At 38.4% G+C, this 72,089-nt stretch overlaps 2 protein-coding genes and 1 long non-coding RNA gene across 7 annotated transcripts; 1 reads left to right on the top strand and 2 right to left on the bottom strand.

Annotated features, from left to right (window-relative positions):
* The first annotated feature begins 10,325 nt into the window (after window positions 1-10,325).
* On the top strand, window positions 10,326-12,986 carry LOC122896858 (transcription elongation factor A protein-like 3). 3 transcript variants are annotated; one of them, XM_044234945.1, is made up of 3 exons: window positions 10,326-10,345; window positions 11,661-11,728; window positions 12,102-12,986. In XM_044234945.1, exon 3 carries the CDS (start codon window positions 12,129-12,131, stop codon window positions 12,729-12,731), a length of 603 nt encoding a protein of 200 aa, XP_044090880.1. In that variant the 5' UTR covers window positions 10,326-10,345; window positions 11,661-11,728; window positions 12,102-12,128; the 3' UTR covers window positions 12,732-12,986. The 3 variants fall into 3 exon arrangements, with proteins under 3 accessions (XP_044090880.1, XP_044090879.1, XP_044090878.1); XM_044234944.1 differs by lacking the exon at window positions 10,326-10,345 and adding an exon at window positions 10,592-10,774; XM_044234943.1 differs by lacking the exon at window positions 10,326-10,345 and adding an exon at window positions 11,060-11,122.
* A 24,788-nt stretch (window positions 12,987-37,774) lies between these two features.
* On the bottom strand, window positions 37,775-40,618 carry LOC122896894. The gene is made up of 3 exons (XR_006382446.1): window positions 40,562-40,618; window positions 40,124-40,266; window positions 37,775-39,287 (listed from the first exon to the last, which is right to left on the bottom strand). It is a non-coding gene; the product is annotated as an uncharacterized LOC122896894 (long non-coding RNA).
* A 14,421-nt stretch (window positions 40,619-55,039) lies between these two features.
* Window positions 55,040-57,272, bottom strand: BEX5 (brain expressed X-linked 5). Of its 3 annotated transcripts, none has more exons than XM_044234668.1 (3): window positions 57,093-57,272; window positions 55,903-55,969; window positions 55,040-55,622 (listed from the first exon to the last, which is right to left on the bottom strand). In XM_044234668.1, the coding sequence occupies exon 3, from the start codon at window positions 55,591-55,593 to the stop codon at window positions 55,252-55,254; it is 342 nt and encodes a 113-aa protein (XP_044090603.1). In that variant the 5' UTR covers window positions 55,594-55,622; window positions 55,903-55,969; window positions 57,093-57,272; the 3' UTR covers window positions 55,040-55,251. The 3 variants fall into 3 exon arrangements, with proteins under 3 accessions (XP_044090603.1, XP_044090604.1, XP_044090605.1); XM_044234669.1 differs by lacking the exon at window positions 57,093-57,272 and adding an exon at window positions 56,494-56,664; XM_044234670.1 differs by lacking the exon at window positions 57,093-57,272 and adding an exon at window positions 56,531-56,664.
* Window positions 57,273-72,089: the final 14,817 nt, after the last annotated feature.

Raw genomic sequence — 72,089 nt, 5'->3', positions numbered from 1 at the left:
ATTAAATACACTTTGCTAACACTGGAGTCATATTGTGAAAGTTTACAGGGTCAAATCAGGTCTTAAATCTCTTCAAATGTGTAGTGCAAAACATTCCTTCTGTGTTAGCACCAGGAAATTTTCAGTTATCTTATAGATGACAAAAGCTTCTTAGTAGCCAAGTCCTTCAATTGATTTATGATTGTAAGAAATGTAATGGTTTCAGAGGTTATTTGATCCACTAACTTCAGTTTAAGATAATGAATCTAAAGCTCAGGAAAGTTAGATTAGTTAGTAGCCAAAAGAATGTCAGGACCCATACCAGAAACCACTTTTGTAATTTTTCCTGATACTCTGCTCTGTAATCTTACATTTGAGCTTTCTATTTTCCTTTCCAATTTTTTTGTGTTTTAGGTTGGCAACAGGAAGTACTAAACTGCATGTATATAAATGACTTTGAGCCCCTAGAAGACAAAAATACCTGGATAAGAAGTTCATGTGAGAGAATCAAGCATAATAATTGAGCTTCTGATCAAACTACTGCATGGGAATCAGGAGATCTGGGTGGTCCTACCTAAACCATCATAGGCTCTGGGAATTTGGGTCTTTGCCCCATTGCTGTTCTCATCTGTAAGACAGGGCAACGCCATGTATTGCTCTCAGTTATCAAAATATGTTGTGTCAGATCCCTCTCTCATACCTTGCCCTTGTAACAGCACTCCAGCCAGTCTTAAGGGTTAACTTCATCCCAGATAACACATTCCTTGCTAACCTAAGGCCTTTGAATCTGTAATAGAGCTAATTTATAATTTTTGAGATTTACAGGCCACTGGTCAGAGAAGGGAAGAACCAGAATTTTCTCAGGCCACAGAGTTTAACAAGCCTCTTTGAAGCCTCCTTGGTTTTCTGATTAGCCCAGCAATTTTTTAGCAAAATGCTTTTCTGGGGCATCTGGGTGGCTCAGTCAGTTAAATGTCTCGCTCTTGGTTTCAGCTCAGGTCATGATATCAGGGTCCTGAGATCAAGTTCTGTGTCAGGCTCCACACTAAGCATGGAGTCTGCTTGTCCTTCTCATTCTGCCTCTCCCCACCCCACTCTCTCTCTATCTCTCTCTGGAATAAGTAAATAAAATATTTTTTAAAATGTTTTTCTTTTTTTAGGTCACACAAATGATTTTACTAGCCACTTTTTGTGCATTTGTACACTGTTATCCTTTGCAGAAAGAACAGAGTAATCCTGCGCATCATGAAACAAGAATTGGACTCCTTCACACAACCCCAGAGCAATGAGATAACATTTGTAGCTGGCATCATCAAGCCTGCAAGAAATCAATAAATGTTGCATGTCACTGCACTCCCTTTGGAAATTAACTACTCTAAGGCAGACAGAAACCTCAGAGTTGGCTTTTGGACAAGAGTCCACCTTCTCTCCAGTATGCTGGACTTTGAATAAAGCTCAAATTCCTTTCCAATCAAAAATTCATCTTTTGTTTTTTAGAGTCCATAGTCTCTCATGGTTCACCTCCCCTTCCATCTTCCCCCAACTCCCTTCAATCTGAGGGGTTTGAATTGATGGGTGGGTGGGAGGTTGTGGTACCAGGTGGTGGGTATTATAGAGGGCACGGATTGCATGGAGCACAGGGTGTAGTGAAAAAATAATGAATACTGTTATTCAGAAAATAAATAAATTAAAACAAACAAACAAACAAACAAAAATTCATCTTTTGGGTACATTTTTAAAGAAACATTTTTAAAGACATTTTTAAAGAAACAGGATTAATAAAAGTCATACTAAGAATTCTAACTCATGTTTGTCTGACACCCAAGCCAAAACTGTCTCATAGAGATTGTGCAACTAAAATGATTACATTTTCTTTCTTTTTTTAAAAAAAAGATTTTATTTAATTATTTATGTGAGAGAGAGAGAGAGCACAAGTCGGGGGAGGCACAATGGGAGAGGGAAAGGCAGACTTCACTGAAAAGGGACCTAGACATGGGACTCGATCCCGGGGATCTGGAATCATGACCTGAGCTGAAGGCAGATGCTTAACCAACTGAGCCACCCAGGTGCCCTTTCAAGTGACAGTCAGCCAAACTTGGGTTCAGTAACACCCTCTATTGGAATAAAACAGAACTGAATGACAAAATTTATGTGTATTACCATTAGTGTGTTGATAAAATAGAAATACTAATATGTAATGATATAAATACTTATTAATATAAATGTACCAACATTTTATCTGTGTAAGAATTTTAAACTTGATTGTCTTCCTTTACCTTTCCACTTAAACCTTAAAAGAGTCTAAAACATTTATTCATTAGTTTTTTTCTCTCTCTCTCACAAACACATGTGCACAAACACAGAACATAGCACACTATGGTGTATACCTACTCACATGCTATTGAATGGGTCCTTAGTCACACAGTAGGAAATATATCCTGTCTTCTACAGCAGTAAGTGAAATGCTGTGGAAAAACAAAGACAAATAGATACTGATTCCATATTGTAGGGGTCAAAGCAATCAAAGGCTTTCAAATGAATTGAAAAAAGTCTGAGACTCATTCCTGCCAAGCTGCTAAGCTATCTCATCTGAGTCATTAATGTTGGGTTTATCTAAAACCAAATCCTTTTTCCCATTGAGGATGATATTTGCTGTGGGTCTTTCATAGATAGATTTGATGAGGTTCAGGAATGTTCCCTCTATCCCTATACTTTGAAGCGCTTTAATCAGGAACGGATGTTGGATTTTGTCAAATGCTTTTTCTGCATCAATTGAGAGGACCATGTGGTTCTTCTCTCTTCTCATATTAATTTGTTGTATCACATTGATTGATTTACGAATGTTGAACCATCCTTGTAGCCCAGGGATGAATCCCACCTGATCATGGTGGATAATCTTTTTAATGTGTTGTTGGATCCTGTTGGCTAGGATCTTGTTGAGAATCTTAGCATCCATATTCATCAGTGATATTGGTCTGAAATTCTCCTTTTTGGTAGGGTCCTTGCCTGGTTTGGGGATCAAGGTAATGCTGGCTTCATAGAAAGAGTCTGGAAGTTTTCCTTCTGCTTCAATTTTTTGAAACAGCTTCAGGAGAATAGGTGTTATTTCTTCTTTGAAGGTTTGGTAGAATTCCCCAGGGAATCCTCCAGGTCCTGGGCTCTTGTTTTTTGGGAGATTTTTGATCACTGCTTCAATCTCGTTATTAGATATTGTTCTATTCAGGTTATCGATTTCTTCCTGGTTCAATTTTGGTAGTTTATATTTTTCCAGGAATGCATCCATTTCATCTAGGTTGCTAAGCTTATTGGCATATAACTGTTCATAATAACTTCTGATGATTGTTTCTACTTCCTTGGCGTTAGTTGTGATCTCTCCCTTTTCATTCATAATTTTATGAATTTGGGTTTCTCTCTTTTCTTTTGGATTAGTGTAGCCAGTGGCTTATCGATCTTATTGATTCTTTCAAAAAACCAGCTTCTAGTTTCATTGATACGTTCTACTGTATCTCTGGTTTCTCCCTCATTGATCTCAGCTCTAATCTTGATGATTTCCCTTCTTATGTGTGGAGTTGGTTTGATTTGTTGTTGATCCTCCAGTTCTTTAAGGTGTAGAGACAGCTGGTGTGTTCTGGATTTTTCAATTTTTTTGAGGAAGGCTTGGATGGCTATATATTTTCCCCTTAGGACCGCCTTTGCTGTATCCCATAGGTTTTGGACCGAAGTCTCTTCATTCTCATTGGTTTCCATGAATTGTTTCAGTTCTTCTTTGATCTCCTGGTTGATCCAAGCATTCTTAATGGGAAAAAGCTTGCAGCCTTCCCATTGAGATCAGGAACAAGACAAGGATGCCCACTTTCACCACTCTTGTTCAACATAGTATTAGAAGTCCTAGCAACAGCAATCAGACAACAGAGAGAAATAAAAGGTATCCAAATTGGTAATGAAGAAGTCAAACTCTCTCTCTTCGCAGATGACATGATTTTTTATATGTAAAACCCAAAAGACTCCACCCCCAAACTACTAGAACTCATACAGCAATTCAGCAGCGTGGCAGGATACAAAGTCAATGTGCAGAAATCAGTGGCTTTCTTATACACTAACAATGAAAATACAGAAAGGGAAATTAGAGAATCGATTCCATTTACTATAGCACCAAGAACCATAAGATACCTGGGAATAAACCTAACTAAAGAGGTAAAGGATCTATACTTGAGGAACTATAGAACACTCATGAAAGAAATTGAAGAAGACACAAAAAGATGGAAGACCATTCCATGCTCTTGGATCGGAAGAATCAACATTGTTAAAATGTCTATACTGCCTAGAGCAATCTATACTTTTAATGCCACTCCGATCAAAATTCCACCGGCATTCTTCAAAGAGCTGGAGCAAATAATCCTAAAATTTGTATGGAATCAGAAGAGACCCCGAATCGCTAAGGAAATGTTGAAAAACAAAAATAAAGCTGGCGGCATCACCTTACCTGATTTCAAGCTTTATTACAAAGCTGTGATCACCAAGACAGCATGGTACTGGCATAAAACCAGACACATAGACCAGTGGAACAGAGTAGAGAGCCCAGATATGGAACCTCAACTCTATGGTCAATTAATCTTCGACAAAACAGGAAAAAATATACAGTGGAAAAAAGACAGTCTCTTCAATAAATGGTGCTGGGAAAACTGGACAGCTATATGTAGAAGAATGAAACTCAACCTTTCTCTTACACCGTACACAAAGATCAACTCAAAATGGATAAAAGACCTCAACGTGAGACAGGAATCCATCAGAATCCTAGAGGAGAACATAGGCAGTAATCTCTTTGATATCAGCCAGAGCAACTTCTTTCAAGATACGTCTCCAAAGGCAAAGGAAACAAAAGCGAAAATAAACTTCTGGGACTTCATCAAAATCAAAAGCTTCTGCACATCAAAGGAAACAGTCAAAAAAACAAAGAGGCAACCCACGGAATGGGAGAAGATATTTGCAAATGACATTACAGACAAAAGGTTGATATCCAGGATCTATAATGAACTCCTCAAACTCAACCCACACGAAACAGACAAACACATCAAAAAATGGGCAGAAGATATGAACAGACACTTCTCCAATCAAGACATACAAATGGCTATCAGACACATGAAAAAATGCTCATCATCATGAGCCCTCAGGGAGATTCAAATTAAAACCACATTGAGATATCACCTTACACCATTTAGAATGGCCAAAATTAACAAAACAGGAAACAACATGTGTTGGAGAGGATGTGGAGAAAGGGGAACCCTCTTCCACTGTTGGTGGGAATGCAAGTTGGTGCAGCCTCTTTGGAGAACAGTGTGGAGATTCCTCAAGAAATTAAAAATAGAGCTTCCCTACGACTCTGCAATTGCACTCCTGGGTATTTACCCCAAAGATACAGATGTCGTGAAAAGAAGGGCCATCTGTACCCCAATGTTTATAGCTGCAATGGCCATGGTCGCCAAACTATGGAAAGAACCAAGATGCCCTTCAACGGATGAATGGATAAGGAAGATGTGGTCCATATACACTATGGAGTATTATGCCTCCATCAGAAAGGATGAATACCCAACTTTTGTAGCAACATAGACGGGACTGGAAGAGATTATGCTGAGTGAAATAAGTCAAGCAGAGAGAGTCAATTATCACATGGCTTCACTTATTTGTGGAGCATAACAAATAGCATGGAGGACACGGGGTGTTAGAGAGGAGAAGGGAGTTGGGGTAAATTGGAAGGGGGGGTGAACCACGAGAGACTATGGACTCTGAAAAACAATCTGAGGGGTTTGAAGTGGCGGGGGGGTGGGAGGTTGGGGGGTACCAGGTGGTGGGTATTATGGAGGGCACGGCTTGCATGGAGCACTGGGTGTGGTGAAAAAATAATGAATAATGTTTTTCTGAAAATAAATAAATTGAAAAAAAAAGTGTATGAGAATTCTCATTTCTTCATCTCACCTCTATACCTGGTGTCATCAGAATATTTAACGATCAGAATAATTAATAAATTAAATATTCATTTCTAACTGATAATGTGCTTCCATTTCCCATTTCTGTGATTTGTATTGAAATTGAATCTCTCCCTCTCCCTCACTCTTCCTCTTTCTCTCTCTCCACCCATACACACAGAGCTAGTTTAAAACTTTTTCTTCCATGAAAATTTCCTCCATAATATTGGGTTCTTTCTATACTTAATTTTTCAGGTGATAGGTGATAAAAGGTAATTTCGATGCTTTTATTTGCATTTCTTAAATTACTAGTGAGAACTTTTCTTTTAATTATTGACCATCTGCACTTTATTTCTGCACTATTTACAAGTTTATTTTTCTATTTTGTTGTAGGGGCTCTTAAGACATTGAGGTTAATACCCTTCACTGATGCATAGATTCATTATTTCAACAGATATTTATTGGGCATTTATTATTTGCCAGACCCTCCAGTCAAACACCATATTCCAGATCTTTCTTCTGAGATGTAGATGCTTATACATACTAGAAATGTCCACTTAGAGAAAGAAAGGTATTAGTACCCATACATACATGCATGAATTGCCAAGGGAACATATACAGTTCAAAAACACTTATCCCTAAGGGCTGCATGATCATAGAGTAAAAAGGATGTAGTGTGTTATTTGAGGAGACTAGTAGCTCAGGATCAGGGTTCTTTTTTTTTGTCATCTCTGTACTAATGGCAAGATTTTTTAAAAATTACACGTTTTTGAGTTTTCATTTTCTCATTTGTATTATGGGAATAATTATATCTATATCAGACAATTATTGTGAAAAACAAAGAAGCAAAATATTTTAGGGGCACTGAGTAGCTCAGCTGGCTGAGTTTCTGCCTTTGGCTTGGGTCATGAACCCAGGGTCCTGGGATGGAGCCCCCTGTGGAGCCCTGTGTGGAGCCCCTTGTCAGGCTCCCTGTTCAGCTGCTTAGCAGGGAGTCTGCTTAACTCTCTCCCTCTGTCCCTCTCCCCACTCATGTTCTTTCTCATTTGCACTTTCTCTCTCTCTCTCTCTCTCTTTCTCTCAAATAAATTAAAATCTTTTAAAAAAGCAAAAGATTTCAAGTGTCATGCACAACAAATGGTACATTTGATACTTCACTAATGTTAATTTCCCTCCTTTCTCACGTCCATCCTTCTTTTAAAGGAAATCTCCTTTAAATCTCCTTTCCCATAACCCAAATAACATGATTACATAATTATCATGTGAAAATGTTAAATTAAAGGGAAATGTAAAAGTTTCTACTATGTATAACTTCTATGTATTCTGTGTACATAATCATTTCTATGTATTATTGTGATTTCTCTGCTAATTTAGAGAAAAGGAAAATAGTCATTGAATCAGTTCTGAGGGTTTGAAAAAGGAAACTATCACCCCTTTCATTTTATTTCATATATTTTCCATACCACTTTTTAATAATGTATTATTTTCTCAAGAATATTATGTGTAATGTGACCAAGAAAGAAGAAGCTTTGCAAAAGAACTTTGCAGTAGAACATGGGGGGCCAGGCATAACATAAGGGCTTGGCTTGGGTACATTGTTACCCTGGTGCTGGCCTTTTTTTTTTTTTATAACAATTCTCAGATAGATGTAGGGTTTATTGAGATCCCGTCTGGGAAGGCATATATGATAACATGTCATATAACGAAATGCTCACATACAATTAAGTGCATGTAAAATGATGAAATGTGAATAAGTTCCATGGATGATATCAATGTTATTTTTCTGTTTGTGATATTGTACTGTAGTTACACAAGTTACCATTGAGGGAAAATGGGTAAAGGGCATAAGATAACTCACTCTTCTTGTTTCTTACAACAAAACGTAAATCTAAAATTGTATACATATATGTGTGTGTGTATGTACACACATTTGTGTGTATACACACACACATACACACACACACACACACACAGACATGGTTTTTCTTGTCTAGGGAACTAAGAAAGCTCACTCACTTGAAACCTTGCTATGTGCCAGGCACTAGGCAGGTGGCTCTAGGATAAAAATACTTGATTTTCCCTTGATAGAAGGATTACATGTTGACCTGGTATCCTTTGTAGTTTAACAATTGTCCAATATCTTCATTTAAAAAATGTATTATTATTACTAATATCTACATTATCTACATTAAAGTAAGCCAGAATGGGTTTAGAAGACATTGTTTACTTGAATTAGTTTTCTAGGTCCACTGTTACAAATAAACATAAACTTGAAAACTTAAGACAATACTTATTTATTCTTTTCAAAGAGTGTTCCATTAAGTCCAATCAAAGTGCAATCAAAGCTGTTAGAGGTTTCTAGGAGAGGCTTCCCTTCCAGAGGCTCTAGGTAAAGTCCATTTTTTCTTGGCTTTTCCAGTTTCTATAACTACAGTCCTTGGATCTTTTCTCCTTCCTCCATCTTCAAGGCCAGCAACTTAGCATCTTACTTCAGTTGTCAAATTGTCTCTTTCCCTCATAGAAAGGTCACTTGTAATTGTATCTATAGCCCAACTGGATAATCCAGGATACTCTCCCATCTCAAAATTCTTTTTTTTTTTCCATGAAGGAGGTGCTGCTCCATTTATTTTAGGTCTTTTTTTTCCAATTTATTTATTTTCAGAAAAACAGTATTCATTATTTTTTCACCACACCCAGTGCTCCATGCAAGCCGTGCCCTCTATAATACCCACCACCTGGTACCCCAACCTCCCACCCCCCCGCCACTTTAAACCCCTCAGATTATTTTTCAGAGTCCATCTCAAAATTCTTAATTTAATCACACTTGAAATGTTTTTTTTTTCTAATTCAAAATAATTAACATAACACTTTCAAGGAAAACCTGCAGGGTTGTCACTGTTAAAATGAAGTAAACTCATGCAGGAACAGCTGCAGAGCTAGCCCCTTTTTGTTTAAAGTTGTAGTGAGAAAAACATTTGATGCTGTTACCTCTACTGGTTACATGTGATTAAGTAGTTGGGCCATGACCCATGCCAAGGACACTCAAAGTGCACGAGCATACTAGGCCATCAGACATAAGATCAGAGGAAAATATGGCAAACTATAGGTTTAAGTGTATGTGAAATGTGTGTGAAGTAAAGGCTGAGCTGTTCTGCTGTTGACCATGAAAATTTTTGGTATGGTGGTTTTGTCATTTACTGTACTGTATAAATCTACATTTATTTTATTGTTGGGATGATTCTTTAATTTTTCAATAAGAAATGAAAGTACGTATTGAATGGGCAATTCAATAACAAATTTCATTTTTTAAGAAAGTTGGTGATAAACATTTATTGAACTAGCACAAAACATTTGCTGACATTTGCTATGCACTAAGGGAACTGTAATGACACTATTGACCTCATGAAAACCCAAATCTACAGACCTGTTGAAAAAAATTTGCATCTACATCAGAAGGTAGTAGGTTAATTAGTACATACAGATGTAGTTGTGTTGACTTCTCATTGTATGAACACAACTTCTAATTTAAATCAAATTATTTTTCTTCTAATTTAATTGCAAAAATCTTGAATTCTAAGTTGTTGTGTGCATGTTTAAAAACAGGAATGATAGCTGGTAATATGTTGGCTCTATTAACAAAAGAACTCAGGATACAATTATTGATGATAGTTTATTCATTTATTTTTATTGATGAAAATTTAAAACCAGTATCATAAATGATTAAAACAGAAAACCTATTAATGCCAACAGTGTTTTGATATTACTTTAATCAAATTTATGGAATAATAACAATAATGATCAAATGCTTTTGAGGTTCATATTCATGAAAGGGAAACATCCAACCTTGTTATGGATGACATTGGGAATTCAGTCAGAAATTCAACACATATAACACATTTGTTATATGGTGATAATGTGAATATACATTTTGGTAGAGCAAAACATTACAGAAAGATCAATGTTTTGCTAAATTAAGAAATATGTAGCAGACATAGAATTGATTGTGTTACACACATAATTCATAACTGCTTAAACAAGATGTGGCATTTTGCAAATCAAAAGAGAAATTGAAGTTTCCCATATTTACACATAAAACACTCATGCACACATATACTCTATGTGTGAGAGCGAGAATACACAGTAGAAGATACAATATTGGCAATTTTTTAGTTCTCTGGTTGGGTGATGGTTTCACAAATGTGAAAGAGGAAAAGGAACAAACATGGGTTACTAATAAGAGTGTCGTGAACCAAGGGTTATGATGAATCTATGCCTCTGTGGTGCATTTTTAAAAATGTCTTAATGCTTCCCTTTTTTCTTTTTTAGCTGTCTGACATTCTACATGAGAACCGGTCCAATACTGGAGCGCAAGTTTCAAGTGTGAAGAGAAGTGAACAGAGAAGGTGAGAAGGAAGTAGCAGAAAAAGGTTGGGGTGTAAGGATTTTGAGGTCCCTCAGGGACATTCAAGCAGTGGTATCCAATAGACAGTTGGCAAAGAGGGTCTGGGGCTATGGGGAGGGAACAGTCTGGAGATGGAGCTTTGAGAATCATCTGTGCTTAGGGGGAAACGAACAGAAATGATTCAGGGAGAGAGAACATGGGTACAGAGAAGAGGTCCAGGAGCACAGCTGCTCAAGTTGGCAGTGCCGCTTCCTGGCGGTACTACTGCCTGGGCTCTGGAGTCAGGCAGAGCCGGTCTTGAAAGCAGCCTGTGGGATTCAGTTGTTGAGCGCTCCTGTCAAAGTCGGGTACCGTCCCTGTGAACAACGGTCACACCTGGCAATGACGTATATCGCAGAGGGATGCAGTGCGAGGGCCTGAGATGCGCCAGGTAAAGCACCTGCGGTCTGGAAGACTCCTGGCTCCTGCTCTCTCCTTGATTCCCCCTTTGCCACCCCGCCCCCCACCGTGTGTGGTTGCTTGGTCCCTTGGGGATGGGGGGATGGGGGCGGGGTGGGGGACCGAGCTCGGGTGACGCGGCGCTCACGTGACTGGCTGGGCGCCGACGTGGGCAGCAGCCCCCGCGCCCGCCCGTTCGCCGGCCCTGCGGTCGCGTCCCTGCGCCCTCCGCTCCCGTCGCCCGCGCGGAACCAGCTCCCTGAGCTGCCCGGGCGGCGGGCGAGGGGTGAGCGGGCTTCGGCGAGCCCGACGAGGCGCAGGCCTGCCCCGGGCCCCGCAGGTCAGTGTGAAGGTGGGCGCTGCCGGCAGCCCCGGTCAGAGGTGGAGGTGGATGGGAGTAGGATCCGGGAGCAGCGCGGAGTGGGATGGGGGTCCGGGAGGTCGGTGAGGAGGGGGATGCAGCGTGGACGTGGGCAGGTGGGGAGGGAGCACCCCACCGCCGCCTCCTTGACGCCCCTCCTCCGCGCCCTCCATCCATTTTCGGACCTGAAATGCGGGGAGGTGCCCCCGCAGTGCGACAGTGAAATGTAGACATATTCTAGAAATAACCCGCTCTCACACTCTGTACCTAACAGGAAATACTGACCTCTGCGGAAAAGGGGAGAGGGTGGGCGGCATGCCTGCAGCGGAGGAGGACACAGAGACCCAAACCATTTGGAAAGCATCCTGGTCTGGAGTCTGAGGCCTGAAAATTAATGGCGGCTGGGATGTGGGGGAGATAGGAGAGGGAAATGTTACTTGAACAGGACTCAGATTCCGGAAAGAAACTTAAGAAGGCTGAGTGCACAGGCCCTCTCCTGTCTCCTGTCTGTCTGCAGGTCTGTGTGTCTGTCCCCAGCACTCTGCAAGGCTAGAAAAGGAGGAGGAACCTGTCCAGAATCTGCAGGTTAGTGAAAGAGGGAGGCCATTGGACAGGAACGGGGGGAGGGTGTGGAGGGCACAGTTTGGGCAGAATTTGAGGACCCCACTGCCTATCCTCCATACCACATATATTGCGCCCACCCCACCACGCTGAAGGATGGTATAGAAGGTGGTAGGGCCTGCCAGGGAAATGGTTGGCTCTCAAATGTGGGATGAATTGTGGGGTAAAGGGTGGGCTGAAGACACACTTGGAGGGCTTGGGAAGCCAGGGGAATCCAGCCAAGGGGAAGAATGCCAGTACTATCAGCATCTGCCTTCCACCTCCAAGTCCTCAGTCTGCCTTGTCTTTGTTTTTTCTTCCCCTTTCCATCCCACCCCTCCCCCTTCCCCTGCCCCAGGACAAGGAAAAGAAGGGAAAATTCAACATGGAAAAACTCTACAATGAAAATGAAGGAAAGCTGGAAACTGAGGGAAAACCTGAAGATGAAGTAGAGCCTGAAGATGAAGGAAAATCAGACGAGGAAGAAATGCTGGAAATGGAGGGGAAGCCAGGTCATGAGGGAAAGCTCCAGTATAAGGGACAACCAGATAATGGGGGACAACCAGAAGATGAGGGAAAGCAAGAAAAGCAGGGCATGTCCAACAATGAAGGAAAACCACATGGTGAGGGCAAGCCAGAATCCCTGGCAAAGCCTGAGAGTGAACCACGAGCTGCCGAAAAGCGCCCAGCTGAAGATTACGTGCCCAGGAAAGCAAAAAGAAAAACAGACAGGGGGACAGATGATTCCCCCAAGGACTATCAGGAGGACTTACAGGAAAGGCACTTGGGCAGTGAGGAGATGATGAGAGAATGTGGAGATATGTCAAGGGCTCAGGAAGAGCTAAGAAAAAAACAGAAAATGGGTGGTTTTCACTGGATGCAAAGAGATGTACAGGATCCATTTGCCCCAAGGGGGCAACGAGGTGTCAGGGGAGTGAGGGGTGGAGGTAGGGGCCAAAGAGGCTTACATGATATCCCATATCTTTAATGCCTTTGGCCTTCAATTTTGTTTTCTCTGATGAGAATATTGCTGATGCTGCTTTCCCTCGTAGGCATTTGCCAGGCTATGTGCTTTAACCTTAAGCTGATATTTTGTTTTAGGTGTCACTCTTGTTACCAGCAGCCTTTTGATCCAGCTATAATGCTCTCTGCCATTCAGTAGAGAATTTTCATCCATGTGCATGGAAAAGATGTTCATGGTACATTGCAAAAATAATAAAGATAAAATAATTTCAGAACCACATATGCAGTATCAGCCCATTTTTGTAAAAATATAGTACTTGCATAATGCATTTGTGCACAGAGAAAACTCTGAAAGTGTGTTACACTGAAAAGTAGGCAATGGTTTTTCCTGCATGATAGCCAGAATAGGTCTCACCCATACTCAGAAATGAGTTCTATCACCTCATGGTTAGGTACTTCCATGGCATTGTTCTGCAGGCATGCCCAACCACATATCTTCCCCTAGTTGTAACCATGTCCATAAGCATTGTTGCTCCTTCTGAGTCCTGTACCATCCTATGGCTTCCACTATGGTGTGATTCTTTTATTTGGTCACTCATCTCTTTTTCCTAAATATATGAATTATGTTTGTCATAATTTAAAAATAACTAAAAGCTGAAAAGAATACATGGTAAGTGATTTAACCATTCTGTGAGTTTAAGAGGGCAGTGAAGACAAAATTCCTCTTGTCAGAACATGAAAAAATAGGTAAAACTCACATTTTCTAGGACTAATAGCTGGAGGAATCAACCTGACAGTTATAACACACCTACTGCTGTAAGGGTCAATGTTGTTATCTGTAAAATGGGGATATTACTTGCTTTATGGACCTGCCAAGTGGATCAAATGAGGTACTGAGTTATGTGAGCTCTGTTGTAACCCAGCCTCTACTAGATACTTGTGTGTGGGGGTGGTGGTATGGCTCCAACACTATTTCCCATGCAGCAGCAGGTATATGGATGGAATTCAGACACTTGGAGCAGGACTGAAGGAGGCCTCATCTGTGCCCAGTAACAAGTCTAGGCAGCTAGAAGATGAATGCCATTGTCTCCTGGATATGTCCATGTCTGCTGGGCACTGTGCCCTTGCTCCTGGGTTCTGTACTTATTACAGATACTATCTAATGATCTGGAGGCCTTAAGGTGCCAAAGCCCTATCAATTTCTCTAGAGCCAATGCCCACCCATCCTTGACCCTTACAGAAGTGTGAACAAAGCTCTTTTCTCACTTGAGTTCTAGTTATTCAGTTACCTGTGAGTATCCCACTAGTGTTACTTGCAAAATGATAATTTATGTGTATTTTTTCAGTTTGTGTGTTTTTGCATACATGAATATCTTCATCAAATTCAGATATTACAGGCTAGAGGAGGAAAAAATATCTGTGATAAAGCTGTGCTGGTGTGTCTGGGTGACTCACTTGGTTAAGTGTCTGACTTTGGCTCAGGTCATGATCTCAGGGTCCTGGAATAGAACCCCATGTTGAGTTCAGGGCTCAGTGGAGAGTCTGTTTGTCCCTCTGCCTCTCCCCCAACTTGTGCTCTTTCTCCCTCAAATAAATAAATAAAATCTTTTTTTTTTAAAGTTGTGCTATTCTTATAGGTTAATATCTGCAAACTCTCTCCTAGGTGGAGTTCTCTTCCAGGAAACTTGTCAGGCCCCACTTTAGCAGTTCAGTCAACACTTAAACATATCTGATTTTTAGATCTTTATTAGTGAACATGTGGTGCATGGAGCAGCTCATCAGTATCACTTGAGAGTTAATTAGAAATGCAGAATCCCAGGCCCTACCTCAGAACTACTGAGTTAGGATCATTTTAACAAGATTCCCATTCTGTGCACATTTAAGTTTGAGAACAAGTGGCTTAGATGGAGACACTTTTCAGGCTCTTCACTCCCACCTTCCCATCAAATATGTACCTGAAAATATAAATATATATATGCCATATAAGATACACACTCTCCCATGAGTTAGTAGGTCTTCAAATTAATTCAGTGGATCAAGACTTGTGAATTGTTAAGGAAATAAAGTAAAATAAAGGCAAATAGAAAATATCACATTGCAGGTATGGTGATTATTATATGACATTTGTATTTCAGATGTGTGTGCGTGTGTGTGTGTGTAACATAAGTTGTGATGCAAAAAAATATTTCTTACTGTGGGCTGTGGTTTTAAAAAACTGAGAAACACTTTATTGGATTCTTTGCATCTCAAAACATATCCAGCCCATTTTATATTTGTATATCTAGTGCCCAACACAGTACCCAACAAATAGTAGGTATTTAATAAAAGCATAAATAATGAGAACTAATTTGGGAACCTTAAGTTGTTCCCAAAGTTTAGCCCTTATCTACATAATTAACTTTGGAAAAATAATTTTAATTATCTAACAGGTTTTACCAGCACCAAGGAGAACTCCTTGGCTAGAGTTGAACTTCTCAACCCCAGGGAGACAGGCTCTGTAAAGTGAAACTAAACAACTGTGGTATCTGTGCTGTAAAAAGATTCAGTGGAAGACTGTATGTCACAGGAGCACAGTGTCATAAAGGATCAGTATGCTTGCCAGGGTGGGAAGCCAGGAGGATAAGGAGCTGCCATGGAGGGATAACAGTTGATTTACCTGCAGGTGATCTTTCTCCAGTTAGCCTGTGGGAATCAGGACCTTAGATTTTAGAGACAACGTATATCATACTGGCTTTGTGCTTGGACTCCATATTTTAAGTGATACCCAGAGAAAGGAAAAGTACTACAGGAGGTCTGGGATATAGTGCTAGTTTCTCTGACACTTCAGTCTCATCACCCTGAAGACCCAGTTTTATTACATCCTTGCTATACAGAGTCTATGTAGCCTTAAAAATCCCCAATAATAGAATTAAAAAACATACTCCTAGGGTTTTTGAACAAACCAAGCCCTCTTCTTTCAGCAGTTAGTATCCATTTGAGAAGGTGCTCACTTGGGTTTGCTATGAGACCCTGGTAGAGACTTAACACCTAGCCATGAGGTATTTAATTTTCTGTGTGAATGAGATACCTATTATGAGCTTGTTTCTATTTACTCTGTTAAATAGTAAAGTTTTGTGTGAGCACTGGCAAATGGATTAAAAAACTGGACTTGGGTACATCAAAGTGGCACAAGTAAATTACATGATACTTATTCCTGCTATTTCATTGTCTCTATCTCTCCACCATTATGTATGGCCTCATAACCAGTTAGAAGAAGAAAGATAAAACAATCATCCAGTTTGTCAGTGTATCTTCTTGGTATGTTGACAATAGATGTAAACTGATGTCTAAGGAATGACTTGGAAAAACACTGGGCAAGAAACATGCTGCCAGTAAGTAGGATGCTATGTGGTTCATATGGGTCTTTGTATACAACTCTTCATAGATGTAGGTATGGATCTACTCTGACCCATATGCAATGATGAAAAGATTGATCAATGATTTTGGAAAGAATTAAATTGGAAAATTATTAACAGTGCAGATTTTGTGTCCCATGATATAATAATTTACTATTGCACAACAAATTACCACACACTGAGGTTAACAAAACATTCATTTACCAGTTCACACATCTGCATCTGTAGACCAGAGGTCTTGCACTGCATGATTTATGCTTTCTGCTCAGGGTCTCACAAGGCTGACATCAAGGTGTTTTCAGAATTCAGTTCCTTGCAGCTGTAGGACTGTGGTACTGCATATTTTTTACTGGCTATCAGCTGAGCTCTTTTCAGCTTATAATATCTTGCATTCTTTACCACAAGGCTCACTCCATTTTCAAGCCAGCAATAGTGCATTGACTCTTTCTCATGCTTCTAATCTCTGACTTCTCTGTACCTGACTCTAGACAACTATTTAAAGGGATAATGTGGGGAGCCTGGGTGGAATCATCTGACCCTTGATTTTTGGCTCAGGTCATGATCTCAGGATTGTGAGATTATGTCTATCTGCACTGGGCATGAAGCCTGCTTAAGATTTTCTCTCTCCCTCCCGATCCCTCTCTCCTTCTCTAAGAGAAAGCAGGGAGGATGGTGTCATTAGGTCAGGGCCACCTAGATAATTTTCTCATGTTAAAGTCAACTGATTTAAGACCCTAATTCTATCTACAGATGGCTTCACAGAAACATGTGGATTAGTATTTGATTAAATAACTGGAAGAAGGTATGTATGTAATGCCAGTTGGCAATGTGGTAGGCAATCTTAAAATTCTGCTCCACAGTCCACCTTCTGATTGCTGAAGATTCATTTCCTTTCCAAATGCAAAACATATTCACCTCCCAAGGTTAACATATTCACCTTCCCCCAAGGTTCACAAGAGGTTCACAAGAACTCCATCTCATTATAGCATTAGTTCAAAAGTCAAAATCTCATCATCTAAATCATCTAAACCAGATGTGTATGAGGATCCTAGGCATAATCCACTAAGTACAGTTCCTGAAGATATTCCTCTCCATCTGAAACTCCATGGGTCCATACGTTAAGTGTCATGGTAAACAAGTTAGATACTATGACTGGGATCCAAAACATTGCCTTCCTATTACAAAGGATGACCTGGCTACTATCTATTACCAGATGTCCAAAACTCCCACAGCAGGGGACAATGCTGACCCATATATTTGGCAACATTTCCTGGTGCAACCAACTAGCTGCCAAGTGGTAAATTGATTCCTGGAGCCCTTCTTTCCCAGAGGAGTAAAAATATTTTTCCTAATAGTAATAGACATGTATATCAGATAAGGAATTGCCATTACTGTCCATAACACTTCTGTCAGCATAAGCATGTCTTAGTCACCTGAATAGTGCCACACACAAAATCACCAAAATCATATTCAACCAAGGAATTAACTTTGCTACAAAATACAAAAAGAAATGGGCTAAATCTCACAGAATTTACTAATCTCTGACTTCTCTTATTGTGAATATTTGGCAATAATCCTTTTGTGAATGTTTGGTAGAATTCAGCAGGGAAGCCATCTGCCCCTGGGTTTTTATTTGTGGGTATTTTTTATGACTAATGCAATCTCTTCCCTGTTATAACTCTAGTTGTATAATCTATTTCTTCTTTTTTGTGGACATATAAATGACATACAATGTTATATTAGTTTCAAGTGAATAACATACTAACTTGACACTTGCTTATATGGCAAAATGATCACTACATTAAATCTACTTACTAACTGTTACCACACAAGGTTAATACAATATTATTAACTATACTCCCCATGGCTTATTTATTTTATAACTGGAAACGTTACTTATTGATCCCTTCCACCCATTCCCCCCAATCCTGCTCCTCTCAGTCAAATACTAGTCTATTCCCTGTATGTATGAGTCGCGGTTCTGTTTGTTTTGCTTTTTAGACACCTCATATCTGTAAAGCCATGTGGTAATTGTCTTTCTGTTGATTTACTTCATTAGCATAATACTTTCACGTTTCATCCATGTTGTCACAAATGACAATAGTTTACTTTTTATAGCTGACTAGCATTCCTGTGTGTGTGTGTGTGTGTGTGTGTGTGTGTGTGTATCACACCTTCTTTATCCATTTGTTCATTGATGGACACTTTGTTTCCATATCTTGGTTATTGTAAATAATGCTGAAATAAACATAGGGGTAAATGTATCTTTTTGAATTAGTGTTTTTGTTTTCTTTGGACAGATACCCAATAATGGGGTTTCTGGATCACATGGTAGTCTCTAATCTGTTGAGAAACTTCAGTTCTGTTTTCCATAGTGGCTGCACCACTCTAGTTCTTTAAATGTTTGGTAGAATTCCCCTGGGAAGCCATCTGACCCTGGACTCTTGTTTATTGGGAGAGTTTTAATTACAGCTTCAATTTCCTTGCTTGTTATGGGTCTGTTCAAGTTTTCTATTTCTTCCTGTTTCAGTTTTGGTAGTTTATACCTCTCTAGGAATGCATCCATTTCTTCCAGATTGCCTAATTTGTTGACATATAGTTGCTCATAATATGCTCTTGTAATTGTTTGTGTTTCTTGGCATTGGTTGTGATCCCTCCTCTTTCATTCATGATTTTATTTGTGTCCTTTCTCTCTTCTTTTTGACAAGTCTGCTTGGGGTTCGTAGGTCTTAGTGATTCTTTCAAAAAACCAGACCTTCTAGGATTCTGATGGATTCCTGCCTCACATTGAGGTCTTTTATCCATTTTGAGTTTATCTTTGTGTATGGTGTGAGAGAATGGTTGAGTTTCATTATTCTAAACATAGCTGTCCAATTTTCCCAGCACCATTTATTGAAGAGACTATCTTTTTTTCCACTGGATATTTTTTTCCTGTTTTGTTGAAGATTATTTGACCATAGAGTTGAGGGTCCATATCTCTGCTCTCTACTATGTTCCACTGATCTATGTGTCTGTTTTTATGCCAGTACCATGCTGTCTTGGTGATCACACCTTTGTAGTAAAGCTTAAAATCAGGCAACATGATGCCCCCAGCTCTGTTTTTCTTTTTCAACACTTCCTTAGCAATTCGGGGACTTTTTTGATTCCATACGAATTTTAGGATTATTTGCTCCAGCTCTTTGAAAAATGCCAGTAGAATTTTGATTGGAAAATCATTGAAAGTATAGATTGCTCTAGGCAGTATAGATATTTTAACAATGTTTATTCTTCTGATCCAATAGCATGGAATGGTCTTCCATCTTTTTGTGTCTTCTTCAATCTCTTTCATGAGTGTTCTGTAGTTCCTCAAATATACATCCTTTACCTCTTTGGTTAGGTTTATTCCCAGGTATCTTGTGGTTCTTAGTGCTATAGTAAATGGAATTGATTCTCTAATTTCCCTTTCTGTATTTTCATTGTTAGTGTATAAGAAAGCAACTGATTTCTGTACAATGATTTTGTATCCTGCCACATTACTGAATTGCTGAATGAGTTCTAGTAGTTTGAGGGTGGAATATTTTGGATTTTCCATATAAAGTATGATGTCATCTATAACGAGAGAGAGTTTGACTTCTTCATTGCCGTTTTTAATACCTTTTATTTCTCTTTGTTGTCTGATTGCTGTTGCTAGGACTTCATTGGCCACAGCAACTCTTTCAAGATATGTCTCCAAAGGCAAAGGAAACTAAAGTGAAAATGAATTTTTAGGACTTCATTAAGATCAAAACCTTCTGCACAGCAAAGGAAACAGTCAACTAAACAAAGAGGCAACCCATGGAATGGGAGAAAATATTTGTAAATGACAATACAGACAAAGGGCTGATACCCAGGATCTATAAAGAACTCCTCAAACTCAACACACACAAAACAGATAATCATGTCAAAAAATGGACAGAAGACATGAACAGATACTTCTCCAATGAAGATATACAAATGGCTATCAGACACATGAAAAAATGTTCATCATCACTAGCCATCAGGGAGATTCAAATCAAAACCACATTGAGATACCACTTTACACCAGTTAGAATGGCCAAAATTAACAAAACAGGAAACAACATGTGTTGGAGAGGATATGGAGAAAGGGGAATCCTCTTACACTGTTGGTGGGAATGCGAGTTGGTGCAGCCTCTTTGGAAAACAGTGTGGAGATTCCTCAAGAAATTAAAAATAGAGCTGTCCTATGACCCTGCAATTGCACTGCTGGGTATTCACCCCAAAGATACAGACATAGTGAAAAGAAGGGCCATCTGTACTGCAATGTTCATAGCAGCAATGGTCACGCTCGTCAAACTGTGGAAAGAACCAAGATGCTCTTCAGCAGACAAATGGATAAAGAAGATATGGTCCATATATACAATGGAATATTATGCCTCCATCAGAAAGGATGAATACCCAACTTTTGTATCAGCATGGACAGCACTGGAAGAGATTATGCTGAGTGAAATAAGTCAAGCAGAGAGAATCAATTATCATATGGTTTCACTTGCTTGTGGGAGGTTGGGTGAGCCTGGTGGTGGGTATTATGGAGGGCATGTATTGCATGGAGCACTGAGTGTGGTACATAAACAATGACTTCTAGAACACTGAAAAGAAATAAAGAAAACAAATTTAAAAAAAGAAAAACAGAGAAAACTAATACATAAATTCTCTGGGAATGTATGGGATAAGAATCTTATAGAGAATTTGTGAAGTGGAGACACCTCAGAATATATCCCTCAGGAAGATTAACATTTAGAGAACTGTTTATGAGCATCCCTGCTGTTCTGTTATTATTTTAAAAAATACTAAAAATTAAAAAAAAACAGCTGTTAGATTCATTGATCTGTTCTACTGTTCTTTTGGTGTCTATTTCATTGATTTCTGCACTGATCTTCATTATTTCTTGTCTCCTGCTTGTTTTAGGCATTATTTACTGGTTTCTCTCCAGCTCCTTTAGGTGTATGGTTCAGATGTGTATTTGATATTTTTCTTGTTTCTTGAAACAGGCCTCTTAGGACAAACTTTGCTGCATCCCAAAGGTTTTGAACAGTTGTGTTTTCATTCTTACTAGTTTTCATGAATTTTTTAAATTCTTCTTTAATTTCCTGGTTGACCCATTTGTTCTTTAATAGGATGCTCTTTAACCTCCAAGTGTTGAAGTTCCTTCCAAATTTCCTCTTCTTATTGAGCTCAGGTTTCAAAGTATTATGGCTTAAAAATATATAGGGAATATTCCCAATCTTTTGTACTGGTTGATACCTGATTTGTGACCCACACTGTGATCTATTTTGGAGAATGTTCCTTTTTTTAAGATTTTTATTTATTTATTTGATAGACAGAGAGAGAGATCACAAGTAAGCAGAGAGGCAGGCAGAAAGAGAGGGGGAAGCAGGCTCCCCGCTGAGCAGATAGCCCGATGTGGGGCTCGATCCCAGGACCCTGAGATCATGACCTGAGCTGAAGACAGAGACTTAAACCACTGAGCCACCCAGGCACCCCTATTTTGGAGACTGTTCCATGTGCACTTGAGAAAAATGTGTATTCTGTTGCTTTAAGATGGAATGCTCTGTATATATCTATGAAGTCTATCTGGTTCAATGTGTCATTATTTCCTTATTAAGCCTTTATTTCCTTGTTAATCTTCTCAGATGGTCTGTACATTGCTTTGAGTTGGATATTAAAGTCCCCTACTATTATTGTATTATTATCAATGTGTTTCTTTAGTTCTGTTTTTTTTTTTTTTAAGATTCTCTCTATTTATTTGACAGAGAGAGAGAGATCACAAGTAGGCAGAGAGGCAAGCAGAGAGAGAGAGAGGGAAGCAGGCTCCCTGCTGTGCAGACAGCCCGATGCGGGGCTCGATCCCAGGACCCCAAGACCATGACCCGAGCCGAAGGCAGAGGCTTAACCCACTGAGCCACCCAGGCGCCCCTAGTTCTATTTTTAATTGGTTTATATATTTGACTGCTCCCAACTTAGGAGCATAAATATTTATAATTGTTAGATCTTGCTCAGTGAGTGGTTCCCTGATTGTGTGTATACCCACACCACTCCTTCTGAAGGAAAGAGGAGGGTCTTACCACAGTGATGCTGTTTGCTGGGCCCAAGCTTGGAGAGTGGTTACCTGATCATGTCATGGTTCACAGTTTATAGCAACACCAAGCTGAGATCCCACTCCCAGCCTTGCTGATTATAGCTGGTGTCCCCACTCCAATGCTTGGGAACTCTGACACACTCAGGCACCCCTGTTCTGTCTCTGACACCAGGGATCCTGAGACCACACTGTACCACTTGGGATTCTGCCCCTCTTCACATCCTGAGCACCTTTCAGGCAGGGACATCCCTCACTGAAGCAGACTTTTGTAAGTTTTGATTTTGTGCTACAGTGTTATATCACTTTCTGGTAGCCAGTTAACAGCAGATCCCTCCCCCCCCCACCGGGGTTTATCTTCCAATACATCCCCTCAGATTCACTTCTCCTCACCTCTTACCGTGTGAAAATTAGTCACTTTTTTATCTGTAGACTTATAGAAATTCCTTTCTTAGATCTCAGATTGAATTCATAGGGGTTCAGAATGATTTGATAGATATCTAGCTCAATTCAAAGGACCAGATGAAATGAGGGTCCCCTACTCTTCCACCATCTTCCCTCCTCCAACTTGTTACAGTTTTTGTTTTAAAGTCTATTTTATCTGATATGAGTATAGGTACACCCACTTTCTTTTGGTTTCCATTTGCATGGAATATCTTTTTTTTTAATCCCTTCACTTTCAATCTGTGTGTGTCCTTACTTCTGAAGTGAGTCTCTTTAGGCAGCACATGGATATGTTTTGTGTTTTTTTTTTTTCTAATCCATCCAGCCACTCTAAGTCTTTTAATTAAAGAATTTAATCCATTTACATTCAAATGATTATTGCAAGGTTTTACTGATTGCCATTTTGTTAATTGTTTTCTGGCTGTTTTTGTAGTTCATCCCTGTTCCTTTCTTCTTGTCTCGCTCTCTTGTCTTGTGGTTTGATGACTTCCATTAGTGTTATGTTTGAATTTTTTTCACATTTTCTTTTGTGTATTTAAGCTTTTGCTCAGAATTTACTATAAGTTTCACATATATCATCCTATGTAAATAACGTTCTATTTGATAGAAACTTAAATTTGAACACATTCCAAAATACAACATTTTTGCCCCCTCTCCATGTTTTGTTTTTGATGTCACATTTTACAGATTTTTTTATTATCCTTTAAGTAATTATTGTCTATTTAGTAAATTTTACTATTTCTGTCTTCCAGCCTTTACAGTAGCTTTCTAAGTGACTGATATATATTTATTATATATTTACCTTTTCAGTAAGATTTTTAATTTCATGTTTTTTGTCATTAATTAGTGTCACATTTTTTCAGCTTAAGGAAATTCCTTAACATTTCTTGTTTTTTTAAAAGATTTTATTTATTTATTTGACACAGAGAGAGAGAGAAAGAGTGTGTGTGCACAAGCAGGGGGAGCATCAGAGGGAAAGGGAGAATTAGGCTCCTTACTGAGCAGGGAGCCCAATATGGGGCTCAACTGCAGGACCCTGGGATTATGACTTGAGCCAAAGGCAGATGTTCAACCTACTGAGCCACCCAAATACCTCTAATTTCTTAGAAGGCTAGTTTAGTACTGATGAACTCCATTAGCTCTTGCCTGTGTAAAAAAAATTCTCTATCTCTCTTTCAATTATGAATGATAACATTTCCAGGTAGAGTATTCTTTTTTGGAAATTATTCCTTTCAGCACTTTGAATATGTCTTGCGACTACACACTGACTCACAAAGTTTCTGCAGAGAAATCTTCTGACAGCCTTATGGGGCTTCCCTTGTATATAACAATTCGTTTATCTCTTGTTGTTTTTAAGATTCTTTTTATCCTTAACTTTTGAGATTTTTTTTTTTACTTTTCCAATTTATTTATTTTCAGAAAAACATTATTCATTATTTTTTCACCACACCCAGTGCTCCATGCAAGCCGTGCCCTCTATAATACCCACCACCTGGTACCCCAACCTCCCACCCCCCCGCCACTTCAAACCCCTCAGACTGTTTTTCAGAGTCCATAGTCTCTCATGGTTAGAGAGGAGTAGGCAATTTGGGTAAATTGGAAGGGGAGGTGAACCATGAGATTTTAATTTTAATATGTCTTGGCATGGATCTCTTTGAGTTAATATTATTTGGAACACTCTGGGCTTTCTGGACCTGGATGTCTGTTTCCTTTCCTAGGTGAGGATGTTTTCAGCCATAATTTATTCAAATAAATTCTCTGTCCCTTTCTCTCTTTTCTCCTTTTGGTACCCCTACAATGTAAATGTTCTTCTGACCCATGTTGTCATATTGGTCCCTTAAGTTACCTTCATTTTTAAAATTTGTCCTTCTTTTTGATGTTCTGTCTAGATGAGTTCCATTGCTTTGTCTTCCGGCTCACTGGTTGGTTCTTCTGCTTCATCTAGTCTGTTATTGTATAATTCTAGTGTATATATATATATATATTTTTTTTTTAGTTCAGTTATTGTATTCTTCAGTTGTATGACTCTGGTACTTACTTTATATTTTCTGTCTCTTTATTAAAGTTCTCACTGTGTTTATCCACTCTTCTCCTGAGCCCATGTGTTTCCTCATGACAATTATTTTAAATTCTTTATCAGGTAGATTATTTACCTCAGTACATTAAGCTGTTTTTTTCCCCTTAGAGTTTTTCTTGTTCTTTCATTTGGAATATATTTCTCCATTTCTTTTTTTCCCGAGTTTGTGTTTATTTCTATGTATTAGGCAAAATATCTACCCCTCTTAGTCTTGAAGGAGCCTCTTAGCTTTGTGTAGCTGATGAAACTTCTAGTTCAACTTTGCGCGAGTTCTTGTTTTTCTCTCAAATCTTTGGGGTTATTTAAACTGCCTGGCTTAGTCTTGAAGTGTCCCTGCTTTTGGAAGTGTGCCAAGACTTGTCAGTGCTCCAAAAGAAGGAATCTCACTTAGCACCTAGTTCAGACTTATTGGAAACCAGAGGCAAGCAGCAGCTTTTAAATTATGGAAACATATACAGTTCTGTCATGCTGTAATTATAATCCCCCGTCTTCCACACCAGGAAATCTGGAAATTTCCTTTGGGAAAGAGTTGCAAAAATCAGGGTTTCAGATATATAGATAGACTCCTTTCTGGGAGGTCTCATCAAGTGGTAACTAAGCCAGGAGGGTGTGCAAAGATGGAGTCTCTCTCTTTACATTTCCTGGGAGCACCTCCTTAGTCCCTAGATGTGTGGCAAACTTGAAGCCTGTCCTTCAGGCTAAGCTCCAGGCTAAGTAAATAGGTTTTTTTCATAGGAAATATGGGTTGTGTTTCAGTCTGCTCTCTGTGCTGTGCCCTAGGCATAGGGGCCAGCCAGGAACTGTCTTTCTGATTGTTACATTCCCATGAAGCTCAGGAACACCAGTCCCATTGGCCACCAGGACAAGATATTCAAGAAGCATCCACTGTGTGAACTGCATTCACCCTTTGACTTTAACAGGGCAGCTGCAGTGTACAGGGGGTGGGATATGTTTGCGGGCTTCAGAAAGGCAGTGGGAAAATGTCTTGACTGTGCATGCCTTTTCCTTTAGGAATACATCAGGACAGTGCCTTTTCTGTGTTCATGTGCCAACTTTAAGCTGAGCATACAAGAATGCCATGATTGCCTTCACTCCCTAGCACAAGCCAGGTAGTGGGGGGAGTGTTATAATCACACATGCTCTCCAGCTTCAGTAAAGCAGTGGGATATTGCCTCAACTGCTCTCCCCTACCTGTCTTATCAAGGTGGCAGGAGGATTCTGCACCTGAGTTTACCCACCTGTGCTAGCACGGTAGATGGACAGCGCAAAAAATGGCATCTCCCAGTGCCTCCATCTCTGCGAAGTGCTCCAACTGTCCCCTGCCACTTCAGCAGATGTTTTTAGATAAGCAAATGAATCTTCTTCACATAAACTTCTTCACAATTTTAGGAGCTTTTCAAACTGCTGCTTTTATGATGGGTCTCAGGATGAATGAGAAAACATGTAAGCCCTTTAAAAAGAGAATCTTAGTTTCCTATAGCCCATTGGGTCCTGTGGGCATCAGCCCCATTGGTTTTGATAACCAAACACTTTGGGAGTTTGTCTCTGGTGCACATCCCAAAGGTTAGGGTGCCTGATGTGGGAGATATGCAGGAGATATAGAGAACTGGTAATATCTCTCCCTATGGTGTATCACTATACTGGGGATAGGGTTTTTGGTGAGGCTACATCTCTCTGCCTCTCCTGCCTATTTCAATATGGTCTTTGTATCATGCCTTTTGGTGGAGAAGCAATTCATCTAGCTTTCAGATCTTCTTCAGAGGAAAAAGGTCTATCTATATGTAGCTGTATATTTGATGTGTCCTTGGGAAAAGGTAAGTTTAGGATCTTCCTAGAGTGTCATCTTGTGGAAGTCTCTCTTTCTTCTTGATTTAGATTTAGAAGTTTGTGTCCTTCTAGGAGTTTTCCTATTTCATTTAAATTATCTAATTTGTTGGCATACAGTTGTTCTAGTATTGCTTTATATTCTTTTTTTAAATTTCTGTAAAGTTGATAGTAATGTTCCCTCTTTCACTTCTGATTCTAGTTATTCAAGTCTCTCCTTTTGCTTTGGTAAATTTGGTTAACAGTTTGTCAATTTTATGGACCTTTCCAAAGAACCAGCTTTAGTAAAAACTCTCTGCAGTGTAGGGATAGAGGGGATATACCTCAATATGATAAAAGTCATGGATAAAAATTCCATGAATTTTTCATATAATGAAAATGAAATTTTCATAAAATTGAAAAATGAATTTTTCATAAAATGAAAAATTGGGAAAAACTGAGAGCTTTTCCTTCCAAGGTCAGGAACATGACAAGGATGTCCACTCTCACCACTGTTGTTCAACACAGTACTGGAAATCTTAGCCTCAGCAATCAGACAACAAAAAGAAATAAAAGGCATCCAAATTGGCAAAGAAGTCAAACTCTCACTCTTCGCACATGACATGATAATCTATGTTGAAAACCCAAAGGACTGCATCAAAAATTGCTAGAACAAGAATTCAGCAAAGTAGCAGGATATAAAATCAATGCACAGAAGTCAGTTGCATTTCTATACACTAACAATGAGAGAGAAGAGGAGAAATCAAGGAATTAATCCCATTTACAATTGCACCAAAAACCAAAAGATACCTAGGAATGAACCTAACCAAAAGGGTAAGGGATCTGTACTCTGAAAACTATAGAACACTTTTGAAAGAAATTAAGGAAGACACAAAGAAATGGGAAAACATTCCATGCTAATGGATTGGAAGAATAAATATTGTTAAAATTCTGCCACCTAGAGCAATCTACACATTGAATGCAATCCCTATCAAAATACCATCATTTTTCACAGAGCTGCAACAAACAATCTCAAAATTCGGATGGAACCAGAAAAGACCCCAAATAGCCAAGGAAATGTTGAAAAGAAAGGCAAAGTGGGAACCATCATAATTCCAGCTCCAAGCTGTATTACAAAGCTGGCACAAAACAGACACATAGATAAATGGAACAGAATAGAGAACCCTGAATGGACCCTCAAATCTATGGTCAGCTAATCTTTGACAAAGCCAGAAAGGACAACCTGTGGAAAAAAGACAGTCTCTTCCACAAATGGTGTTAGGAAAATTGGGCAGCCACATGCAGAATAATGAAACTGGACCACTTTTTTACATCATAGTTCCATACATCATACACAAAAATAAACTCAAAATAGATGAAAGACCTAAATGTGAAACAGAAATCCATCAGAATTCTAGAGGAGAACATAGGCAACAACCTCTTTGACCTCAGCTGCAGCACTACTTGCCAGACATGTCTCCAGAGGCGAGGGAAATTAAAGTAAAAATGAACTATTGGGACTTCATCAAGATAAAAAGCTTCAGCACAGCAAAGGAAACAGTCACAAAACTAAAAGACATTTTAGTTGGGAGAAGATATTTTCAAATTTCTTATCAGATAAGGGGCTAGTATCCAAAACCTATAAAGGACTCATCAAACTCAACACCCGAAAAACAAAAAATTCAGCCAAGAAATGGGCGGAAGACATGAATAGACATTTCTCAAAAAAAGACATACAAATAACCTACAGACACATGAAAAAATGCTCAACATTATTTGGCATCAGGGAAATACAAATAAAAACCTCAATAAGATGCCACCTCATGCCAGTCAGAATTTCTAAAATTAATAAGTCAGGAAACAACAAATGTTGGTGAGGATGCAGAGAAAGGAGAAATCTCTTACACTCTTAGTGGGAATGCAAGCTGATATTGCCGCTCTGGAGAACAGTATGAAGTTCCCCCAAATAGTTAAAAATAGAGCTACCCTATGACCCAAAAATTGCACTACTAGATATTTATCCAAAGGATACAAACATAGCAATTCAGAGGGACACATGCATGCCAATGTTTGTATTAGCAATGTCCACAATAGCCAAAATATGGAAAGAGGCCAGATGTCCATTGACAGATGAATGGATAAAGAAAATGTCAGGGTGTGGTGCATAAACAATGAATCTTGGAACACTGAAAAAATAAAATTAAATTTTAAAACATGTGATACACACACACACGTGTGTGTGTGTGTGTGTGTGTGTGTATACACACAATGGAATATTACTCAGGCATCAAAAAGAATGAAATCTCACCATTTGCAATGATGTGGATGGAACTAGAAGGTATTATGCTAAGCAAAATAAGTCAATCAGAGAAAGACAAATACATGATTTCACTGATTTTTAGAATTTAAGAAACAAAACAGATGAACATGGGGAAAGGGAGGGAAAAATAAAGTAAGATTAAATCAGAGAGGAAGACAAACCATAAGAGATACTTAAATATAGGAAACAAACAGGATTGCTGGAGAGGAGTGGGTGGGGGGATGGGGTAACTGGGTGATGGACATTAAGAAGAGCACTTGATGTAATGAGCTCTGGTTGTTATATGCAAATGAACCACTAAACTCTACTTCTGAAACTAGTAATACACTATATGTTAATAAATTGATTGTAAATTTAAAAAAACACAAAATATACTAGAAAATTGCAAAAAAAACAGCTTTAGGTTTCACTGATTTTCTTTATTGTTTTTCTATTTTCCATTTCATTAATTTCTACTCTAATTTCTATTATTTCCTTCTTTTTGCTTGCTTCAGGTTTAATTTTCTCTTCTTTTTGCTGTGCCTTTGGTGGAAGGACAAGTTATTAATTTGAGATCTTTCCTCTTCAGTTGGGTCCCACAATTTTGGTATGTTGTGATTTCCCTTTTGATTTCTTCTTTAAGCCATTGATTATTTAGGAGTATGGTGTTTTATTTTCACAATTTGTGAATTTCCCTATGTTTTTCTTGCTATGAATTTCTAATTTCACTCCATTATGGTTGGAGAACATACTTTGCATTATTTTCATCCTTCAAATGTATTGAGGATTTTTTTTTATGGTATAGAATATCACCTACCTGGAGAATGTTCCATGTGCATTTGAAAAGAATGTATACTCTGTTGTTTTGGGGTGGAGTGTCCTATAGAAATGTTAGGCATGGCTGTTCCACAGTGTGGTTCAAGTCTTCTATTTCCTTGATGATTTTCTATCTAGTTTTCTTCTCTATTATTGAAAATGCAGTAGTGAAGACTCAAAGTATTATTTTTGATTTGTCTATTTTTCATTCATTTCTATCAGTTTCATTTCATGTATTTTGGTGATCATTATGTGCATGCATGTTACTAAATTTTTACATCTTCCTGATGGGTTGTCCCTTTTATCATTATAAAATGTCTCTCTTTACCGCCAGTTACAATTTTTGTATTAGCATCACTTTTGTCCAATATTAGCATGGGCACTCCAGCTTTCTTGTGGTTGCTGTTTGGATGATGTATTTTTTCTGTCTTTTTATTTTCAATCTATTTGTATCTTTAAATCTAAAGTGTGTCTCCTATAGACAATATATAGTAGAATCATGTTTTTTATCTGGTTTGACAATGTGTGCCTTTTGATTGTATTTTTTAATGTATTCATTTTTAGTGTCATTGTTGATATAGCTGGATTTACTTCTGTCATTTTATTTTTTATTTTCTATGATCATGTCTTTTCTCCATGCCCTTTTCATTGCTTTATTTTGCATTACCTGGTTATTTTTAAATGTAGTATACTTTAATACTTTTTACAATACATTTTACTCATGCTTTTAGTGGTTGCTCCTGTTTACCATATATATCTTAACATATCATAATCAGCTTCAGAGTCATACCTGTTTAATTCTAATGATGTATAAAAATGTTATTACTATATAGCTCTATTCCCTTAACTCCCCTTTTATGCCATTATCATTTTATGTTATATTTATTAATGTTGCAAAGCCAGCAATACATTGTTATATTTATTACTTTACCATCTGTAGTTATTTCCTCAGCGCTTTACAGCTTTACTCCCACCCACCTCTTTTGTGCTGTTATTAGCAAATATACTACACATATAGTACAATTTTATATGTTTTAGTCCCAGTAATCTATCTCTTTCCTCTTTTTTGGTACTACTTTTACACATAATGCTGGCATACCCAATAGTGTGCCACATTTCTCTGAGAATCTGGTCATCTTCTTCATGTTTGTTTCTCTCTGTTGTTGTTTGCACAATCTCTACTGATCTATCTTCAAGTTTTCCAATTATTTTCTTCCAGTTCAAATTTACTGTTGAATCCTTCTGGTGAAAAACTTTTACTTCAGTTGTTCTACTTTTCACCTCCAGAATTCCATTTAGTTCTTTTTATAATTTCTATCTTTTTATTGATATTCTCTTTTGGATATGACATTGTCATTACACCTTCATATATATCTTTAATCATGCTTTCCTTTACTTCTGTGGAAATATATATGTATGTATTTTCTAGATAGATAGATATTTAGATATATCTACATCTATATATTCTTGAAATATTTTTCTGTTAGATCTGATATCTGGTCACTCTCCCAGTTTTTGTTGCCTGCTTTCCTTCTCAGTGCATTAGTTACACATTTTTGTTTGCAAGTCACATAATTTTTGCTGAAAACTGGACATTTTATATAATATATTGTAGCAACTCTGGATACCCCCCACCATAATTTGTTATTGTTTATTTGTTTAGTGTCTGGCTCCACTATTTTAATAAAATCTACAGCCCACACACATAGTGTTAAGTTTCTGATGTTTAAATTTGGGTATGAACACAGACATACTGGAATCACAGTGGTATTTGTAGAGTTTTCCTTCACTGTTTCCCCAACACATCTGGCTGTTAAATTCCACTAATTCTTAGCTGATTGCTCTCTTGTTTCCAATAGTGCCCTGGGCATAAATTTCTCTGCATATTAATCCAATCAAATTGTGGATTTTTCAGATGGACACTTTGTGAGGTCAGTGTTTGATACTTGTTTGATGCCTTACTCCAGGAGGACTCCTCTAAACTGTCTTATTTTTCAGTTCTTTCCTGCAAACCAAGCAACCCACGGTTGGGGGTCTATGTTTGTTAGACCCACAAGTATTCTTCCAATTTATTTTCACCACAATCATCACTTTTCTTGAGAGTGCCCTTAGGCTTAAGATTCTTTATGCTCTACTGTAGGTGAAGTCAGTTCCTTTGGGAATAGGTAAGGAGCTATTTTGTGGCTTGTTTATCCCACTGGTAAAATCTCTGAACAAGGGCTCTGGAACATGGATAGCTTCTTTCTGAATATCACAACTGTTGTATCATCTGAGCCCTCCGTGGAAGGGGACAGCATCTGGAGGTCCTCTCAGCTTGCCTTTCCGGCATAGTACCACTACCTCATAAAGTGAGGCTGAAGCAGGAGAACTAGGTTCTTGTCTCAAAGAGTCGAAGAACGAATCTTGTAGACAAAGGAGAGTGAGCAAAGTGACCGAGTTTTATTTAGCAAAGGATACAGAGAAAGCTCTCAGGAGTGAGAGGGGTCCCCACAGGGTTGCCCCTGAGGGCTTGTAAGCTGATCTTTTATTGAACACTGACTGGGAAACTTACAGCCTTGAGTTTCTTGTGCGGTCTTGGTTTGAGCATGGACTACTGATAACACCCTTAATGACTTAATTCTTTGAGATGTGGTCATTTTCTATGACACATTGTAGCCATCAAAGAAAAATACTCTGGACCATCCAAGTTCAGGTGGTCTGTTTCCTTATCACTTCTTCACTCTGTCTTAATACTTCTGCCTGCCAGGAATAGTTTCAGAGCCTAGCCATGGGCCTCCATCTTTCCCTGCCTATAACTTAACCCTTTCCTTATTGAAGTTAAGGACAGCTGGGGCCGCACATATTTTAGGCATGCTATGCCCAAGGTAAATTCTCTGTTCCACAGTGGGATTTGGGCAGAAGAAGGAAGACACCACTCTCAGCTGAACTTATCCAGGATTTAGTCTCAGGAACAGGCAGTTGGGATAAGGATGAGGAATGCTGAAGTCCTGCCTACCTTGTGAAGTAGGACCTCTGGCTGGGCTCTTGGGGAGAGGGAGCACTGTGTTTTTGGGTGTTGCAGTGTGGAATGAAGTATCCACCTCATTGAGCTTGGAAAGTGTGGAAAGAACTGTCTTTGTTCAAATATTACAGGCTCTCTTATTACTAAATTTCTGTAGATTTTCTTGAACAGATGTTTCTTTGTGTGTGTTTGTCTTTAGGATCATTTCCAAAAGACTTTCATGGCTGTTGTTGTTTTTAAGATTTTATTTATTTATTTATTTATTTATTTATTTATCTATTTATCAGAAAAAGAGAGATAGTGCACACAAGGAGGCAGAGAAAGAAGCAGGCTCCCCACTGAGCAAGGAGCCTGATGCAGGACTCAATCCCAGGATCCTGGGATCATGACCTGAGCCGAAGGCAGCGGCTTAACTGACTGAGCCACCCAGGTGTCCCTGGCTGTTGGTTTTTTAAATATAATTGTCATCACTTTCACTGGGTATCAGGTCAGTAGTGGGGCTCCTCAGGAAGTCATGACAGAAGTCAGTTTTCCATTATTTCTTCATAGTTTCTTCTCCATTCTCTTTCTCCTCCTCTTCTGGAACTCTGCTTACATATACAGTAGATTTTTTTCCCAACCATGATCCATTAGTCTCTCATAGCCTTTTCTGTACTGTCTATCTTGTTGCCTCTCTGTTTCTCAGTTTAGAGGTTAGCACCGATTCAGAGTCTTTAGCTAATAGCTCCCAGAAGGCCTTGATATTTTTTCCCTAATGCACAGTCACCCTAAAAAATATTTGCAGGTCTCATTGGGAAAGGTTGAATGGAAGATTTATAGTATACACCCGTGGCTGTAGGGTCCTGCCTTCCCCTCAGTTGGGTCAGAAGTTGAGAAACCCCACCACAGCAACTCAAATTAGACTCTCCAGCAGATCTAGAATTTTTCTGCCTGAAATACATTGAGCATCATCCTATAGTATGCCCAATTATTTCACTTTTTGGAATTCTCTGATTAGCCATCACCACAGATCCCTGTGGCTCAAACATCCTCTAATTATTTCATTCCTGTGATTTATTGTGGTAGTGGCTTTCACCTTGTCTTATATGATTAAGCACTGTCACCTGACCTCCACCACTCTGGGATCCCTTTATTCACATTAAGATCAAGTAGTCGGTTCCACTGCCACATTCTCTACCATTGTCTCCAGCCTCCAGAGCACAGACACACAGAAACATTCAAAGATGCTTGGTGACCCTCTCACTACTGCATTTCTTATATTTTAGAGCATGCCTACACAAATGTCCCTATCTGATATATCAGGGTTCCACTCCTTCCCTACTTGAATCCTTACCTTATTGTAAAATCCATAGCAGATAGAACACTTAATAGGCAATGGCATGACTCTGTGACACTATGAGTACCCTGACTCGGTCCTCAGCTTTATATATCATGGAGGCTTTCTAGTGTTCAACATGTATTTTCTGTTGTGTTTTCACAGCTTTCAATTTCCTCTTTTCCCCATGTACAGTTCTTAGAACCATCAGATACCTCCACAACCTTTTGGATACTTATTTTCAACACAGTATTTAAAAGTCACATCCGATTTCCCAAAACTTTGGATTCCTATACTTCATTCCCTGTCACCAGGGGTGTTAAATTTGACTATGATACTGATACATGCCATGTACCAGTGAATCTCTCCTAACACTTGTTTTCCACTCTCCTTTCCCCCATTTTAAGGAGGTTATTTTTCCCTCTTCACATAATCAACCCAATTCCTGTAAGTAACTTTTGGTACTTACTATTATATCTAACAAGTGCATGGCAGAAAACGGGGCACATTCACATTAGAAAATGTGAGAGGTTTTTTTCAAATTTTTAAAGATTTTATTTATTTGACAGACAGAGATCACAAGCAGGTAGAGAGGCAGGCGGTGGGGCAGGGGAGGCTCCCCACCGAGCAGAGAGCCCGATGTAGAGCTCGATCCCAAGACTCTGGGATCATGGCCTGAGCTGAAGACAGAGGCTTTAACCCACTGAGCCACCGAGGTTCCCCAGGTTTTTTTTTTAAAGGACAATATACAATGGTGTACGAAGAGTACAATGAGTACAATACAGTACTCCAAGGCTAGTAAATGTAGGATTACCAGGCCTACACCTGAGAGACAAAGGGAGAGTAGATTTACTAAAAGCTGGAAACACATAACTTATGTTAAGAGGGTCATCTTACAGAAACCTTTGGAGAAGAGCCCAGCATCTGGTGACAGTGCAGAAAACAAACTGGGTGGAAAATTTCCTGACCACATTATTCACTGCTGGTTCCCAAAGGACAAGGGAGTCCTTTGATATAGTTCATACATGTCAGACTTTCCAGGATACAGAAAGGGAGGAAAATGAATCCAGATGAGATGGAGACAAATCCAGCAACTGGGTGAGGGTCATATTAGTATCATATTAGTAGTAGTCACTGGGAATTATGTCTGCAGTGAAAAAGGGTACACCATCGGCTTTATTTACATTTTAAGGAGGAAACTAAAAGGCATATTTTTATTAGAGGGTTAATCCAAATAAGACTGGAATTTTTTTGACCTATTCTACTGAAATAAGAAATGACCCTATGTAATACTGTCCTATGGTAAAAGCATTAAAGATACTAAGAGTATTGTTTTGTAACCACAAGTCTGAGGAGTTATGGATGTTTGTACCAGCTTGTTGTTTATTGGTAAGAACAAGGTTGATTATTTGCACCTGGTCTTGGTGAACCTTCCCACCAAGAGCTCTGCTGTTGAAGCTGGCTACATAGCAAGGATATGCCTACATAACCAGCAGTGTAGGAGAATCCTGGGCAGAGACTCCATTTGTGCTTTCTGGTTCTGAGGTATTCTGTGTACACATCAGTGTTTCCTGGCCCAAAAGAAGAAGTACATATTGCCAGGATTACTATAGAGAGGGCAGACAATTGGAGATGGCCACTCCAGACCCCTCGTTATGAAATGGCTTTTAGTTGTGACACATACCCTTAATGCTGTTGCTATACTGCATCTTTTTTTCGGCACTGAACTATGGATTTGCAAGCATTGACATTTGAAGTCCCATGAGCCTTCTTTAGCAATGGAACTGTTTAACTGCTATAGATATCATAGCATCTAAAGAAGGAACTACACAATACTATGCAATGCCTTCCATTTGCCTTTTGTTTATAAATATTATTTGCTCTGAAGACTCTTTTGGGTTCTCTTCAGTAGATATATTAATCCTTGCCTTTATGTATTCTTATTCCCTAACTTTGTTCTATACTTTAGAAAGACCTTCATCCCCCATCCCTCTCCAGAAATAGATGTTGCAATTATTTTCTTCTGCTTACCTATTGATGGTTCACACTTAATATGACTGAGTTCATAGTGAATATATGTCAGTGGACATTGGCCTTCAGGATGAATCAGAATCACATGGGAAGCAGTAGATCTGAGGTAGGGGTCAGGAATTCACATTTTCAACAGAATCCCCCAGTGATTCTGACATGTGACAGACTAGCACACTTTAAAAACATGCAAGCATTAATAAAATGAGATAGGGTTAAATTTGTAGTAATATACTTCTACATGGTGTTCCATTTGGAATTGCAAGTAAATCCTGCTAGAGAAGTATACATTTATTTATCTAGACAAGAAATTATCTGGGATGGGAACAACTATTTTTATTTATAAATTTATCAGAACCTGTGACTTGTCAGACACTGTGCTAGGCATCAGAGGTATTAGGATAGAAAGGAAACATTGTGCTCTGAGAAGCAGAGTCCACTGCAGTGTTTCTAAGTTTTTTAAATAAGTGTCAGTCCACAATCATAAATACATTTTTCATCACAAATCAGGATGTACAAACATACATATGCATTTATTTATAAATTTATCAGAACCTGTGACTTGTCAGACACTGTGCTAGGCATCAGAGGTATTAGGATAGAAAGGAAACATTGTGCTCTGAGAAGCAGAGTCCACTGCAGTGTTTCTCAGTTTTTTAAATAAGTGTCAGTCCACAATCATAAATACATTTTTCATCACAAATCAGAATGTACAAACATACATATGCATAACTGAAACACAAATTTCACATAACAATTCTCACCTTACCTTTCTGTGATGTGATATAACCTGATTATTTACTATTTGGCTCTAATCAGTTTTGTTCTACCCTACTGCCTTAATAAATTTCAGGTCTTGACTCACTAAAATTGTTTTAGGGTCTATTAATGCATGGAATGTGGAACCAAAGTTTAATACTATGTGTAAACTGTTTACACAGTTAACACAGTTTAATAGAGATAATATGATGTATATCTTATGTAGTACATGTATTTATTATTCTGGGCACATATTTCATGTGAAGGTGGAAGTGGGGAGGTTAGGAAAGGTCTCCTTTAAAAAAGTGCTTTTCAAACTTTAATACATACAGAAATCAGCTACAGATCTTGTTAAATGAAGATTCTGATTCAGTACGTCTTGGATGAGGACTTGAGATTCTGCATGTCTAACTCTCCCTCAGGTCATGTCGATACAGCTCATCCATTGGTCACTATTTGAGTAGCCATGCTCTAAAAACCTTAAGTGTGGGAAGGTGTGTTCATCTTGTAAGGCTGCACCTGGCAAAAGTTTCCAAAGAGACAATTTCCTCTAAGGAAAGAGGAATCAAGTAGACAAGTCACTGACAGATGGGAAAACCAGTGTGTGCCACTAAGATTTTATTCCAGCCTCCCACATCTGAATTTGGTAGAGAGATAATTGTATGCAAAAACATACTTACAAAGCAACAAACACAGAAAAGATTGTTTTGCTTAAAAAAGTCTGAAATCCGTTAAGGGCCAAAGTATCACTGAGTTGTTAACCCACTTGGGTAAACATAACTCTAGAGAGGAAAAGGGCTTTATCCTCACTTCTATAGGTGACATGGTGTGAGACAAGTTTGGGGCTTGCTGGGGACTCCAGGGAAATTGACTGGACTTTGTCACCTTGCAGACACCAGCCCATCAGCAGCAGTGGGAGCCTTAAGAGTGTGCAGAACTCATTAGAAGAGGCACAGTATCCAGCAGACATGGCAGTATCCAGGGGAGGCTGGCACCCAAATTTTGGCCTTATTTCTGAGCATAGGTAAGCTGTACCTTATCCCTTTCCAAGTCTGATGGGGGGGGTCTTGGTCCCTGCCAGTGTAGGAGAAAAGGTAGAAACTAGACAAGCACAGTTCACATACTCAGCACCTCATCTATTCTACTCGGCAATCCTATGAGGCAAGTATTCACATTTCACAAATGACAAAACTGTCTTTTACAGCAATGGGTCTGTAGTAACTGCCAGGTTGATTCCCCTAAATTTGAGTCCTAGAGATAATGTGAGCCTTACACATAGTTTTAAGTTCTGATAAGAAATTTAAGTGTCTCCGTTGCCTTCATAAACTCACTGAAGAGATCTTTGTATTTCTTTCGTGTATTATTTTTCTTTTTATATTTTAGTATTTCTTTATGAGAAAAGTAGTCTGTGTTCTTTAGGGAAAAAATATGAGTAGAAACAAAACAAAGAAAATAAGTCATCAACAGTCTTATAATTCAGAGAACCACTGTTAACCTTTTGGTGAACGAAAGTTTCTGTTTTTCCTGTGCATAGATGTAGTATATAAACTTATGTTTTCTATAAAGGTGGACTGATTCTGTAGATGGTATTATAAGATACTTTATTTTTCAAGAATTAAAACGACTTTGCAAAGCACATGGGTGGAAACCCCTACTGATAGAGTGTTCTAGTTGGCTCAAAAGGCTGCTGACAATGAGAGTGACAGCTAAAGCAAATTATTAGCATAAGGTTAAGGCAGAGGACCTGGCAAATGCTTGCCAGGGGCACTACACAAAAGGAATGTCTTCATAGCCCCTTTGTGGGGCTCTACATCCACCCCTGAGTTCCTTTGGCCCCCAGGGTGGAAAGGGTCCTGTAAACATTTTTGTGACCTCATAACCACCACCCCCCCAATTTCTGTCTGGTTTCCTTCACCTAATCCTCCACCCTGCCAATCTCATCAAATTCTCTTACCATCTCCTCATTGTTCAAATGCATATTGTGTATGGCCTCCTCATATTCCTTGAGACACTGAGCCAGCCCCTTGCTGGTTTTTCTTTTGGCCTGCCTGGGTACATCATTCCCAGCTGGTGCTTTCCACAGCCTTTGGTTCCCTGGCTGACTTTTCGTCTTCTTTTGGCTTTTCCTGGCTCTCTGACTTTCCCTCTTTTCATTGGCTCTGATTTTTTTTCCTCACTCTCTGATTTTATTTCTTTTGGTTCTCCCTTGATCCCTGCTTCTCCTTCTTTTGGCTGTCCCTTGCTCTCTGGCTTCCCCTCACTCGTGGGTTTTCCTTCTTCTTTTTGGCTTTCCCTCTTTTGGCTTTTCCACACTCCCTGGCCTTTCCTTGTCCTTCAGTATTTCCTCATTTTCTGTCTTTCCCTTGTTTTCTAACTTTTCCTTGTCTTCCAGAGTACAAGCTAATTCTGGCCTTCCCACATCCTCTGGCTGTTCTTTGTATTCCATCTTCCCTTTTTTCTCAGGCATTCCTTCATCTCCATTGCAGAGTTTTTCCATGTTGAGATTCCCCTCCTTTTCCTGTCCTGGGAGACCTAGGAAGAGCAGACAAGGGAAACTGAGGGCTTGGGGATGGAATGCATGTCTGGGAAGTATTTACATACCTCCCCTTTTCTGAGTTCCCTTAAGTTGGCCTTGTCCTCCAAGTGTGTCTTCAGCCACACTCCTCCCACCATTCCTCTCACACAGGTGAGCCAGCCATTCCTCTGTCAGGCCCTGCCATTTTCTCTTTGTTTGCTCAGCGTGGTAAAGTGTAAAGCTGCTGGGAGATGGGTAGTGGGACTCCAGATTCTGCCCATGCTGTACAGTCCATACTCCCCACCACTCTAAGTCCCTGTCCAGACACCCCTTCCTTCACTGACCTGCAGAAATTCAGAACAGGTATCTCTTCCTTTTCTAGCCTTATAGAGGGCTGACAAACAAACACAAAGAACTGCAGATAGACAGGAGAGGTGGGCTGGGCCTTCAGTGGATACACAAAGACTCTGGTCCCTTTTCTGAATCCCAGCCCTCCAAAGTGTTGTCTGTATACTATTTACCCCACTATTCCTCCCAAGCATTTCCTCAGCAGGCCCTACCACCATCTATACCATCCTTCAGCGTGGCTGGGTGTGTGCAATATATGTGGTGGCGGGATGGGCAATGGGAGCCTCAAATTCTGGCCAAGCTATGCTCTCTACACCCCCCACCACTCTCCAGTGCCCCTCTCCACCTTCACTGTCCTGTGGGGATTCTGGACAGGTTCTTCCTTCTAGACTGGGGGCAGACACCAGACGTGCAGACAGTGACAAGGACAGGGCCCGTGCACTCAGCCTACTAAGGTTTCTTTCCTGAATCTGGGCCCTCCTCATACAACATTTCCCTTCCCTACCTCCCCGGAATCCCAGCCGCCATTAATTTTCAGGCCTCAGACTCCAGACCAGGATGCTTTCCAAATGGTTTGGGTCTCTGTGTCCTCCTCCGCTGCAGGCATGCCGCCCACCCTCTCCCCTTTTCCGCAGAGGTCAGTATTTCCTGTTAGGTACAGAGTGTGAGAGCGGGTTATTTCTAGAATATGTCTACATTTCACTGTCGCACTGCGGGGGCACCTCCCCGCATTTCAGGTCCGAAAATGGATGGAGGGCGCGGAGGAGGGGCGTCAAGGAGGCGGCGGTGGGGTGCTCCCTCCCCACCTGCCCACGTCCACGCTGCATCCCCCTCCTCACCGACCTCCCGGACCCCCATCCCACTCCGCGCTGCTCCCGGATCCTACTCCCATCCACCTCCACCTCTGACCGGGGCTGCCGGCAGCGCCCACCTTCACACTGACCTGCGGGGCCCGGGGCAGGCCTGCGCCTCGTCGGGCTCGCCGAAGCCCGCTCACCCCTCGCCCGCCGCCCGGGCAGCTCAGGGAGCTGGTTCCGCGCGGGCGACGGGAGCGGAGGGCGCAGGGACGCGACCGCAGGGCCGGCGAACCGGCGGGCGCGGGGGCTGCTGCCCACGTCGGCGCCCAGCCAGTCACGTGAGCGCCGCGTCACCCGAGCTCGGTCCCCCACCCCGCCCCCATCCCCCCATCCCCAAGGGACCAAGCAACCACACACGGTGGGGGGCGGGGTGGCAAAGGGGGAATCAAGGAGAGAGCAGGAGCCAGGAGTCTTCCAGACCGCAGGTGCTTTACCTGGCGCATCTCAGGCCCTCGCACTGCATCCCTCTGCGATATACGTCATTGCCAGGTGTGACCGCTGTTCACAGGGACGGTACCCGACTTTGACAGGAGCGCTCAACAACTGAATCCCACAGGCTGCTTTCAAGACCGGCTCTGCCTGACTCCAGAGCCCAGGCAGTAGTACCGCCAGGAAGCGGCACTGCCAACTTGAGCAGCTGTGCTCCTGGACCTCTTCTCTGTACCCATGTTCTCTCTCCCTGAATCATTTCTGTTCGTTTCCCCCTAAGCACAGATGATTCTCAAAGCTCCATCTCCAGACTGTTCCCTCCCCATAGCCCCAGACCCTCTTTGCCAACTGTCTATTGGATACCACTGCTTGAATGTCCCTGAGGGACCTCAAAATCCTTACACCCCAACCTTTTTCTGCTACTTCCTTCTCACCTTCTCTGTTCACTTCTCTTCACACTTGAAACTTGCGCTCCAGTATTGGACCGGTTCTCATGTAGAATGTCAGACAGCTAAAAAAGAAAGCATTAAAGTATTTTCTAAAACGTGTCATAGATGAACCAATTTATCATAATTCTTTGTCTACAACACAGTCTTAGCATCTACCTGTTGTCCCTCTTTTCTTTCCTTTCCTCCCCTTTATTCCCTTCCCTTCCTTTTCCTCTTTCATACTGTGAAATCACCACCCAACTCAAAAACTAGAAAATTGCCAAAACTATAGTTGTTACAGTGTAACAGCATATATTTGGTTTTCACAAGGTGACTATAATGTGTCTTGATTTGGATCATGTTTATCCTGATTGGAAATAACTGAACTTCTTGAATACATAGATCAGTGTATCCCCTTATGAATAATTTTTAGCTTTTATTTGTTCAAAAATTCCTTCTTCTTGTTTCTATCTCTTTTCTCTTTCTGAGATTCCTGTCATGCTTATTTTAAATATGTTTTATTGTTTCTCCTGGTTCTTTTATGTTTTGTTAATTTTTCCTCACTCTTTTTACTTTTTGCTCCTCAGACTGGATAATCTCAATTCATCTATCTTCAGAGTAACTGATTCTTACTTCTACATGCTCAAATATGCTATCAAACCCCTCTAGTGAGCTTTTTACTTCAGTTATTTTCACTCCAGAATTTCTATTTTGTTCCTTTTTATAATTTCTATCTCTATATTCTATCTCTCTGCTGATAGTTTGTATTTGCTGAAGCATTTTCCCCCTTATTTCCTTAGTGCTTTGTCTATGGCTTCCTTTAGCTCTTTGAGCATATTTAAGAAAGTTGATCTAAAATTTTTTTCTAGTTTGTCTAATACATGAACTTTTTTATACTCAGTCTAATAATTTTTTCCTTTCCTAGAAATAGACCATACTTTTTTGTTTCTTCATATGCCTTACAATCTGTGTTGGAATTTGGACATTTTGTATATTAGAAAATGTCAATTCTGTAAATTAGATCCTCTCACTTTCCAGGTTTTGTTGTTAATCTTTGTTGTTGGTTGTTTCTTTGTTTGTTGACTTTTAAAAGTACTTTTTGTAAATTCTGTATTCTTTGTCATGTGAGGTCACTGAAATCTGTGCCAGATTAGCTCAGTAATCAACTGGTACTTGGACAGAGTTACCTAAAATGTCTAGAGCCAACAGAAGAAAAATGCTTTCCCAGTCTTTGCAGATGAGCTCCAAGTTGAGATATTTTTAATGCTTTACTTTCTGCTTTTTCAGACCTTAAGACCAGCCCAGGGTGAACATTTAAGGCCTTCTCTGGCCTTTGCTGAGCATGTGTCCAATCTTGGTATGGACATATAGTATTTGATTTCTTTTATATAAAGTTTTTAAAAGTGCTTGTTTCTCCATGTGTGTCTTTTCCGCAGCTTCTCATACTTATACTTGTCAGTCTGTCTATTTTTTTTTTTTTATCCTGAATGTTGTTCCTTGCCCCATGCTGCTTTGGTCAATACCTATGACCTTAAATGCTTTTGGCAAAAGTTACCCAGGAAGCTGCCCCAGTCCCAGTCCGAGGAATGCTCTGTCTCATGTGACAAATGGAAGTTTTTGTGCTGGTCCTTGAGAGAACTGCCAGGTAGACTAAGACTCACAACCACAATTCTATAAGAATAGAATCTGAATTATTCCCTCGGGCACTAGCAATCTAAATCAGGATATTAAGCTGCCATGTATAGACTGTTGAAAATCTGGGGCATGATGGATGATAGGTAAACAATTTAAAATTTCTTACCACAGAGGGGTAGTAGAAATTTCACTAAATTTCCCCTGATTGTTACAATTTTTATTTTACTAGATTCCAGAGTTCTACAGAAGTCGATTCTGATACTTTTTGCTAGCTTATTAGTTGCTTTTAGGAGAGGGATCAAGTCTCAGAATTCCATTGCCATTTTCAGTAAGTTTACTTTTCTTTCTATTTCTATTTGTTAGTGTTGGTAGTTTGTGTCTTTATTGGAATTTGTCCCTTTCATCTATTTTGTCTTACTTACTGTCACACAGCTGTTCAGGGTATTACTGTATAATCCTTTGTAAATCTTTGAAGTTAAGAGTCATGTCCCCTCTTTCATTCCTGATTTTAATAATTTGAATCCTTATCCTTTTTTTTTCTTGGTAGGTCTAGTTATAGCATTGTCAGGTTTTTTTCCCTTATATTTTCAAAAAACCAACTTTTGGTTTTAGTGATATTCTCTATTGTTTTACTGTTCTCTATTTCATTTATTTCCACTCTAATATTTACTATTTCCTTCCTTATGATTTTTTATTTGTTTGTTTTAAGCAATTTTTTCTAGTGCTTTAAGGTGAGAATTTAAATTATTGATTTGAGATTTTCGTCTTCTTAATATAAGGATTTACATCTATAATAGTCCCTCAAAGCACTGTTTAACTATATCCCAAAAGTTACGGTTTGTTGTGTTTTCATTTTTATTCATCTCAAAGTAGTTTCTAATTTCTTTCATCATTTCTTTTGACTAAATGAAAATATACTGTTTAATTTATACATGTGTGTAGATTTTTCAGATTTTCTTATGCTTTCAATTACTAACTTAATTCCATTATTGTCAGAGAATATTATTTGTATGATTTCAATCCTTATAAATTTATATGGTATTTTATTATCATCTACTATATGGTCTATCCAAGAGAAAGTTGGATAGAATATGTATTTTGAAGCTGCTTGGAGTATTTTATAGATGTCTGTTAGTCTAGCTGGTTTGATTTTATTCAACTGTCTTCTTTTCTTTTTTTTTTTTAAAGATTTTATTTATTTACTTCTCAAGAGAGAGCAAGCGAGCATGAGTAGGGGGTGGAGGTGGAGGGGCAGAGGGAGAAGCAGACTCCCTTCTGAGCAGGAAGCCCAATGCAGGACAATCCCAGGACCCTGGGATAATGACCTGAGCTGAAGGCAGATGCTTAACTGACTGAGCCACCCAAGTGCCCAACTGTCTTATTTTCTTATTGATATTCTTCCTACTTGTTCCATCAAGTTTTTAAAGTGTCATTTTGAAGTCTCTAGTTACTATAATCAAATTGTCTGTTTCTTCCCTTTTTTTTTCTGGCAGTTTTTGCTTCATGTATTTTGACATTTATGTATGTTTACTTATGTTTTAATATATTCTTGATGGGTTGACCTTGTCATTATGAAATACCTTTCTTGTTCTCTGATAACATTTTTGTCCTAAAGTCTATTTTGCCTGATATTAAAATACCCTTCTCATGGCATATATTTTTCCATCTTTTCACTTTTATTCTGTTTATTTCTTTGAATCTAAAAGTCTTTCTCTTGTAGATAGTATGGAGTTGGATTAATTTGTATTAAATGTAATCATGGGTAAGGTAGGATTTACATCTGCCATTTTATTATTTGTTTTCTAAATGCCTATTGTCTTTTTTGCTCCTTTATTTCTCCACTACTGCATTCTTTGTAAAAGACATTTTTAGTATGCCATTTTAATTCTCTTGTTTTTAAAGATCTAAAAAATTATTTTCTTAGTGGTTGCCCTAGGGATTAAAATTAACATCTTAAGACAATCTAATTTTGCCAATTCTAACTTAACTTCAATACTATTAAAAAGTTTGTTGTAATATATCTCCATTCCCTCCTTCCTCTTTTGTGCTATTATTGTCGTAGAAACTACATGTTTAGCCATTGTATACCCATAAACACTGTTTTATAATTATTGTTTTTATGTAGTTTTCCTTTAAATCAAATAAGAGTCACAACATACATTTATACTTTCTGCATTAATTTTTTATTGTTGCTGTAACAAAGTACCACAAAGTTCATGGCTTAAACAACAAAAGTTTATTCTCTTACAATGCTGGAAGTTATAATTTTTTAAAAAGATTTTTATTTCTTTATTTGACACAGAGAGAGAGAGATCACAGGTAGGCAGAGCAGCAGACGGGGGAGGAGGGAAGCAGGCTCCCCACTGAGCAGAGAGCCTGACGCAGGGCTCGATCCCAGGACCCTGAGATCATGACCTGAGCCAAAGGCAGTGGCTTAACCCACTGAGCCACCCAGGTGCCCCTGGAAGTTGTAAACTTGAAATAATCTTATGGGGTTTAACCAAGGTCTTACCAGGGTAATTCTGCCTATGGAAACTTTAGGGGAGCATCCATTTCTTTGCCTTCTCCAACTTCTAGAACTGCATTTCTTGATTTATGTCCATTGTCTCCATCTCCAAAACCACCAGCATAGCATATTCAAATGTATCTGCTTCCATCATCACATTGCTTTCTTCCTCTTCAATGTCAAATTTCCTTCTGTTTTTCTTTGATAAGAACATGTGTGATTGTGCCCCACCCAGAAAATCCAGTATAATCTCTCCATCTTGAGATCTTTAGCCTAATCCCAACTGCAAAGTCTATTTTTGCCATATAAGGCAATATTTATAGGTTTCAAGGTTTGGATATGAGTATTGGTGGGGAGGCCATTATTTAGCCAATCACTTTGTCTTTTATATTTACCTATTTTAGTTACCTGGCCAGTGGTCTTTATTTCTTAATGTGGATTCAAGTTACCATCTAGTGCCCTTTGATTTGAGCCTTAAGGACTCTGTTTAATATTTCTTATAGAACAGCAAAAATGTTTAAAAATTCTCTCAATATTTGTTATCTGAAAATGTCTTAATTAATACTTAATTTTTAAGGGAGAATTTGTTGGTTAAGAAATCTTGGTTAATATTGATTTTCTTCTGCATTCTGAAGATGAATTCCCACTGTCTTCTGATTTCCATGATTTCTGATTAGAAGACCACTGTAGATTAGTGTTTTTCATCAAATTTGAGAAGTTTTGGTTATTGTATTTTCAAATGTATTTCCTCGTTGCTTACTTTTCCTCATCTCTTTCTGTGATTCCTGTTATGTCTATGTTGGTGTACTTGATAGTGTCCCAAGGTTCTGTGTATCAATATGCTCTCATTAATTTTTATTTCATTTTTCAGACTTGAAATCTTTATTTACCTATTTTTAAGTTTAATGATTCCTTCTTCAGCCAGCTCAAGTGAATTTCTCATTCCCATTATTTTCTGTTCAATGAGAAAAATACTATATTTTCAATAAATAGTGTAGATATCCAGAAAACTGGATATCCACATGCAAAAGAAAGAAGTTGGGCACCTACCTTACACCACTTACAAAAAATTAACTCAAATGGATCAAAGATTTCAACCTAAGAACTAAAACTGAAAATTCTGGAAGAAAAAGGTGGAAAAAACTTCATGTCATTGGATATGGCAATGATTTCTTGAATATGATACTCAAAGCATAGGCAACAAAAAGAAAATAAGTAAATCAGTGCTACGGACTGAATGTTTGTGTCCCACCAAAATTCACATATTGAAGCATGCTAGAAAAAGCCATTGTTGCCCTGAGAGGATTGTTAAACTCGATTGTGGTAAGGGCTCAGAAAGGAAAGAAGAGTGCTGGAAATAAAGTTTTCATCTTCTTTGAGAGTAATACATAATCATGTATAGAATGTTGGTAGTGATATGAATGGTAAACACCATTCTGTGATGTCACAGAATGTGGAACATATTATTGTACAATGGAGAAAAAGCCACCCTTGCTACTGGGGGGCAGATAACTTGGCTGAACACTCAAATTCATATTTGAGTGTTTTGTAGAAGGTAGTACTTGCAAACAACAAAAATGCATTTTTAGCTGAGGATATTTCTAGGAAAAGTGTGGGAGGATCATCTTGGTTCCTCCTGACTGCTTATCATACAATGTAAAAAGGAAGAAGTGATTGAAGAAGAAATTTTTAAGCTAAAAGGAACCAGAGCTTAAGGATTTGGAAAATCCTTGGCCCACCAAAATTGTAAAAATTTAAGAAAGGAAGTTCTTAGAGTATGGTGGAATAATAATTTGATAAGGAGATTAGTATGGGTGTGAACCACAATCTTAATCAACCACTCCAGCAGAAACACTGCCAATCTGAACTGAAGATGACAAAGATGTTGTAGAATGAAGGAAGCTTTTCAATTTCTTTGATTCTTCAGAACAGGATAATAAACCTATTCTGCTGTGAACTTGCACTATTCAAGAAAAGTAAAGAATGGCCATGAATATAATTCAGAGATTATCAAGATCACCATCTTTAGTGTTGATAGGTCAGATTGTCTCTAACCAAAGCCATGGGGTAGTCCAGAACCAATAAACACAGCTCCCACCTGCAGACTACTGGGGATTTGTTCCTCACCTATCAGAGCTAATATGTGGGTGGGGACCCTGAAGACAGCTGATATGTAAGAAGGGTTACCACAGAGCTATAGCAGAGACAGCAACTCTAGGAGCTACAGGAATGATGTTGACACTTCAGAGGGCCTGAAGGGCAGAACACTGAACCAAAGATTATTCTCATGCCTTAAGATCTAATGGGATTTGTCTTGCTAGGTTTTTTACTTGCTTGGGACCCATCACCCCTTTCTTCTTTCCTGTTTTTCCCTTTTAAATGGAAATGTCTACCTTATACCTGCCCCACTATTATATTTTGGAAGTACATAACTTATTTGGTTTCATAGGTTTGTATCTGGAAAGTAATTTTGGTTAAGGATGAATTATACCTAGAATCTCACCGATATCTCATTTAGATAGTATTTAGAAGAGATTTTGGACGTTTGACTTTAGAGTTTCTGTGAAATGATTTAAAGCTTCTAAGGCTTTTGGGATGGAATGAATGTATTATGCATGTGAAAAGGACAAGAATACTGGGGGCCAAGTTTGGACTACTATGGTCTGAATGTTTGTGTCCTCCTGAAATTTATATTTTTGAAGCCCTAATCCCCAATGTGATGGTATTTGGAGATGAGATCTTTGGGATATAATTAAATTTAAAAGAGGCCATAAGGGTGAAACCTTTAAATGGGACCACTGTCCTTATAAAAAGAGGAAGAGACTAGAGTTCTCGCTCTTTCCAATATGAAAGGATCAGCAAGAAGGTGGGCATCTGCAAACCAGGAAGAGGGACCTCACCGGACACTGAATTTTCCAGAACCGAATTTTGATCTTAGACATCTCAGCCTCCTGAATGGCAGGAATAAAATGTTTGTTGTTTAATGCACCACATCTAATGCATTTTGTTACAGTAACCCAAACTAATACCATTGGAATTCATCAAAATACCATTTTGTGCATCAAAGAACACTATCAAGAGAGCTAAAAGGCAACCTACAGGATTGGGGAAAATATTTACAAATCATATGTCTATTTAAGGAGACTATATAAAGGTCTCCTACAGCTCAGCAACAAAAAGAACCCAACTAAAAAATGGGACAAGAACTTGAATAGACATTTCTTCATAGAAGATATGCAAATGGCTAAAGCATATTAAAAAATGCTCAGCATCTCTATTAGAGAAATGTTAATCCAAACAACTGTGAGATATGACTTCACACCTATTAAGATGGCTATTATAAAAAAAAAACCTCAGAAAACAATGTGTTAGTAAGGATGGGGAAAATTGGAACACTTGTACTCTGCTGATGGGAATGTAAACTGGTGCAGCTGCACCAACATGCTGTTTACTCAGAACAAAACAAAACAAAACATATCATTATCATATGTTCCAGCAATTCACTTCTGGATATATACCCAAAATAATTGAGAGCAGAGGCTTAAATAGATATTTGCACTCCCATGCTCATAGCAACATTAGTCACAATAGTCATAAGGAAGAAGCAACCCAAGTGTTGCTTGGGAAATAAATGGACAAATAATATGCAATATATACATTCAATAAAATATGATTCAGCCTTAAGAAGGAATAGAATTCTGTTACACACTATAATACAGGTGAACCTTGAAAATATTATATTAAGTTAAATAAGCCAGACACAAAAAGACAAATTCTGCATTATTCCACTTACATAAGAGTCCTACAAGAGTCAAATTTATACAGACGTAAAGTAGAATAATGGTTACCAGGGCAGTGTGAGATGGAGAATGAGAAGTTTTTGTTTAATGGGTATAGAGTTTCAGTTTGAAATGATGAAAAATTGCTGGAAATGAATAGCAGTGATTATTCCACAACAATGTGAATGTACTTAATGCTACTAAATTGTACACTTAACAAAGATTAAAATATAGATATGGCATTATGTATATTTTTCTACAATAAAAATTAAAAACATGAACCATTTCAAAGTGAACAATTTAGTAGGATTTAGTGCATTCACAGTGTTGTGTAGCCACCACTTCTAATTAGTTCCAAAACATTTCTATCACCCCAAAGTAAAAACTGCTTACTCACTAAGTAGTTTCCCTCCTTTACTGTATCTACCCAGTCTCTGGTCACCAATTTGTGTTATATCCTGTCTTGGTCTTCTGATTCTGCCGTATGAAATACCACAGATTGGGTGACTTAACAGAAATTAATTTCTTATAGTTCTGGAGGTTAAAATTCCAAGATCAAGTTGTCAGCAGGTTTGGTTTCTCTTGAGGCCTCTTTTCTTGGTTTGCAGATGACTACCTTCTTGCTACATCTTCATATGGCCCTTTTCTTTTGAGCAAACCCTCTTGGTGTCTCTTCCTTTTCTCAGGAGAATACTTATTTGATTGGGGGCCCACACTTAAGACTTTATTTAACCTTATATAACTCCTTAAAGACCCTATCTCCACATACTGTCACATTGGGGGTTAAAGCCTCAACCTATGAATTTGGAGGGGACACAATTCAGTACCTAACAATCCACCCTCTGGCCCCCCAATACTCATCCTTCTCATATACAAAATATAAAATACATTTATCCCATTCCAACAGCCCCCCAAATCTTAACCTATTCCAACATCAACTCCAAAGTCTCATCTATCTAAATTAAGTCTCGGTGAGACTAGAAATATGATTCATCCTGAGGCAAAAATCCTCTTTAGCTGTGAGCCTGTGAAACTAAAGAATTTAAGTGCTTCCAGATATGATGGTGGATAGACATGCAATATATATTCTCCTTTCAAAAGGGAGAAATCCATGATCATGAAGCTTTTACCATGCTTTCATCTAAGAGTTAAGGTTTTAGCTCCTAGGTTTATGTTTTTCACTCATTTTGAGATAATATTTGTATATGGTGAAGTTAAGGGTCCAGCCTTATTCTTTTGTATATGAATATGTAGTGTTCCCACCACCACTTGTTGAAAAGTATATCCTTTCCCCATTGAATGTTCTTGGCACCCTTGTTGACAATCTTTTTACTATGCATGTGTGGGTTTATTTTTGAAATGTGTATTTGATCTCATTGTCCTCTATGTCTGTCATTATGTCAATACTACACTATTTTGCTTATTGTAGCTTTGATAACAGTTGCACTGCAATGAATGGATTCTTCTGAAGAGCTTCCCGTGGGAGCATTGCCCTGCCCACACAGTAATTTCTGACTTCTGGTCTCCAGACCTGTGAGAGAATAAATTTGTATTGTGGTAGTTTTGTTTGTTTGTTTACAGCAGCTACAGGAAACCGATACAAATGAATATTTATGCTTATTTTCAACTTTCCACCTTTCCCCTGAAACAAGCAGATAAACACTCCCTAGTAATGGGATCAATTTAAAAATGGCTAGGATAGACTCTCACAACCAAGGTTTTAAATTGGCAAGAGGAAATTTTTATTCATTTTGATAAGGGAAAAATCTATGTTCTACGATGGCCAACTGAGTCAGCAAAAGAGTCCCAGCTCCTGCCCCGGGGCTCTTCCGGGTTCTTCTTTCTGCCCTGCTTCCTGTGCGTGCCAGAAGTACCAAGTATTGGAAAATGGAAGCATATAAATTATCCTCTTCGTCTGTGCTCAGGGCTCAGACCTTTGGAGATCATTCTCCTCTGAGCCCGCAGGTGTTAAATAAACCTGTGATCCTCCAAAGTTTCCGAGTGCCACTTGGTTCTTCCATCAGGACCCAGACCAGGTTCTGTAACAATTTTATTGTTTATATCCTACATTGGAATGAGAGAAAAGCATTACATAGTCTTCAGTTGAGGAAATCATCTTAAGACATGTGAACCCTCCTCTTGGTTCTTCCATCAGGACCCAGACCAGGTTCTGTAACAATTTTATTGTTTATATCCTACATTGGAATGAGAGAAAAGCATTACATAGTCTTCAGTTGAGGAAATCATCTTAAGACATGTGAACCCTCCTCTTTAACTTTTATTTACAGTAGTGCTATATTTTGCATAAGGTTTAATATTTTTTACATAGTAAATATCAATTTTTCCCTTTATGGTTTCATCTTTTATTTTTCTAATGCTCAGATAGGCCTTCTCCTCTATTTTCTTTTCCTTGAATATAGACTAACATATATCTATATTCTATTTTAGTATATTTTTTGGTTTGCCCTTAATATAGTTGAGATACAAATGTATGCACAGGTAATTCTCAAACTCTAGTGTGCAACAGAATCACCCGGGAGTTTGTTAACATTGCAGTTACCTAGGCACCATTACTAAAGAGTAGTCTTGGGTAACAGGCCAGGATTCTGTATTTTATACAAGCTCCACATGTAATCCTGAAGCATTTGATACACTAGCAAACTTGAAGGAACACTCACATATATTATTTTTTTTTAAAGAATTTATTTATTTATTTGACAGAGAGAGATCACAAGTAGGCAGAGCAGCAGGCAGAGACAGAGAGGAGGAAGCAGGCTCCCCGCCGAGCAGAGAGCCCAATGCGGGACTCGATCCCAGGACCCTGGGATCATGACCTGAGCCGAAGGCAGTGGCTTAACCCACTGAGCCACCCAGGCGCCCCACATATATTATTTTTTAAAGATTTTATTTATTTATCTGAGAGAGAGAGAGATATGCACATAGAGGGGGGAGCAGAAGGAGAAACAGACTCCCTGCTTAGCAGGGATCCTGATGCAGGACTTGATGCAGGGCTCCATTCCAGGACCCTGAGATCATGACCTGAGCCGAAGGCAGAGGCTTAACGAACAGACACCCATGTGCCCTCACATATACTATTTTAAAAGGATCTCATGTATTAATTTTGGGGTATAATTCTTCCTCTTTGATATGTATTTCATGAGATCTATATGCTAGATAAGTTAAATGAATTGCTAAGGGTCGCATAGTCAATCAGGGGTAGTGCAGAGAAAATAAACCAGAGATACTTAGGTCACAAATTATACTCAGTTGTTCTAAATTCTACATGTACATCAGAATCACTGTGAGTTTTTACAATGTAATGATCCCTTGGTCTCATTTCCAATGAGTCTGATTCAACTGATTGGGAGTGGATCCCGAGTTCCACTTCAAAATCTCAGGTAATTCAAGCCTGCTGCCAAAGTTGAGAAAGATAGTTATCTCTTTAAAAAGGGCACAGTCTAGTGGAAAAATAAAGCCTGACATATATGGGTTAATTAAGGTTGAAAGTATTTCTCAGAACAATGTATTATTTAAAATATAACCCATGAGAAATTACACTAGTTACCAAGCATGCTTAGATATAGCCTTAAGAAAAACATGTACTGGCAACAGGCCTCTGGGGGAGAGGATGATATACTTCCTTAAATCCGAGCAGCTGGGGATGCCTGGCTGGCTCAGGGAGGAATGCTGCTTGCTTCACTTCTTCTGTCATCTCCCCTACTCTAGAGATCACCTGTGGCTAATCTGATGATCCCTTTGAATGTGCTTGCTCAACTATGAATTTTATATTGCTTGACCAGACATATCCTGCTTTTTTTCTTGCATGTTTATAAGACTTATAATCAATGTATAACTCCTATCCCTTCTTGTTTATCTACAAAGCATATGATTATGTATAGCCTTCTTTGGCTCCTTTGTTGATTACTGTCTAATTCCTAATAAATACGGGACTGAGGAGTTGTTCAGGGTGACAGTCTTTTCTACTGTCAACCCCTGCTTCCTCTCTCTTGTGGCTGACTCGTTTGTGCCTCATTCTTCTCCGGTGCCCTGTCAGGAAGCAGCAAAGGCACTTAAAAAGAACTTTCATATATACATGAGGAGGGGAGTGCCCAAACCTGAACTAAATCTGGGGGTCTTCACTTTGTCTAAGTCCAGAGATGTCTGATGAACTTGTAGGATTTAGTGGGTGTGGAGTTAAACCTAGTTGTTTGAATTTTTAGCCAGTTCTTCAGGTGATTATGATGCAGTTGGTCTTTACAGCACATGTTGATAAAGACTGACTTATGTAACATTACAGTAAGTCCATGTGTTGAAATTGTTGTATAATGCTTTCTCTATTGTGTTCCTTTTTCAATTGCAAGCTACAATCTGTAGGGAAAAAAATTACTTGCCCATAAATGATCAGAGGCAAACCTGAGCCCGGATTGCAGGACTCTTGACTCAGCCATCCTTAACTGTTGTACCCTGCAACTTACCAGTCTCTACGCTATAAACCAAGGGTACCAGGACAAATTGGGCAATATATTTACCATGAAAGGCACAGTCTACTTAGGGACCACTGATTACTGGGTGATGGAAAATACTCTAAAACAAGGGTCCACCTAATAGGTCTCCAGTCTCAGCCAGTTTCCCATTGCTCTGTGATTTTAGGTTTATTGAGCACAGCAAGAATCAAAGCAAAGAGGAAAACTCCTTTGGATCGATGTAGGTCAGTATGAGTAGACTACTGGGGATTCTAGCATTAGGATGTTATGGACATAAAGCCACCCCACACCTATGTATGTGCAGAATGAAACCTATAGTAGTGTCTGCACAGAAAATGGAGAGTCAAGGAAATCAGCCATTTTCATCAGAGGATGGAAAGGGAAGTCCAATTTTGAACACACTATAATGAGTGTCACTTAGATTTATCTAGGGGAGGGATAAGGAAGAAAGTCTGAGAAAAACCATAAAGGGCTATTTGGGTTCCTAAGCAGCACTAGGGAAGTACCCACCTGGATTAAGTATAACTGCAAAGAAGGAAAGGGCATTCTCCACATTTCTGAAAGGGCAAAACGGGAATTCAGACCACTGAATGTTCAAGAGAAATCAGTAGGTCTTTATCACTTCTGAGACTCCAGCACATCAGCAGTGGTGGGGACCAGTGGCATAGGTATAGAAAGGTGTTACCCAGGGGTGTCTGGGTAGCTCAGTCAATTAGGCATCTGACTTCAGCTCAGGTCATGATCTGGAGGTCCTGGGATGGCGCCCTGTATTTGGCTCTCCACTCAGCGAGGAGTCTGCTTGTCCCTCTGCCTCCCGCACTTATGCACATGCTTTCTCAAATAAAAGAATAAAATCTTTTTTTTTAAAGGTGTCACCCACTTGGCATTCAATTAGACTTGATGGTAGACTTACTTCATGGGCCCTTCTCTAAATATGAAGAGCACCTGAAGGGTACATCTGTTATCTTCATTTATAGATTAATAGGCTGACTGTAAAGAAATGTATCTGTAATAATGATGAGGTTTGTGCTTCTAAATAAGAGATCTTATTTTAAGAGGTAATATAATATTTATGTGTCTTTAAATTATGTCTCAAGTATTTATTTTCTCCATTCCCTTTATAAGCCAACTGGCAAGTTTTTGTCCTCTTACTTCTTTTCTGACACATATAATACATATGTACTCATTTTGGAAAAATGAGAAAAAACAGGCAATCTAGAAAACTTGAAGAAAATAAGAAAAAAACATTCTGATACATATATATAATATGCATGCTTTTAAATGAGATAGTATATTTATAGACTGCTTTTTAAACTGCTTTATTACCTTCACAGTATGTAATAAACATCTTTCCATGCAAGTTGATGAAACTCCCCTGCTGACAGAAAAACTTCCAAAGTCAAAATGAAATTTTCAATCAGAAAAATGACAGAACACCACATGTTCACAGCAAAAGGTACATCAAGAAAATGCAACTTTGGGAAGCAGGGGGTTTATTATTATTAACCTCAGCATTCAAGGCATAAGGCAAAACTCATCATGATGGTCATGGTGAGGGGGATCACCTATAAGAATACGCAAACTGTACCTCAACTGAAGCTCCCTAATTTTCCTCCTTAGCTCTCTCATCTCCTCCATGAACCGTTCCATATCATCTGCATCTCCATCTATCATGTCAAGGTTATTGACAAGCCTATTGGGCATATCCTCTCTAACATCATGGGCAGGTGGGGCCCAACCCGCTCTAATATTTCCTCCAGGCTCCTGGTCTTCACCACCTCCCAAAGGGTGGGCTTCGTTTTCATTCTGCACCAGAGCCTGCTCGTCTCCTTTGGTTTCCTGGGGGATATTTTCCATTTTGAGATTTTTTTTCCTGCTTATTCTTCCTAGGAGATAAAAAGCAAGAAGAAGGATGGAATGCTTTGTAACAACAGGATTCAGAGCTCTATCAGAAAAGGTTTTCCCATTTGAGCGACTTCTTGCGCCCTCTAGGGGACGCCCCACACCCAGCCCTCCTCCAAAGTCCACCATTTTCCCCGTAAATTTTTCCTTAGGCCACTCCTCGAACCTCCTGCACTTAACTCGGGCAGGAAGGGCAGTGAGTCCTCCAGATTCCGTCTTAACCCCTTATAACCCTACACCAGAGGTTCCCAAGCAGCCACCTACCTGCAGGGATCAGAAGCAGTCTTCCTCTCTTAGCTTTGAAATCTGCTGCACCAACCGACCTAAAGACCTGCAGACAGAAATGCGACAATAACCAGGACTGATCATTTGATTAAAAGACCAGTATAAGGGTCAAGCACCAGGTTCGTTGTTGATTCAGGCCTCCGTTAATCAAATGTTGCCACCTTCTCTTCTCCTCCCTCCTGTATCACGGCTTCATTTCCTGCCCTTTGATGTACTAACCCCGCTCTCCAGAAATAGGCATTGTAATCAAAGATGATTATATCCAAACCAGTTTTACCTCTTCTTTAGCCCCTTAACCCCGTCTCATCCTTCCCGTCACCTAATTACCATTTCTCGAATGCAAATGGTCAAGTTGCTGGGCGGGGGGAGTCAAAACACCTTGCCGGATGGTGAGGTGGTTTATTTATAAAAAAAAAAAAATTCAGTGTGGTTGAGACCCACTAGACTTTCTGGAATTCACCCTCCTTTTACTGCACCATTTTATGCACCAAAATGGACGAAGGGCGAAGAGGTAGTGTGGGCATTGCAAACCTGGACCCGCTGAAGTCTCAGCGCTTTTGTCTTGCTTACCCCAGGGTCTGCAAGCGGCGTCTATGCTCACACTGACCTGCAGCGGTCAGAAACAGTTTCTTGCTCCCCGACTGTATCTCAGTCAAAAAGCTTCCGCTCGATGCGTCCTCCGCAGAAGAAAGTGTTTCCCGCACCTAATCTCTGTTCCTATCCTCTGCAGCAACCATCATCTCCGCCCCGCTCCCCTCCCGCCCCCGCCACCCCTGCCACAGTTTGCCGCAGCCCACCATTTCCGGCTCCAAAATGGACGGACGGTGGAGAACAGATTCCAGAACCGAGGCCTAGACCCGCGGCGAAGTCCGCCATCTCCAGGGTCAACGGTTGCGACCCTCTCCCGTCGTCCTGGAAGAATCAGGCTGTCTCCTCGCTGTCCCCTTCTCGGACCCTTCCCTTCCGGATGATTGATCGCCCAGAACATCTCCACTCCTAGGACATCCTAACTGATACCCATTCCCAACCATTGGCCCCTCTGGATCTCCTCCCACCAAGCCCTCCATTTCTTGAACCATATAAATGGGTCCTGGGTAAGGGGTAGAGAGAATCCAGTCTTGAACCCGCTCTGGTTTTAACTCTCTGCCATCCAGTCAGCGCCCACTAACCTGCCGCGGATCGGGGTCAGCGTCTACGACTTCCTCCTTCTTCCCTGGGCTACAGGCTCGCCTGCCTTCAAAGCAATAGCGAGACAGCGCACAGCCACAAACGACTACCAGACTGCAACTAGGAGGAGACACGGATCCACGCGTCAGCTCTAGGTCTCGTAAGGGCCACGTCACTGTGAGCTCAGATACCCAATTATGGTTCCCACCTGCAGTGCGGCAAGAGGGTGGGGGCGGGAGCGTGGGCGGAGCCATCTTTTTCTTCATCCCTGCCTTCTCGCCACTACAACCCATCCCTATTTTTTCCCTGTTTAGCAATCTTTAAGACCAAATGGATCAAATATTTTGTAGTGTATATTTGCTTTTCCCCTGATTTCTGCTGGAGACTTTAAATAATTACTTCGTTATCTTCTAAACCATTAAATGCCCACTTCTCTCCCTTCCACTCCCCAGCAAGTAAAGCCCAGAATTACCCGTTAACAGCGAGGCAAGGAATTCTGGAAAACACATAGAAAGTGACATTAAAAAAAAAAAAAAAAACACTTTTACTTTATTTCCCTTTCAGGGTGGTTTTTTGTTTTTTTGTGTTTTTGTTTTGTTTTGTTTCTGTTTGTTTGTTTGTTTTGGGAAAGGGTGATTATTTTTGTTTTGTTTTCCATTAGCATGCATTCCATTCTTGGTTGTTATAATTAAACAATAGAATTATTTTCAGTTAAAAAATAGGATTTCGAGTTGTAAAATCTTAACCTCCAGATTTTCCTGCGGGTGGAATCACCCTGAAAATATAGACCCTTCAACAGCGCCTATTAAGGACTTTAAATTATAAACTTAAGCTGATAGTTCCCCTTTTAAAGGGTCTCTTGAGGTCTTCCCATGAGGTGAAACGGTGAGTATATATACACATATATACAATATATCAGCTTTATTCCTGCCTCAAGAAATATACTACTCACATTTTACTCTAAATCAGTCCAAATATTTTCCTTTAAAATAAAGACAATACACACACATCCATTCCAATATTTATATGTACTTGAGCTATTTGTAATTTTCTCTATGACAAACAATGTTGACTGAACTTCTTTGTACATAGTTTTAAAAATACTAATATGTATTAAATTAAATTCCTAGGACTGTCATTGAAATGACTATGGATGCTTTTAATTGTCATGGAAATCAGCCTTGAAAAATATTGTCTCAATTTGGCATCTATAACATATGAGCATTCCTTTTTTTCTCATGAGTATACCAACACTGAGTATTATCTGGTTTATTGTATTTTTAAAATTTTGTTTGATTTTTGTTTTCTTTTTTAAATAATTTAGTATTATATTATGGTATTCATTTATTTTATTTGACTTGTGGTGAGCATAGCATAACATAAAGAGAAGTTGGATCATTATATTCCACACCTGAAATTAAAGTAACATTGTGTGTCAAGTATACTCAAGTAAAAAAAACAATTACCATTAGGTAATGTTTTCTAAACCTGCTACATCCTAACAGACACTGAGATTATGATTCCTAGAGGTTTCCCTGAAGATTCTTTTTCAATAAATTGGAGCCAGCTCTGGGACCCTGTATTTAAGTTCCATACACAATTCTTTTTTAAAAAGATTTATTTATTCATCTCAGAGTGAGATAGAGAGATGGCAATCATGCAGGGGTTGGGGGAGGGGCAGAGGGATAGGGAGAAAGAATCCCATGCAGATTGTCCACTGAGTGTGGAGCCTGAAGTGGGGGTCAATTCTATAACCCCGAGACCACCTGAGCTGAAATCAGATGCTCAACTGACTGAGCCACCCAGGTGCCCCACAATTCTTAAAATCAGGTAGGTTTGGGAATCATGTCATAGGCAAAAAGAACCAAAACTAAATTTAAAAAAACCTTCTATTATTATGTGTTTTTTTTTAAAGAACATTATAATGAAATAATTTCAAAGCCCCACAAGGCCTTCACTGTATTCCCTACTTGTTAACGTTTTACTATATTTGCTTTATTATTTTCTCTCCACATAGGACACATTATTTTTTTTTCTGAATCATTTGAGTCAGTTGAAGACTAAACGATCATTTAAAATTCTTTAGTTCAATTAATTGCATATAAAATTTTCTTAAAAATTAGTTTTTCTTTGACTTTGGAAGTTTCTTATTAAAATTTGAAATATATATATAAACTTGTAACATTAAGATAAATATTTTAGTATATGATCTTACTAAATGTTCTCTATTCACTATTATATTCATATAATTAATTTATGCTTCTATTTTAATGTAATAGTATACTGTTTTTTCAGGTTAGTAACAAAGCACTCTACCTGTTTTTGATGTTTCAAGAGTGTTCAAATCATCTTAATTTATTTCACAAACCTCCAGTTTATTCATATTGGCATTATTTCAATATATTTACAGTTTTTGGCCTTGTTTCAATAATGTATACATGCAGATTGCCTTCAAAAATGTTATCTGTTCGGACGCCTGGGTGGCTCAGTGGGTTAAAGCCTCTGCCTTCAGCTCAGGTCATGATCCCAGAATCCTGGGATCAAGCCCCATATTGGACTCTCAGCTCCACAGGGAGCCTGCTTCTCCCTCTCTCTGCCTAACTGTGATCTCTGCCTTTCAAATAAATAAAATCTTAAAAAATATATATTATCTGTTCACTCCTTCACCAACACAGGTTGTAATCAATCATATTAATTTAGGAAATACTGAATCATGCAAAACAAGTTTGAGAAAATAAAGCATTCATCCATGCTTTTACACTATATATAGTTTGAAAACATATATAAATACATGTTTATATACATACAGACACATACAGACATTTTAATGTATTTTAAATGTATGTATATGCATGTAAATACATATATATGCGTACATATACAAGCACATAACTTGCTTTTGTTACAAATGATGTTTTTGAGATTCATCTATGTCGAATAGGTAGATGTAGGTTTTTTAACAGCAGTACAGTATTCCATTTTATGTCTTGTTCATTTTTTTTCCTATTGATGCACATTTAGATTTTTTCCCTTTTTTTCTGTTATGAGCACAGATTCAGGAAATATCCTTGTGCATGGCTCCTTTGCACTTCCTTCACTTGAACACCAAAATTTTATATTTATTCTGTTTATCATTTTCAGGTTTTAAAATTTTTTTTGTTAATCCTGATCTACCAGGATTTTCCAAATCTACCCTTTCTTGGGCAGTGTCTTAGATGATATCTGGTTACAAAGGTTTGTCTTCTGGAGGTTTCAATTTAGTACATCTGGAATAGGACATGACAGTTTTTATTTTATGAAGTACCCCAGATAATTTATAAGATCAGGCAAGTTTGGGAACCTTTTAATGAGTTTTAAAAATTATTTCTTTAATTTGCTGTTTTATTTTATTTAATTCTTAGCTAGTTCAACATCTATTCTTAAATATCTTTATTTTCCTTAATGACTGTGCTTTTTAAAAATACAGTAATATGGTTATATGTAATGTAGAAAGTGAAGGAGTTTGCCATATATTTTTCAGAAAGTTTATTTTGTATGCATATATGTATAGGAATACTTTCTTAGCTCAAGCAAGGATGAAGTAATACTAAAAATTGTTCTTTAACATTTGTTCCAAAGGCACAATAGAGCTTTCTTTCTGTGTACCGTTCAAAATAAAGTACAATCTGAGTATTAAAAAAATTGTTCTTTAATATTTAGGATATTATTTAGCTTCTGACAAGAGTAACTTAAAAAGATTTTAGGTTGATGGGAAAAGTTTCAAACTGAATATATTTCTCCAACTTTTATGTAAAAGCAAACAATTTTGCTAAACCCTGAAATTGGCACACACTCCCTCATTGATCTGTAATTTCCATTCTTCCGTTTTGTCTGTTCTTTCTAAAAATATATATTTTTTAAAAGATTTTATTTATTTATTTGACAGACAGAGATCACAGGCAGGCAGAGACGCAGGCAGAGAGAGAGGAAGGGAAGCAGTCTCCCTGCTGAGCAAAGAGCCCGATGTGGGGCTCCATCCCAGAACTCTGGGATCATGACATGAGCCGAAGGCAGAGACTTTAACCCACTGAGCCACCCAGGCGCCCCTAAAAACACATTTTTAAAATTTAATAATTGTTTTCCAAAAATAAAACAATCCAGCTTGATGTATATTATTGGAAATAATTTTCTATGCATATACAAATGTAAAGAAAAACTTTACTCAATCTGGGAAGAGTTACATCATAAATGTGAGTTTCTCCTTTAAGGTTGGTACAGAGTTATGCTTAACAGAGAGATGAAAGTTTGAAGAAGAATGAAGTTTTAGAGTCACTACATTTTTCCCATTTATTCTGAAAAAGAACCTTTTGTTCACCACTCAACTAATTTTTTTAAAAAAATGAATACAATTTTTTTCTAATGCTAAAAGTCGCAAAAATTTCACGGTCACAAGATTATTTCTTCTATTGTTATTTAAAATGTTTTGAAATATTTGAAATACTGTAATATAGCAGGAGTCACACAGTAATTGGTGGGAAAGTTATTGTTTTAAAAATTCTATCCGCTGGGGCGCCTGGGTGGCTCAGTGGGTTAAGCCGCTGCCTTTGGCTCAGGTCATGATCTCAGGATCCTGGGATCCAGTCCCGCATCGGGCTCTCTGCTCAGCAGGGAGCCTGCTTCCTCCTCTCTCTCTCTCTGCCTGCCTCTCTGCCTACTTGTGATCTCTCTCTGTCAAATAAATAAATAAAATCTTTAAAAAAAAATTCTATCCGCTGATATAACACATCCCTTTTTAGGCTTAGTAAGCTTTCTTAAACAAAGCTTTGTACTGAAATGTTACTAAATCTCAGTTTTTCTTGATAATATTAGTAAGAATGGTTTAAGATAAATCTCCCTTCTATAGTAGAAATAAAGATGATTCAAATGGCTTTTCTAATCTTATACACATTAGGAAAGCTGTTTTCTTTATTAAAATGTTATTAAAAATAACACATCATATATATATATTTGCACATATTGTAATTGAACCATATATACTCTTCTGGGACTTAAATTTTTTCAACTTAACAGTATATTTGGAAATAACTCCATGTCATTAAAATTAGTAAAACGTTTATTAGTTTACTATTGCTGTTAACAAATTACCACAAACTTAGAGGCATTTACAACAAAATTTACTATCTTACAGTTTCTAGAGGTCAGAAATCAGGCACAGCATGGCTAGGTTCTCTTCTCAGACAATCACAAGGCTAAAATCAAGGTGTTGGCTTGCTGTGTCCTCATCTAGTGGCAAACCTAGAGGAAAAAAATCTGCTTTCAAGCACATTGTTGATACTGACAGAATTCAGTGCCTTGGGAATTTAAGACTGGGATCCCAGTTTTCTTTTTTTTTTTTTTTGCCTGAGAATAATTTGTAATTTCACCATAGTGCTTCACATTTCTTTGACATTCCGTTTTTTATGTCATTATGTCTTAGTATAGTATACTTTTTTTTTCCAATTTATTTATTTTCAGAAAAACAGTATTCATTATTTTTTCACCACACCCAGTGCTCCATGCAATCCGTGCCCTCTATAATACCCACCACCTGGTACCCCAACCTCCCACCCCCCCGCCACTTCAAACCCCTCAGACTGTTTTTCAGAGTCCATAGTCTCTCATGGTTCACCTCCCCTTCCAATTTACCCAAATTCCCTACTCCTCTCTAACGCCCCTTGTCCTCCATGCTATTGGTTATGCTCCACAAATGAGTGAAACCATATGATAATTGACTCTCTCTGCTTGACTTATTTCACTCAGCATAATCTCTTCCAGTCCCGTCCATGTTGCTACAAAAGTTGGGTATTCATCCTTTCTGATGGAGGCATAATACTCCATAGTGTATATGGACCACATCTTCCTTATCCATTCATCCGTTGAAGGGCATCTTGGTTCTTTCCATAGTTTGGCGACTGTGGCCATTGCTGCTATAGACATTGGGGTACAGATGGCCCTTCTTTTCACGACATCTGTATCTTTAGGGTAAATACCCAGGAGTGCAATTGCAGGGTCGTAGGGAAGCTCTATTTTTAATTTCTTGAGGAATCTCCACACTGTTCTCCAAAGAGGCTGCACCAACTTGCATTCCCACCAACAGTGGAAGAGGGTTCCCCTTTCTCCACATCCTCTCCAACACATGTTGTTTCCTGTTTTGTTAATTTTGGCCATTCTAAATGGTGTAAGGTGATATCTCAATGTGGTTTTAATTTGAATCTCCCTGAGGGCTCATGATGATGAGCATTTTTTCATGTGTCTGATAGCCATTTGTATGTCTTGATTGGAGAAGTGTCTGTTCATATCTTCTGCCCATTTTTTGATGTGTTTGTCTGTTTCGTGTGGGTTGAGTTTGAGGAGTTCATTATAGATCCTGGATATCAACCTTTTGTCTGTACTGTCATTTGCAAATATCTTCTCCCATTCCGTGGGTTGCCTCTTTGTTTTTTTGACTGTTTCCTTTGCTGTGCAGAAGCTTTTGATTTTGATGAAGTCCCAGAAGTTTATTTTCGCTTTTGTTTCCTTTGCCTTTGGAGACGTATCTTGAAAGAAGTTGCTCTGGCTGATATCAAAGAGATTACTGCCTATGTTCTCCTCTAAGATTCTGATAGATTCCTGTCTCACGTTGAGGTCTTTTATCCATTTTGAGTTGATCTTTGTGTACGGTGTAAGAGAATGGTCGAGTTTCATTCTTCTACATATAGCTGTCCAGTTTTCCCAGCACCATTTATTGAAGAGACTGTCTTTTTTCCACTGTATATTTTTTCCTGTTTTGTCGAAGATTAATTGACCATAGAGTTGAGGGTCCATATCAGGGCTCTCTACTCTGTTCCACTGGTCTATGTGTCTGTTTTTATGCCAGTACCATGCTGTCTTGGTGATCACAGCTTTGTAATAAAGCTTGAAATCAGGTAAGGTGATGCCGCCAGCTTTATTTTTGTTTTTCAACATTTCCTTAGCGATTCGGGGTCTCTTCTGATTCCATACAAATTTTTGGATTATTTGCTCCAGCTCTTTGAAGAATGCCGGTGGAATTTTGATCGGAATGGCATTAAAAGTATAGATTGCTCTAGGCAGTATAGACATTTTAACAATGTTGATTCTTCCGATCCAAGAGCATGGAATGGTCTTCCATCTTTTTGTGTCTTCTTCAATTTCTTTCATGAGTGTTCTATAGTTCCTCAAGTATAGATCCTTTACTTCTTTAGTTATGTTTATTCCCAGGTATCTTATGGTTCTTGGTGCTATAGTAAATGGAATCGATTCTCTAATTTCCCTTTCTGTATTTTCATTGTTAGTGTATAAGAAAGCCACTGATTTCTGCACATTGACTTTGTATCCTGCCACGTTGCTGAATTGCTGTATGAGTTCTAGTAGTTTGGGGTTGGAGTCTTTTGGGTTTTCCATATAAAGAATCATGTCATCTGCGAAGAGAGAGAGTTTGACTTCTTCATTACCAATTTGGATACCTTTTATTTCTCTCTGTTGTCTGATTGCTGTTGCTAGGACTTCTAATACTATGTTGAACAAGAGTGGTGAGAGTGGGCATCCTTGTCGTGTTACTGATCTCAGTGGGAAGGCTGCAAGCTTTTTCCCATTGAGGATGATATTTGCTGTGGGTCTTTCATAGATAGATTTGATGAGGTTCAGGAATGTTCCCTCTATCCCTATACTTTGAAGCGTTTTAATCAGGAACGGATGCTGGATTTTGTCAAATGCTTTTTCTGCATCAATTGAGAGGACCATGTGGTTCTTCTCTCTTCTCATATTAATTTGTTGTATCACATTGATTGATTTGCGAATGTTGAACCATCCTTGTAGCCCAGGGATGAATCCCACCTGATCATGGTGTATAATCTTTTTAATGTGCTGTTGGATCCTGTTGGCTAGGATCTTGTTGAGAATCTTAGCATCCATATTCATCAGTGATATTGGTCTGAAATTCTCCTTTTTGGTAGGGTCCTTGCCTGGTTTGGGGATCAGGGTAATGCTGGCTTCATAGAAAGAGTCTGGAAGTTTTCCTTCTGCTTCAATTTTTTGAAACAGCTTCAGGAGAATAGGTGTTATTTCTTCTTGGAAGGTTTGGTAGAATTCCCCAGGGAATCCGTCAGGTCCTGGGATCCCAGTTTTCTTACTAGTATATACCCAGGAACAGCTTTTAGCAAATAGAGATTCTTCTCATATTTAATCACATGGTCCCCTAATTCCCAGCAGGAAAAAAAAACTACACTTATTTTAAATCCCTTGCATACTTAGAATTTATCTAACTGCTACTTCTGCAATCAGCTGGAGATAATTGTCTACTTTTGAATGGCATTTGTGAGTAAATCAAATCCACCCAGATAATATCAACATTTTAAGGTCAACTCATTCAGGACTTCAATTCCATGTACAAAATTGAATCACAGAAGTATCTTCATTAGCATTTGATTGAATAACCAGGGGCATGTAATCTTCTTTGTGGTGAGGTTTGGGAGCAGTTTTGAATTCCCTCTGTCACACTATCTAAATCATACTTCTTTTTAAATTGAGGTAAAAGTTACCTAACATAAAATTCAACATTTTGACCATTTGAAAATTCATTGACTCAGTGGCAGTTCGTACATTTATAGTGTTTTCTAATCATCACCTCTATCTAGTTTCAGAAATTTTTCACAACCCAAGAGAAAACTCCATGTATATTAAATAATCAATCCCCAGTTCTCCCTCCCCACAAACTCTGGCAACCACTAATCTGCATTCTGTCTTTACAGATTTTCATATTCTTGATATTTCATATAAATGAAGTCATGTGGGGCACCTGGGTGGCTCAGTCGTTAAGCATCTGCCTTTGGCTTGGGTCATGATCCCAGGGTCCTCGGATCGAGCCCCGTGTCGGGCTCCCTGCTCCATGAGGAGCCTGCTTCTCCCTCTCCCACTCCCCCTGCTTCTGTTCCCTCTCTCACTGTGTCTCTCTGTCAAATAAAGTAATAAAATCTTTTTAAAAAAAGTGAAGTCATGTGATTCATGACCTATTATCTGTAGTTTCTTTTGCTTAACATAATGTTTTCAAGATTCACCCATGTTATAGCATATATTTGCACTTCATTCCTCCTTACATTGTATAGATATGCCACATTTTCCTTATCCACGTAGCAGCTGATGGACATTTGGATCATTTCTATCTGCTGGCTATTGGCAATAGTGCTGCTAAGAAAATCTGTTTACATATTCTTGTTGAATACCTATTTTCAAAAATTTTTTTCTGGCATATATCTAGGACTGGTATTGCTGGGTCATATGGTAATTCACTTTGGAATTATTGTCAAGAAAGATTTATAGTTACTATTTTGTTCATTTCTTTCTTTTTTTTCATGGCCAAACATAACTATTAATTAATTTTTTAAATAAACATTCCGTTTCTTCCTTTAAAAAAAACCCCTAGAATTTAAATATTTCCCATTCCATCACATACAAGTCTATATACGTTATTTACATCTCTCAAACATATTACAGATTTTCTGACATTCAGTATCCCCTTTTAAAATAAAATGATGGAGCAATTAAACTTTGATGATTAATAACTAGAATTTGAGTAATCTTGGCACAGTTTTCAATACAGTATTCATGTTGCATTTCATATTTTAGACCATTTTTCCCCATCCAGCTACTTAAAACAGAGAAAAACTGTGTATCTCCATGAGAGCAGGTTGCCTGTCTTTTGTATTCTCTGCAATATTTACACAGTGTGAATGCTGCCACTGTGTTTCCATTTTTTGGTACTGGCAATATTCAACTTTTGTCCTCAGAAATGATCTCTACTCAACTTTTAAGTCATGTCATGTTTACTGTATTCTCTCTAAACTAGATTTCATGACACTTCCTTCATAATTTTCAGTAATAATGTATAGGAAAATTTCAAACAGAACAAATGTTAAGTGTTCTCCACAGGATTAGGGTCCTTATCACCTTAGTTATGCATGTACAAAAATAACAAATACAATCTAGTGGCTGTAAAGAACTATTTCCCCTAAAAATAATTACTTCTGTAGAACAATTTAAGGAGAAACACGTTCTTAACATGAAAATGTGCTAATCTATTTTACAATTTGCACAAGTATTTCAGAACAAAATAAAAACGAAAACATGTGCAAAACACCAACATAAGAATTTAATAACACAGAAGAAAAATTAAATATTAACAAAACTTTTATATCACTAATAATCTCTGGTTCAGTGACATAATTTAAATGAAGCTGTCAACCAAAAACAACCCCAAAATACTTACATAAGTTGCACCTTCCAACACTTCTGCCAGTGTACTGACAGAAAGTACTTGACAATCGGTAACAAGGAGGACCTGCACAATAAACCTATCTGTCTTGTTTTCTTAGTGCGACGTTGGGTCAGGAGGTGGTAAGTCAATAGCTTAAGGAAAAGGAGATGACAAACAGAGTGAAAAAAGGCCAGTGATTTCAGTAGCTTTGAGAATTATAATCTAAAATGTTCTATTGCACAGCATTACATGCCCAAAAACAATTTGCATCATACTTGAAAAACTGAGATTATTCAGTATTTTAATCTGTATTTTCTCTCTTTTGTCAAAATTTAAGAACCAGTCCAGCTATAAATGGAAGACATGGAACACAGTATCATACCTTTAAAATAAATTATTCTCTATGACTAACTCATTAGGAACATCTTAAAAATTCAAATTGTTTTCAGAATTGTTGTGTCTTAAAATTAAACTTTTCCATGAAATCTTGACATATCTTTATCTATAAATATTAATTTCATACAACATTAAACTGATACAAAAAAAACATTAATTCCTATGGGTGAATCTTAATATTATGACAAAACTCCAATATTTAAGTTATTTTAGGAGTGGTTCTTCAAGTACTGACCCAGCATACTGTTTGTAAAAATTGGGTCTATTCTTTAGTATTGCAGATTAAGTTGCAAAATCAGTTTTCTCCTTGGTATACAGTCACATTTTCAAATTACAAAGTACAAATTACAAGTCCCACATCTTTTAAAAAGACACTGAAAATTTTAAAGTTATAAATGATATATGAAATGATTATACAATTTTAAATATCTGTGATATGCAGGCATAAAACTCAGCATAATTATTATATAAAATTTATTCCAATTTCTTTGTACAATGTCTGCAGTCTTTAAATTCTTATTGTTCATTTGAATGAAAATATGTTTAAAAAGTAAAGGCTGTTGTTACCTTAAGCTACTTCTATCTTAAATATTGGATCCATTTTTTTCTTACTATCCCTTCAACCAAAAATATCCTACAGTAGTTGAGATAAAATACAAAAGCTATCAGGGAAAGAAATAAAATTAGAAAACAAGAGATAGACTTTGACTTTTTAATTATATTTAGCTGTAAGGCAATTAAACTAAATTTTTAAAAATTAAATAAAACCTATACATCCAAATGATACTGTATACTTCAAAGTAGTGAAATCAGGCACTACTCCTTTATTAAATGATGCTACCAATGCTCAAAACATTTTCTTCTACAAATTCAGAACCTGTGGCAGTCTTTTGAACTTCCCTAATGGTTTAGTTCTAAAAAGACAGCAAAGTAAAGTTGGTTTGGTGACTGAGATAGGTCACATCAAGCTGCCAAAAGTTTTCAGTGCAACTAAAATGATGAATTTTCTTGCATAGTCATAAACCAATTCTCAGGTATCACTAAGTGTTCTAAAAACATGAAACCTTCAAAACATAGCTGGAAAGAGTAGTGCTCCCCCAGGAACCACTCTGAAGATCAACTCTCATTAGGATATTTAAGGTATGCACTTATTTTAAAAGAAAGTCCTACAACTTAATAATTGTATCTCACATATTTTACCATTTCAGTGGTTATCAAAACCTCTCTCAGAGAGGGTGTACACAAGGTATAAGACAAATGTCATTTTGCTATTTTCCCGTAAGCAAGGAAAATGCTAATACATAAAACGGAGTTTGGTGATTACATGTAAAATATAAGTATCCACATCATCTGTATTTCCTGAAGATAAGAGATTGTAGTGTTTTATCGTTCCTGATAACCAGGCAGTAACTCAGTCTGAGATCTATTATACACTTAACCTGTCTTCATTTCTTTCTTAAATTTGTTTATTTTTGATACAATATTTGTCATGTCTTTCTATCTGTTAGTTTTTGGTTTAGTGTACCCTTCTTTTCATTTTATTTTCTTTTTTTCCTTTTTTTGTCTTAGTTTTAGTTTTCTTATTTTTTAATTTAAATTCAAGTTAGCTAACATATAGTGTAAGATTGGTTTCAGGAGTAGAATTTATTAATTCATCACTTACATATAACACCCAGTGCTCATCTCAACAAGTGCCCTCCTTAATGCCCATCATCCATTTAGCACATCCCCCCACCAACCCCCACTCCAGCAACCCTCAGTTTGTTCTCAATAGTTAAGAGTCTCTTATGGTTTGCCTCCCTCTCTGTTTTTATCTTATTTTAATTTTCCTTCCTTCCCCTATTTTCATCTGATTTGAGTGAAATCATATGCTATTGTCTTTCTCTGACTGACATTTCACATACCACCAAATGCTCTAGTTCCATCCACCTTGTTGTAAAGAGCAAGATTTCATTCTTTTTAATGGCTGAGTAATATTCCTGTGTGTGTGTGTGTGTGTGTGTGTGTGTGTGTGTGTGTTTAACACTTCTTTGTTATCCATTCATTGGTAGATGGACATTGGGCTCTTTCCATAATTAAGCTATTGTTGATCATGCTGTTATAAACATTGGGGTACACGTACCCCTCCAAATCAGTATTTTTGTATCCTTTGGATAAATATACATAGTGCAATTGCTGTGTCCTAAGGTAGTTCTATTTTTAACTTTTTGAGGAACCTCCATACTGTTTTCCAAAGTGGCTGCACCAGTTCGCATTCCCACCAGCAGTTAATTTTAGCCATTTTAACAGATATGAGGTAGTATCTCATTGTGGTTTTGATTTGTATTTCCTCAATGATAAATGATGGTGGGCATCTTTACATGTGTCTGTTAGCCATCTGGATGTCTTCTTTGGAAAAGTGTCTGTTCATGTCTTTTGCTCATTTATTAACTGGATTATTTGGGGTTTTTTGGGTGTTGAGTTTGAGAAGTTCTTTATAGATTTTGGATACTAGCACTTTATCAGGTATGCCATTTATAAATATCTTCTCCCTTTCCATCAGTTGCCTTTTAGTTCTGTTGATTCTTTCCTTCACTGTGCAGAAGATTTTTATCTTGATGAATTCTCAATAGTTCATTTTTGTTTTCATTTCTCTTGCTCTTGGAGACTTATCAAGTAAGAAGTTGCTGTGGCCGAGGTCAAAGAGGTTACTGCCTGTTTTCTCTAGGATTTTGATGGTTTCCTGTCTCATGAATAGGTCTTTCATCCATTTTGAAGTTATTTTTGTGTATGGTGTAAGGAAGTGTTCTGGTTTCACTCTTCTGCATATTGCTGTCCAGTTTCTCCACAACCATTTGTTGAAGAGACTGTCATTTTTTCCATGGGATATTCTTTCCTGCTCTGTGAAAGATTAGTTGACTATATAGTTGGGTGTTCATTTCTGGGTGTTCTATTCTGTTCCATTGATCTATATGTCTGTTTTTGTGTCAGTACCATACTGTCATGATGAGTACAGCTTTCTAATGCAGCTTGAAGTCTGGAATTATGAAGCCTTCCATTTTGCTTTTCTTTTTCAACATGGATTGCATTGAATGTGTAGATTGTTTTGGGTAGTATAGACATTTTAACAATTTTTTCCCAATCCATGAGCATATAATGTTTTTCCATTTCTTTGTGTCTTCTTCTATTTCTTTCATAAGTGTTCTATAGTTTTCAGCTACAAATCTTTTACCTCTTTGATTGGGTTTATTCCTGGGTTTCTTATGAGTTTTAGTGAAATTGTAAATGAGATCAATTCCTTGATTTATTTCTGCTGCTTCATTATTGGTGTATAGAAATGCAACATATTTCTGTACATTGATTTTATATCCTGCCATTTTGATGAATTCATGAATCAGTTCTAGCAATTTTTTTTTTTTGGTGGAGTCTTTCAGGTTTTCTACATAGAGTATCATGTCTTCTGTGAAGAGTGAAATTTGACTTTTTCTTTCCCCTTTTGGATGTCTTTTTATGTCTTTTTGTTGTCTGATTGCTGAGGCTAGGACTTCCAGGACTATGTCAAACAACAGTGATGAGAGTGGATATCCCTGTTATATTCCTGACCTTAGGGGAAAAGCTCTCAGTTTTTCCTCATTGAGGATGATATTAGCTGTAGGTTTTTCATATATGGACTTTATGATGTTAAGGTATGTTCTTTCTATCCCTACTTGAGGGTGTTTTTTTTTTATCAAGAAAGGATGCCATACTTTTTCAAATGCTTTTTCTGCATCTATTGAGATGATCATATTGTTCTTATCCTTTCTTTCATTAATGTGGTGTATCATGTTGATTGTTTTGCAGATATTGAACCACCCCTGAAGCCCAGAAATAAATACCACTTGATCATGGTGAATTGTCCTTTTAATGTACCATTGGGTTTGATTAGCTAAGTATCTTGTGAATTTTTGCATCCCATGTTTATTAGGGATATTGGTCTTTAACTCTCCTCTTCGTGGAGTCTTTGCCTGGTTTTGGGATGAAGGTGATGCTGGCCTCATGGAATGAGTTTGGAAGTTTTCCTTCCTTTTCTTTTTTTTTGAAACAGTTTTGGAAGAATTATTATTATTATTATTACTGTTGGTATATCTCCCCTGGGAGCCATCTGGCCCTGGAATCTTGTTTGTTGGAAGATTTTTGATGACTGACTGAATTTCTTTGCATTTTATGGGTCTGTTTAAATTTTTTCTTTCTTCCTGTTTCAGTTTTGTTAGTTTATATGCTTCTGGAAATGTATCCATTTCTTCTGGATTGCCTAATTTGTTGGCATGTAACTGCTCATCACTTTCTCTTACAATAATTTATATTTCTGCAGTGTTGG

This window comes from Neovison vison, chromosome X (genome assembly GCF_020171115.1).
Source record: "Neovison vison isolate M4711 chromosome X, ASM_NN_V1, whole genome shotgun sequence".
NCBI classification, from domain to species: domain Eukaryota; kingdom Metazoa; phylum Chordata; class Mammalia; order Carnivora; family Mustelidae; genus Neogale; species Neogale vison.
This window is presented reverse-complemented; position numbering and strand designations above follow the sequence as displayed.

What these genes read in the sequence shown, in the direction of transcription:
- LOC122896858 (XM_044234945.1), top strand. Translation starts at nt 12,129, where the DNA reads ATGGAAAAACTCTACAATGAAAATGAAGGAAAGCTGGAAACTGAGGGA.
- BEX5 (XM_044234668.1), bottom strand. Translation starts at nt 55,593, where the DNA reads ATGGAAAATATCCCCCAGGAAACCAAAGGAGACGAGCAGGCTCTGGTG.